Genomic DNA, 72089 nt, shown 5'->3' on the forward strand with positions numbered 1-72089 from the left:
TGACGGCTGTTTGCACAGCAAGAGGCTGAAAGGTGGCAAACTATTCATCTATGCTGTAGCATCTCAGTCTTGTTGTGGTCCAACCTCTTTTTTTTGTGGCACTAGCTGTAGCACCTGGACTCTTTTCTGTGTCTGGCACTGGTCATCTGGCCTCTGTCCAGGCCCCTGGGTTCCTCAGTTCCTCTGCCTTCCTGGCATGGGCGCTGCGGTAGAACGACTGTCACTTGCTCCGTCTCCGCTTGAGCTCAACATGCCACATGATAACACCATGTTGCTGTGGCATATGTTGTCCGTGGGACCAGGAACTCTTGTGATGTTAAAGCATGAGTGCACAGGGCTGCTGCATTCAGGTATGTGTATGTTGAAGAAATGGAAATCATGAGAAATTTGTCAAAGAAAGTCAATGACACTAATAAAAACTATGTACGGGTTTTAGCGCTGGTTAACTAGTGAGAAAAAAAATCCCACCAGGCTGAAACACAGACACCCACACCAAGTAAAAAAGCCATACAGCCACTGAAATTCAAGGAAGTCTGAGGGGGGCAGGGATGTGTGTATGTGAGGTTGAATGGGCTCAAATAAAACAACCATATCCGTGACCATGGCAACTGGCGAACTTAAGCTAATTCATACACTCAAACAGCGGGTCTCTAACAACAAACATCCTCCCTATAAATATGCAAACCAGGCCTATCTTCTCTTGTGGGTGGGCAGCAGGGAAGGATGGTGACAGACCACCCACCAATGGATGTCCTTCTCTTCTGATAATGGATGAATATTAGAAAATGAAAGCGCTGCCTAGATGAAACAAGAAGCAGAACATTGGATCCTGTCCTGGTTTTAGACTTGAGTCTGATATCCCACTGAGAATCCTTGTCAGGATGTCTAGAGTTACAAATGTGACTTGTTTACTGTGCATTTCCGTGCATTCACATGAAATGACGCTCCACCCAAAATTCGTCTTTTGAGTATCACCCCCTATTGGCTTGAAAGGTGGATTTAAACGTTTGTAGTTTTTCTAACAGTGAACAGTCCCAGGGGTCATCTTTGACGTTGATCATTCTAATGTTTACCAGATTTTACAGTGGAAAAACTCAGATATATTGGGAAAGAGAGTTAGATTAGAAAAAGATCAATGCCACTACACTGGCCAGGGGATTAGCCTAGTTTAGCATAAAGACTGGAGACAGGGTTTTAAAATCATGGATTTTAATATATATTTATGTACACTACTCACAAAAAGTTAGGGATATTCGGCTTTCAGGTGAAATTTCAGGATGAACCTAAAATGCATTCTAAACTTTCCAGGTGAACTTAATGTGACCTTCTCTAAACTTTTGAATGCACATGTCCAACTGTTCAGTGTTTCAGTACTTTTTGCACAAGTTGCTGTTCTCTAACAAGAAGCTTAACAGCAAAATTCACAACAGGTTTGATCCATGAATCGACCAATACATTTCCTGCTTCAGTTAGAATTGGTATTTAAACAGTCCTCCTCATCATGCTCATCAAAGGAGAGGAGTGGACGTCCTTTGGCCACATCCCAATTTATTGAGACACTGAACATTTTTTGTTGTGGTATACCCACCACTGTTGTTAGATTTTCTTTCAATAAATTGTTTAAGATGAATAAAATTACCATTGCATGCTTAAATGCCCTACTTTCATGATATAATATCACTGTAGCATTCACTTTTTACATTTTCCATATATTTCACCTGAAAGTCGAATATCCCTAACTTTTTGCGAGTAGTGTATATTAAAATCCACCATGGCTCTGTCCAAAGCTCAAAAATATGTCTACCGACACATTTGTAGCTCACAAATTAACACTGTATCTCTTTTGTTTAATCTGTGCACAAACAATAATCGATCGTCTCATCTAAGTCTCAGCAAGAAAGTACAAGTGTGTCAAACTATTAAACCAATCACATGACCTTCTTGAAACACTTCTACAGCAAAAAACATTATAGCAAAAATTCAGTCACACAAAGCAGCCACGCACACAGAAAAAGTAATTAAAATATTCACAGGAAAACCAACAAAATCCAACAACTGTTGGCTTCCATAGGCCTTGGAAAAAAAACATACATGCACGCATGCCCTGCCAATAATCACTTGTGTGTATGTGGGAATACCCACGATGCTGAAATGTTTAGCTTAAGCTTTTCATCGGCTCGCTCACAAGTGGTCAAAGGGTGTGGTAGGGACAAATGTCAGCGATGACACGCCACTGTAATTACTACCATCCAACAGGGTCATACAAACATTGTCTCTGCGACATGTGTTTTTGAGACTGATTGCATGCAAACCTTTGTTTGCGATCTTTGTATGCTTGCACGCATGCTTGCATTGTGGATATGTTATATGCGAATGTGAGTGTTTGGGTTTCTGTTTTTCTCTGTGTGCATTATTTTGCCCGTCTGGCATTTTAGGCCCACAGCTGCAAGGTACAGGGTTTGGCTCATATCCGGTGCTGAGCTGGCAGTGGAGGGAGGGGTGTTAAAAGGGTCCGGACTGTGAAAAGTCATCACAGCTCTCTTCCTGCTGTACTCTTCCACTGCTTCACTTTTGGTGGTGGTGTGTTTCCTTGCTTGTGTGGTTTTGTCTCTGGCCTTGGGGAGGGGTTTCTGTACTTACTTGTGTAATACTGAAGGCGAAGATTGACATGCAAGGCACTCCTCTCCACACAAATAAGCCATCTTTCTTTTCTCTATGCACATGCTAGGGCCCCTGACAGGTGGTGTCCCATGGGTCGTGGCAGGTAATTGCCCCCAGGTGCTGCATGCGTGTGTGTATATATATATGTATATAAGAACCAGCACTGGCAATTAGGGTAAGTCTGGAGGGGCATCAAGGTCTAATCCAGACATGCTAGTATTGGTGTCACCTTCAGGACCACCGCAGTTTTTAGTCAGATCATGCACTCGCTAGTTAATTCATGCTACACATCAGCTATTGTCCAAAGCGGCAGGAGGGAAACACATTCTGCAATTGAGCAATGTTTTTATCCGAAAACAATAGGCAGAACCACAGATATGCCCAGCTCTGAGAAAATTAGGGCAATGAACCTCCAGGGGTGTTTTTATGAAGGAACTGAAAGACCAACGAGAAAGGAAACATGCATGTTAGAAAGACAAAAACATGCCAACACATTTTCTTCCTGTATGCACAGAGATCAGTAGGACAGCGGCGGTGCACAGGATTCACAAGATTTGTTTGCATTTAAACCCAGGAGCATGTTTCATAAGACCTGACCAACACCAAAGTGCTCATGCAATCCCCTTATTCATCATTTTTAGGGAGGAAAGTGGAACAGAGTGCAGCAGTTTCAGAGCAGGGGGGTATTTGAACGGCAAAGTTATAGCTCAGTTCGGTTATGTGATGGCTGCTGGCCTCAGCAGACGGAGAGAATGGCCCACAAATGCACAGCTGTTTCTAATCAGTAACTCAGCACCGATGGCTGACCTACATTCTGGTGCTTGCACGTCTTTGAACCCGTGGCCCTGCCAGACTCAGCCATGGGGGAAGGTAGAGGGAATGAGGGAGAAAAACAAGAGGGAGGAGAGGCTGGAGTCAAGAGGGGTAAGAGAAACAACAGGGGGGAAATGAGACATAGGAGAAATTAGAAAGAACAGAAAGAAAAATTGATTTTTTACTTTTTTGTTTTGTTTTTATAGCATAATGGGTGCACGTATAGGCCTAACACAGGTTGCATGCATGTTTAATGACAGAGTATGTCAGAGAGCCAGAGCCTTGTGTCTGCCTGCAAATGTTTCCACTGCCCCAGAGTGCAGCTGTGCACACCTAAAAAAGAAAAAAAGAGGGGAAAAGAACTCATAAATACTCCTGACCGTCAATTTTCTGGTCCTCTGGATGGACTTGTTACGCTTGGAAAATCCTCATTTTTCAAAAATTGCTTTTCTTTGTCAACACCCCGCTGTCTATCAAACTTTCATAAAGTTCTGCTGTCTGCATCTGAATGAGTGCCCCCTTTCATTAAGGCTGGAGTGCATCTAGCTAGCATTCCTTGCATGCAGAGGAGGGGTTCAGCCGAGTGCCAGGGGTCCCCTGGTAATGACTCATGGCAAAGATCCCTATCCACTCCCACTTGCAAACAGGACGCTTCCCTGGGTCGTGCACAGAGAGCAAGTGAGTGTGGGTCGGAGTGTTGTATGGGAGGGAGACAAAGAGAAAAAAAAATGGGGTGAGGTGGGGTGGGGTGAGGTGGGGGGGGGCAAAAATGCTGCAAAAACAAAAACCGTTAGCTTTAACATTTACACACACTGCAACGGAGAGAGGAAGGAACTGGAAGTGGGTCACTGTGTCTCAGGCCTCCAGAAAAAAAAAGTAGGAAAATAGAGAGAGCAGCAGGGCAGGGGAGTAAGGAAAACTGAGAGAGAGAGTCAGTGGTGGAGTCAGGCCAGCAAAGAATTCACTGGATTGAAATGTGCAGCAAGAAATCTGCAAGGAAAGGAGGGGAGGGAGTGCCAACTTAGGCACCAGATTACATGTGAAATGTTTTACTGTGAGACAGAATGAGAGAAAATAACAAATTAGTGGTGTTTGCAAAAGCGTTACCCCTCACAGGCGCACTTTCATCTTGTGTCACCAAAGGCAGGCGTGACACAGAAAAGTGCAAGCCTCAGAAACTATAAGCAATATAGTGCAGAGGGGTATGTTTCAATATCAGTCAGTCCCTTTTTATAGATACCATATTAACAGTTTCTCATCAGCCTTTCTTGTCACCAGGCGCCATGCCGTTCCAACGGGCCGTGGAACAAAAAAATTGCATGTTTTTCCGTTTTAGTATATTTATGTGGCTGCAGCAGTAAGACTTGAATCAGTCAGTCCTCTTTGAAACAATGTCATTGAACTCAAATAAGACGTGTACATGTGGAAGCAGACACATTGCCGACGTGCACTGGGAACCAGCTTTTCTGCTGGTGCTGGAGTTTCCTCTGCTGACTGGCTTGCGCAGTCAGTGGTGCAACTCAGCCCGGTGCACTTGTTGTACTGCTCATGCTTCTCTGTTCCTCTCTGGGCTCCGATGGTCCTCTGGGTTCCTCTTGTTTTTGTGCCAGTCTCAGACAAAAGCCTTATGTCAGCAGCAGCACCGAACACAGAAGAAAGTCGTCAAGGTCCTGTGGAGAGAGTGGAATCAACAGTGGGGTAAAGGGGGGGAACATCACTGACATGAAGGCTTTTTTTACTTTATGTGTTTTTTTCCTTTTCAGTTTTTCATCCCTTCCCCCACTCTTGATCAAACCAAATCAACATTGTCCAACACTTTTTTTTATTCTAGCCATGGTCTTGTCTCAGTTAACTATGAGCCTTGGTCTGACCCTTCCATGGATAATTCATCTTAGAGGAGGCAGAACCTTTGAATGTGAATGTTCATCTCCTTTTTCTTTGATATATTGTGTTTGCAGCAGGGTAAACGTTGTGTTGTTTGTGTCAGCATTGTACGCACATTTAAGTAGAAACAGACTGAAGGAATGGTAGCATATATCCTATGGGAGCATTTTAACTCCCATTTGTTACATCAGGGAGTCACAAACAATAGTGATCTCTATTTATGTATGTGTTGCTTGGTGGTTTGTCTTATTTTCTTTCAACTAGACATTTTTGAATGTTTTTTATGTCTGACTTCTGTGTATGTGGTACATAAGAAAAATGACATGAGCTTACTTAAGTATACACAAGGTTTAGTAGTTAATCCTTTTTGACCTGCAAGTAAACAAAAACACTGAAAGTTAAGTCTCTGGATTATGATATACAACATTTTGTTTGCGTTCTTTGGTTATGAAACTCTATTGTGAAGCTATGGATTTCAGGCAGGAACGTGAGGTAACCTGATGCAAGCCTTCTCATATGATGTTTTGGTTGTTTCACTCAACAGTATGATAATCATGTTTGATAGCATGTGCTTGTGTGTGTGTGTGTGTGTGTGTGTGTGTGTGTCTCGACGTCTCTACTACCCTCATTAAGTTAACTACGGATGACTTGCCAGGACTTGTCATGAACCTCTGGCCTGTGGTTCCAGACTCTGTGTGTGTGTGTGTGTGTGTGTGTGCATGCGTGCAAGGGGGAGGGCGGGGCTTCTGTCAGTTTAATCCGCTGTCAAAGAGAGGAACACGAGAGTAAGGGTTCAAAACAGCCTGTCAGTCACATGTGCTTTCTCTCTGAGTGAGAATCAGTGTTTGTCTCCTTTTGCATGAGTTCAGAGTTTCAGAATCAGAGCAACACATTATGTTTGCTTCAACTGCTCTCATGTGGAAACAATACTTCCAGTAACCAAAAAAAAAAAAAGAAAAAAAAAATGCAGGGGAGGAAAAATGAAATGTTAAAACAGGACGTTTTTGTTTGTGTGGGGGGAGAGCTGTGAGCTGAAGTTTGTGCCCAAACAGCAGATCTTTACTGCCAGCTCATTATTTAGCAGAGTCAGGGTGTGCTCTCTTTCCAAGAGATAGTGACTCACATTGATACAACTGTCTCTGTGGAACCAAATACCACACAATGATTGGGCACACATCAGCAAAAATACGGTTCCCACTGAATATCTCATGATGTCCACTCACATGAGCTGAGATGAGGATGCATTGTAAAGTGATAAGGCGGAACGGTGTATTAGCAATAAGGCCTGGTACATCTGTGTATTGACATTTAGAGCAGTATATTATGTTTTTTTTGTGCTTGGTTTGCATGTGGTTAGTGCAGGGCTGTACGACATAATGTCAAATGTTTGCACCCAGATTAGTCTTGTGATCCTTCAACAAACATCAGAGAAATAGTTGTGCGTATCCGTCCCCTTGTAGTTCTGTTTGACAGCTGTATTATATTAGCGTAAGGACAGCTGATTTACAACGCTGATGATAACACGCTGCAGTCGCACTTCAAACAAAGAGGCCAAAGACACTGATCCAGTGACGTGGTCTGCATTAACCGATGACAGCTGGCGGAGGATCATCGAAGGCCTCGTGCTCAACGTCAGGTATCAGTGGCAGGTATTTGATTGATGGGACAAGTGGTGGCGAGGTGTGTCAGCAATGGTTGCAGAGACATTAACAAGTTTTAAAGCAAACCTGGACTCAGACATTTAGCATTTCTTTATAACATAAAATATTTAAAGCAATGATCAAAAATTAAGTTAGGTAAAGAAAACATTCTTAACTTATGCGTAAATAAGAGTTAAGTACTCAGGAATTCTGGTAACGTACTTGATCAGGTCTGTGTGGGTGTGGTCAAATCAGAGTTGATTGACAGTGGCATCTCCACGGCAACAGAGGCATCAAAACACAACAAAACTGCCAGACTCTGATTCAGCCTCAGTTTACTATTTAGTCACTTAAATGAAGCTACTTTTCCATACTTTATTTGACAGCCCAAATTCTCAGTGTGAAAGTTATGCGCAATATAGTGCTCTAAACAAATTCCCAAAATGGAATAAAAAAAGTTATCTTCACGGCGTGTGCACTTCTTGTTATTAACCACAATGTCACGTTTATGTGAAAATGTCATGCAATGCTACATCTTTAAGTGAAGATGAAGATAAAATGATTCATAGAAGATTCATATGCGAATTCAGTTCTCACTGTAGAGTCTGTATGTCACCTTTAATGAGAGGTTATGCACATGAGTAGTCAACGTGAGTCTCACACACTCTTAATCTGAGGGATTGTTAGAGGCTTGATAAAGTATTCAGTATTTTACAAGTAAACCAGCAAAAACTAGAGAAAAGAGATGTAATTTTCTAATCACTTTAACCTTCTGGTGACACATCATATTCATCTTGGGACCTGGCCACTGATATGATGTACAGTGAGTGACAGAGCGAAGGAGTGTCGGTAATAAGTGGTGTCATCACCTATCTTTACAGTCCTGACTACTCCAAATCAGCAAGAAGATCACAAACAAATACAAATATAGAAATATCTTGTGCGAAATAACCCGTATGGGCCTATGTTCAGTGTGAAAAAACAAGAGCAGAAGATGCTGAATTAGGTTTTGGTGACAATCAAATTATCTTGGTGTGGAAATTTAGCACTGATTGTGTTTTATCTGTAGATCTCTGGTTAGGCAAAAAGAACCTGTGGTTTTGCATGTTAGAGAGTACCAAGTCAAACAGTGCAAATCAAGGCCCAAGGAGAAGTAACATAAAGAGAATAGGAGGTAACTTGCTTGCAGAAAATTTAAATTTGAAGGTTTCTGGCATGCACGTATTATTAAAGCCATGCAAAGAGAAAAAAGCTGAACACGAGTGGCTGTAATTTAACATGCAAATAAAGCTCAGTGCTCCTCGTTGCTGTGGAAAATGGCTGGTAATAGTGCAAAGGATATGGAATTTTTCTCTCCCCTTTAGGGACCCATCATGCACTGTGCTGTCATTTACAGTGGCATTTTTAAATGTCACATGTCCACGAGGCACAGGATATGACTTGACAATGTGGTAAGTGCAGGCAGATGCACGTTGTTTTTTCAGCAACAGACCACTTTGCATTTCCCAGCATTAGCAAATTATTAAGCTTTGGTGGTTGATTCGTGGACGTTCTGCTGAACTTTTAGAGAGAAAAAGGAAGTTTACAGTGGTGTGGCTGGTGTTTTTTCCCTTTGAGCCTTCCAGAGTGGCATCATTGTGAAGATTTATGACATCATTTGATGGACGGGTTTCAAAGTGAGACAAAACCCATGAAGCCACAGGAAACATTCCTTGCTATCTTACAAGGGCTGTCTTATTTCTGACACCTGTGTCAAAGTCTACAGTATGACGTCTAGTGTTTTGACCTGGGCTGCGGCTAATCTCTCACAAAACAACTTGTGTTCCGCCATCCCCGATGCTATCATACAGTATCCATTGTGTGTGCTGTTAAAGATGTGAGTGTGTCAGCTTGAGATGTGACGTGAGACATTTCTGTATGAGCACTAACAGTATGGAGGTTGTGCAGAGTGAGATTTTATCAGCAGGTGGAATGAAGAGGGAACTGATATTTGATGTAAATTTGAATGTGTGGCCCTAAAAGAACTAATACTATGCTTGCTGAGATAACAGTCATATCATCATAACTGAGTTTAAAATCCTGCAGCTTCATTGGCAGTTTACGGGATGCAGAAAATCATCATTTTTAAAGGGCTGTCATAAGTTGAAAAGCTCTCTTAATTTCAGCTCTTTACACTGTCTGCTTTCTGGAAAGAAGAAAATAACTCACCTTGTGCCAGTAAACGGCTGAGTGGTTGTAACCTTTTTGAACCTCACGTGTGCCTGCTGGCACAGGAGGATTCAATGCCAAACAAACTCTGATCAAAGTCTCCCCTAAACTGTCACATTATACACATTATACTGTTCCCTAAATAGTTTCTGTTTCATGCATTTCTGAGACTCCATTCTCTGTTAATAAAATAGAAACTTGCTCAGAGAAACATGCCTTAGACGTATTTTTCTCATGTAGTTGTGGATGTGTAGCTGCTGAATCGAAACCACCCCGCTCTTGTGGATAGAGAGGGGTGATGTCTCTGATGGGAGATAAGAGAGAGGCAGAGACGTGCTGCAAGGCCACGTGTCACATACTGAATACCAGTCTGCAATTTATGTAACCTACATATTCCCTGCCAGAAGGCATAAAGTAATTAGCAGGAGTGATTACTGCATAAAACACAGGTCTACTCTCACCATGGAAAGATAATCAAACCATAAAATGAGTTTCATTTTGAGTTTCCTTTAATTCCTGTTGCAGAATTGTACTGCCAAGCACTTCTACCAACAGCTAATCAGGACTCACTTTTCCACATGTTCGCTGTTGACAGGTTTTGTGGGACATAAAGGCTTGAAATGTCTCTAGCTGTTCTGCTCTGTTAATGTAGAAGTTTTGAAGAAAAAACATTATGAATAATAACATGAACATATATCATGGGTTTCTGGTTTTTGTGTCCGTGGGTTTTTGGGTGCAAACACGTACGTGTATGTGTTGAGACGGGTCAGAGGAAGTGTGTTTTGTCACATTGTGACATTATGTGTGTGAGCAAACAAGTTGACCAATCTTCTGTTTAATGCGTAGGAAAATAACAGTAAATCAGGGTACAGCATTTTGGTGGCCACAACTCATGTGGGGAGATTCTTTTTGAAGTTTAGGGATCCCAAATTTTCAGCATTCATCTTTTAATTTTCACAAGATTAAATAGCTACTGATCAGTTTTATTCTGATGTTTGTGCAGCAAAGAGGTAGCTACGATTTGTGCCTTATTTTATCTTCATTCAGCTCTTATTTTCTTAACTTCTTATCCTTCGTTCTAAATTCATACGTGCATGTGGCTTATTGACATTTTATGAAGCATGCTGTGGTTATAACAACCAATTAACATTTGTCACTGGTTTAACATGATACCTCTAAGGGACTACCACACCCCTGTTTTTTTAGTGCTCCCTTTAATCCTGGTGGTTTGATGGGTTTACACTCAAGTACACAAGCAAAACTGGTGAGCAAGAGCTCAAACCTGTATTTCACTGTGAGGGCTTTCAGCTACAGGTATAAAATATGGGCAGAACAATAGGTGTGGCAGTGGAAATACTGTAGAGTTTCCTTGTTCCCCTTTTGTGTCAAGGGGCTCACACACACACACACTCACACACACTCACACACACTCACACAGGGCAACAGAAAGAAAGTGAGAAAGACAGGTCGCGTTTCACAGTGGACAAACAATGATGAATAAATGAGTAAAGATAAAGTGCGATTCCATTAGCCTTTCTGTAAGTGTAACAAAACAACTGTTTGCCAAAGTCTCACTGAACTTTCTTATTTTATTTCTAATTTTTCTTCCACAGCTCAGAGGTTAAGTGAACGGACTCAAATGACTCAAAAAGCAAAAGCCTGTAGTCTGCTGCCCTCTTGTGACAAGCACACACAACATTGACACACCTTGCTGAATTTTTACCCGCCCTGTTAGGTTTTGGCCATGACCTTGCTGAAGATGCAAGTGTTGTGACTTGACATCAACTATCCTCTATGTACCATCAAAAGGAAAGAAAAAAATAATAAAATCATCATTCTGAGTTTGGGTAGCATGGCGGTGCTGTGGTTAGCACTGTTGCCTCACGGCAAGAAGGTCCTGGGTTCAAGTCCCGGTTTGAACCCTCTTTCTGTGTGGAGTTTGCATGTTCTCCCCATGCTAGCCTGGGTTCTCTCCGGGTACTTCGGCTTCCTCCCACAATCCAAAGACATGCACATTAGGTTAATTGGTAACTCGAAAATTGCCCGTAGGTGTGAGAGTGAGTGGTTGTCTGTCTGTCTGTATGTATGTGGCCCTGCGATTGGCTGGCGACCAGTTCAGGGTGTACCCCGCCTCTCGTCAGCTGGGATAGGCTCCAGCTCCCCCCGCGACCCTGACGGATAAGCGGTATAGAAAATGGATGGATGGATCGTTCTGAGTATACCTAATAGATTGTATTTCACGTATATTTCCATTGAAAGTCAAAGCTAAACATCATTAGTACATGAACACATACATACATGAAGACATAGAAAAAGACTTAACATACTTAGGTTGAACTACAGGGCACATGATAATCTTCACTGTGGTGTTATAGCTTAAAATTGATATAACGTGACCATGTTACAGGAGTACAGAAACATTAAAAAGTTTAGCCCAAAACAGTAGGCCTGTGTTTCAAAATGTAGCGTTTTCCCTACATTTCTACAAAAATAATTACCTCAAATGTCCTGTATAGTGTATACTATAGTAGGATGTAGGATGCTGTACGTTCCAACAATATGTTCATGGGACCAGAATAGAAAAGTGGCAAGAAAGAAGAGAAAGGCCCAACAAGAAGCCTGATTCAGCAACTGAGGAGCCCTAAGGACTGACCTGAATCTACAGCGAGGGGAAATCTCTGGAAAACTGCCCCGCAACAAGCACCCTGATGTTAACATGCAGTAAAAGTGGATGATGATGCGAATATATTACGATTTCAGCCTGTAGCTAAAGCTGTGTGACTGTTATCGCTAAGCTAACATGGCTGAATTCACAGCTAGCAGCTAGCGTAATGGAAAAGTGCTTACTTTTCTCTCACTGTTAAATTTGGTATCACTGTTCTATCACTATTCATTTATCAATTTATACAGTTTTTTGTAAATAAAAAGTAATAAAAGATGGTCAGAAGATTTTTCTAGTACCGTCACCATGTAGCCTAATCTAGCTAAGAAGTAGCGTTAGCTGGGGAGTAATGTGAGGTGAAGTTAGCTAAAGTTAGCTGTTCTTAGTTAGCATTTATTTAAGTTATGGATATACAATGTTACTATTTAAGTAAAGTAATGTTACCATTTTTAAGTTTAAACACAATGTAACAATAATTCAACACATGATTCCGAATATTGTACATATGTATAAATGAAATATTTTATGTACATGTTAATAATGTACATATACATAATATATTTATACTATATATATTTAGGTAAGGTCACCTTTCATTACTTATTTCTTTTTAGAGTAATGAAATATTAGTTTATTGTGCAGTTTTACAACACAAGATGTTAAGTTCCTCTTATAACCCTTGATACACACTTGGATATAGTTTTGGGGTTTAGATTATTTTGGATATTTAAATAATATATTGAAGGCTTGTGTCTCAGAAATCACCACATATACACGCATCATATAATGTTAAATGGCAGGGTTGTGCTTCATCACAGTTAGAAACACACATGCACACACAGGTCGTGGTTTCATGGCTGGTTGATGGAGCCACAGTGTGCGGACATGGCCCAGCTGAGGCAGCGTCTGTGCCGCTGTTGCTGGGAGCTCCGGCCAATAAAAAGCCGCTGCGCTCCCACAGAAGAGCTTCAGGGGCTGGAGGAGGGTGACATCATGCACAGCTCCGACCCTCTCTGCGAAAACAAAGAGTGAAACATCCTCCTCTCATCACTGCAAGCGACAGTCGACGACAGAGTGCAGTCTGCGCTGTGACACCCAGCGTTAAAATAGCAGTGTGTGCAGCCGTCCTTCCCTGCGTCCCTGCGTCCGTCCGTCCGTCCGTCCGTCCGGGCAATGGCGGATGGGGAGGCCACCGTGTCTGTGGAGCGGGACAGCGGCGATGGGGGCTCAGCACAATAACACCCCACCTCTCCTTTCGTATTTTCTCTGCTTAGCTTGGTACTGAGCTCTCGCCATGGATCCAGAGAAAACGCTGACATTCTGCCTGGGGCTGAAGGCTGAGGAGGTAATGCACCGCACGGCACGGCACGGCACGGCACAGCACGGTTCTCCTTTCATGCAAACACCGCTGCTGCCAACAGCTGGCTCCGCTCATTCTGCAGAGCAACACGCTTCCCTCGGCCTGTGGTGTTGTTGACAAACACTGGCCTCAACTTATCATGCACCCACCTGTCTTATCGTCTCTTCTTCCCGAATCGTTGCATCTTTCGACATAACTCTGGAGACAATAGATCAGGGTTTTTTTCTGCAGCAAATGTTTTATGTCATTGCTTCTATTTGATTGTTTGAGGTCAGTGGAAAGGCTCACTGTCGTGTTGTAGTCAATGCAAGACATTTGATGGTAAGTTTTAGAGGTGTGGGGCCTTCTAATGCACAACCTGTCCAGGATGTTATGGGGATATTTTACAAATATTCTCCAATTTACTGAAGGGTCACTAAACTCAAATTCTAAATTGAGAGAGCTACTACAGACATGCAGGCACATTTTCTTTGACCTTACTAAAGGAGTGTTACTCATTACACAATGATTTCAGTAGTGGTTTGTGACTTGTTGACTTGTGTTGCTGAAGCTGCATTGAGATTTTAGGTCGATTCACTGTTTCAGGCAAAGTAGCTGAGAAAATCTGCGGTAACTGTAATGTATGCATTAAAATGATTAAAAGCTTTTACTGTCAGACCCTAATAAATCTAATGCACACTTGCTCGCCTGGCAAAAGAGCACCATAGTGCTGATTCAGGACACCGCCAGCCCAACGCCGAAGACGATGTTTCCTCGTTTCAAGTCTGCTGTTGTCATCTGACAATATTTAGGTTCTTGCTTCAAGCGACATTGGCTTCCATCTAGAAAATATTCAAGGAGCCCCGAGGGGAGACGTCAAGGCTCAGTAAGCCACCGTGACCACAAACCTCCTTGCACTAAAAAAAAGGACAGTCGGAGGTTTGTAGTTTGTAGTGTTTTCCTCTAATGTTGCATTTTCTTTTGACTAAGAGAGGATCAACTTCTTGGCATTTGATTTATATACTGGAAAAGAAATTGGTTCTTTAAATCCAATGCAGTGTCTGACTTTTTATAGACTTCAGTGTAGCAAAAAAGTTTGCTTTTTTGAATGTAGTCTGGCAATGAAAGTGAATCTCTACGACCCACATGGGGACAACAATTTGCTTCACAGTCGAAGGAGTCTTAACTTCACCATAGGTGTTATTATCACTTAAAATAATCCAGAATAAGATATAATCACACTTTAACCAACATTTGTGTCATTTTTTTATGATTATTTATTTTATTTTTTATTTTTATGATTATTTATTTTATTTACATAATCTTGACTACATGACATAACGGCACATTTTCTGGACATGTTCTCACTTCACTGTTGCTGAGATGTTGCTTTGACAGTCAGCCTCCACTCGACTTTACCTTCACACATTGGAGGTGACATCTATGTTCCGCAAACACAACGTGACGTGGTCTTCACAGGCTTCATGTCATCTAGGGCGTGTGTGTCTGTGTGTGTGTGTGTGTGTGTTGTTGATGCTATGAAGAACTTTGGTACTCCATGGGTGGAAATCATTTGTGGTTAGTCCGTGGTCTCTGGGGAAGTCTGAATGATCACTTCGCACCCGTGTGTGTGAACTCTGTGCCGTGTGGTGGGCTTACCACAGGAACTCCGCTCACTGATGCCAGAACATTTCCCCTCTTGACTCTCACTCTCACAGTATAGGAGCTCAGTTATGAACCACCTGAACTTATATTTGACAGCTGGTTATGCAGCATGACTTATCTGTTGGGTTTGGTTGTTGCACAATATTTGGTGATCTACACATATCAGAAACAACCACACAGTTTACAGGATCAGGGCTGCTTTATGATTTAAATCATAGTTTTGCCTGTTTTACAGTATTTCATTGAGGCAAAGTTCTTGTCCAGCTTGTGCAACAACATTTTAGTGCTTTGGCTTCTTTTGTTAGATCAATACAAATGGTTAGTAGAAAAATATTTCTCAAAGTAAGGTATAGAAAAAAACTAAAAAGATTTGATGTCTTTGTTGAAATGCAAGTATTGTGTCAGCACTAGTATTATAAATTTACCCAGCCTTAACAGTGCTGCTTTTTAAGATCATGTGTTCATGGTCACATAGCGATGCCTGTTCCATGCTCAGACTTTGTTCCTCCACCAAAATGTCATGTCATGTTGTGTTTCTGCAATATTAATAAACCCGTGGATGCGTCAGGTGTATAATATTCACAGGTGTGTATGATAAACTACAGTAAATGTGTGTCCGGGCGAACTTAGAGCTACTGGTGTGACTTGTGAAGTCTCGGGGTAGTGTGTGGAGCACGATTACTGTTGGCTCATTGTCATTTTGTACTTTAGAAATAGACAGTACTTGTGATTCTGAACTTGTCATTAGCTGTGTGTGTGCTGGCATGATGTACACACACACACATGCTGCAGTTTAGGGACATTGACATTGTTCCCTATGCTGACTACATAACCAGCAGCCAGCTGTTAACAAAAGTGGCCTCATTTGCATGGCTGCAGGCCTGGTGTGCAACAAGGCAGCGATCCCCCAGTGTCTCCCCATTGTTTTTGACAGTGGCCCCACATCCAGTGGCACACACACAGGCATTTTTTCCTTTGACTCACAGCGGGCCAGAATGACATTTACAGAGGCGTGAGTGACACACTGAATTTTTATATCACCACTATGCACCATGGCAGAATAGCATTTGGATAGTGTAAATGCACATGTAGTATTAATTACCACTGCAGATCCTACTGGGACACTGGGAATCATTGTATGATCATTCACTAATGGAGCTCTGTGCTAGTTTCCATCCGTACAGGTAGGCTGTTGAGATGCTACAGTTATTAATATAATCCACGGAGGAATATTTTAAAATCACCAGATGTTGCCATGTATGTGACTGCTTTAATGTTTGAATGCTTTGTCAATTTACTGATCAACAGAAAAGCAAATGCCAAACCTTTGCTGATTCCAGTTGTTTTCTCAGTTTTAAATCATTGTAAATTAATATGTTTGGGTTATAGGCTGTTCAGACAAGACAAGCAATTTGGACATGCCACCTTGGGCTTTAGGAATGCATGTGGGCTATTTTTTAAATCTATTTTCTGATGTTTTTCAGAAGTTAATCACTTTAATAAATAAAAATCAGCAGGCAAATCAGCAATAAATAATTGGTACCTGCAACCAAAGAAGCGGTGCACTTTTTTACATGCATGCGTGTGTTTGAAAGAGACGAGGAAAGAGAAAGGGAGAGAGAGCACATAAGGTTTTAGAAGCATGTCTGGGAATTGGTGCCTTTTGTCTGCTATTGCGGCCCACAGAGGAGAAATAGGTTTTATTAAAAAGCCATTGACCTTCTCATCTCCTTGAAGAATCAGGGCTGCAGCAACAACCAGCGTCTTCAGACTGGAAAATAGGCTTTGCATAGCCTGTTTTGTCATTCTTGATAACTGGAATAGCAGCACAGTATAATTTGTTTCTTGTAAAGCATGTAGGCTTGGCGGCTGAAACGTGTAGTGTTAATAATGTGTTCATTCTTACCATGTGCATCGTATCATTTCTGTCTCTGCGGCACCATCTTAATCACTGCTCCTCTCTGTCTGTTACCAGATGACCATGTCCCTGCAGGGGCTGGATGGGACTGAAGCTGCTACGGTATGGAGGTCAACCTTCAATCACAGCTATACATTTCACACCACTTGATAATATGAAGCACTTTCCAGTTGAATAAAAATAGCCTCCCAGCGTAACCACATAAGTTGCTATGGCAATGCATAATTATTTGTTAGCACTTCTCAGTCCCATATGTGGTAACCATGTACATAATAGATTTAGCAACTTCTTCTTCTTATTCTTATTGTTGTGGTTTATGTGTGGTAGCTCATGTAGACTCTTCTTCTCTCCGAGCACTGACATTTGACGTCTTTTTGTGATGTGTCAAACATTTAATATTTGACTTGCTAATGATTAAGATTCATGGAGGTCCTTTCATTTCTCATTTTAGGTGGCCGCTTCTCAGAAGGAGGCTGACGTGCGCACAGTGAATAAGGTGCGAGGCTTTTAAAGTTTAACCTTAATATGTAGTTGCCAACATGCTGTCATCTGACAAAATACTCTTAAAGCTGCACGAATCAGAATAAAAATATGATGTGAAATGTGCAAGGAGTCACTCATAGTAAGGAACCCATAAAAGATTGTCACCCACTATGAAGAATTTCACCATCTTTTAGCTCACTGTTTCGGTTTTATGAGCCACAACTTTACTGGTTTGATACAGTCTCAGGCTCATATGAATCCTATTTATAATCAGTGTTGACAGCTTTATTTAGCAACAAGCTGAACCCGATGTACACCACCTGCTCAGCACCAAACACAAGGGACTAGTTGGTGAACTTAGGCGGGAATTTAACAGCTAAACAGCCAAATATTTAGCTCAGGAGTTGGTGGAGACCAAAACAGAGCTAAAATATAGTGTGATTAAGCAACTATTCGTGTCAGGTGATTTGAAACATGACTACAAATAACCGCTACTGTTACTGTGAATGCCCTTCTGTTGTGTCATGGCCTTATTTTCTGGTGAAAAGCAGCAACGTTTTTTTCACCGTGGTGATATGTGATGCTCTGTTTTGTCCACCAGGGGGTGAAGCACCACGGGGGTTCTGGTAGCCGGCCTGTAGTCAGTCCCAAGTACTGTCCTGGAGTTAACAACAATCCAGGTTACCTGTGTGAAACAGGGCACTGCTGCGGAGAGACAGGCTGCTGTACCTACTATTACGAACTCTGGTGTGAGTCAACTGACTGACTTCTTTTCCAATGTAGACAGGATCCTGAGGCTGTACTCGACATTTATCATGCAGTCCTGCAAGGATGCATGAAGTGGAAAAAACCTGGATGTAAAAATCTGATTTTACTTCCATTGCTATTACGAATTGAGAACTGTTCATAATAGTATTATATACATATACATAATATCTGCTGTACTGACTGCATGTATCCAACCAGAATATGCAGACAAGGTAAAGAACCTGACCAGGAAATTCAGAGATCATGTCGTCCACGTCATTTAGTCTTATTTTCAAAATAACAGATTCACTTTTGATCAACCAGACTTCGATAAAATCTTCATCTTCCCAAACATCTCACATGCAGTGATCAGTTTTTAGAAACATATAGTGGCCCTAACTTCTGGAATTCTTTTTCTCATTTAATTAAAATTACATTTTGGTTTAAGTCTTTCAGAACAGAAAAAATACTCAAATGGCAGTTGTGTCATTTTGTTTTTTACTCATAGCCTTTGTATATCTTTGACATTGTGAGTACTGCATTCATTAAGGTAAAGGAAATGAATAAGTCCCTCTCCCTGCACATTACTTTTATTGCTGTTATTATGTTATTTGTTTAATTTGAACTCAAATTAAACTCCAACTAAAATACAGCCATGGGCAAAGATTTTAAATAACCACTAGGGGGCATCAAACAACTGTTTAAAGCCTGAATCTGTATGGGTTTTTTTTTTTTTTTGGCAGATCACATCATCATATAATACTTGGCACTTACATATGAAAGTTAATGCGTGTTAAGTGCATGTTTACATTGACATTAAACGATTTACCTGCCTCTCTTATAAATGTGGGCAACTAAAAAACACTGCATTCATGAGCTATCCTTGAGGGTGCCAACCAGAAGACTCAAAATATAGATTACTATGGTAAAATGTAAAAGCAGCAAGTTATTCTACCTACGACAAATATGTGATATAGTGAATGGTAAATGAATGCAAACAAAGCAAGGAAATACATCTGAACTCTCAGGGTGTTCATTGGAAAATGAACACAACCACAAATGATTTGTATGTAAGGGGATCAAATATCCCAAACCACTATTATTGTCATTTAAAAACAGTGTATGCCAAATCTGAGTAGGTCTGATAGCACGATTAAACTCTAATGTTTGTTGTCATATTGGTGAATGTTTGGTTCAAGTTGGGTTGGGTTCATTTCCTGTTTTCTGCAGGGTTCTGGCTGCTGTGGACGATGCTGATTCTCTTCAGCTGTTTCTGTGCTTACCGCCACCGCCGGGCCAAGCTGAGGATCCAACAGCAGCAGAGACAGAGGGAGATCAATCTGATCGCCTACAACGGAGCGTGCAACTACCCTTCCTCTATGCTGGACCTCAGTATGTTTATTATGTTGTTTCATTTCACGTCTTTATCTTATTTTTGATAGTGTAGATCTACTGTCAGGGGAGTGGCAGAGTTTGAGAATGTTTAAAATCATACTTGGGTGTTAGTACAGTTAAATAAATACAGTTAAATACAGTGTTTTATACTCAATTTACATATGTCCTTGTTTCTTTAGTTTGCTGTTTTTCTGAGAAAACAGAAAATTTAAACACGCCTACATATAGATACGTCTGCAGTGTTGTTCCATTTGGATTCCCTTACTCTCTTTGTTCCACCTGTTTGTTCCTGGTTGTGTGGTAACATTGCACTCGCTCTGGAGGGAAAAACGCAAGCATCATCTTTTGTAAAGTAACCTCAGTGATAAAGGACAATGTCAACAAGTCCCATAAAAATATACAACGCTGTATCTCTAATTCTATCCTGTAATTTGAGCTGATATATGATATTTCTTTTGTCACAGGTTTTCTGGCTTCCTTCAAGTTGCCCTCCTATGAGGAGGTCGCAGCACAGCCCAGCACCCCTCCTCCGCCTTACAGCTCCGTCTTCGCCCTGCAGGGAGGTGCCATGGGAGGTCCGAGCTCCTCTTACCCCCATCATCACCACCACCGTCACCCCTGCCCTCCATATCTAGGCCCGGGGCCTGGTCCCAGTGGCCTGACTTCCTCCCAGAGCTCCGACAACTACACCAGCTGCTCCTGCGAGTCGTGCTCGCTCACCTCCCCTTCCAGCACCTCCTTCTCTGTCCAGGTGACGGACGAGACGTATGACAGCAGCCGCATCTCCACACCCAGTGACGCAGGGGGCGACTTTGGTGTCCTGCCAAGAGTTGGGCCCAACTTCACATCAACTCCTTCCCCGTCAGCTCTATCACAAGTTCCGCCTGATATTATACCTGCGGTCGCTCCAGATGTCATACCTGTGCAAAGACGCTCCTCTAATGGCAGTGAAAGAGTCCCGTCTTCAGCTCCATCACTCTCTCTTCCTTTACACTCTCGTTCCTCACACCCCTCTCGCCTCCCACTTTCTCCCCTCATTCTGTTATCCTCCCTCCCTCCTGGTCAAGTCCATCCTCTCGTCCTCTCAGATCCACTTGGAGCTGTGGCTGTTCAGAAAGAGAAAGAAGAAGAGGCCTCGCCTTGTGGTCCGACCCCAAGGTCTGGTCTGTCTCCCCCTAAACAGGCTCTCTTCTCCTCAGATGTGGCTGTTTTCACTCACTGCAACAACAAAGAGGAGCAAAAACGAGAAAAAGAAGAGGAGGAAGAGGATGAAGAGGATGACGAGGAGGATCACTTCCGACATCGACGGCTAACGGGTGACTCGGGCATCGAGGTGTGTCGCTGCCACGTGAAGAGAGAGGAGCAGGAGGAGGAGGAGCTGCAGAAAGGACATTTTGGTAAAGGAGGGAAAGAGGCAGCGAAGGAAGGGGAGCGGGCAGACGTGCTGCACGACAGCGTGGACTGTTCCCTCAGAGTGAAGGCCGCTGGTCAGTCGCCACTCCTGGATGACTGCGCAGAGGAGTGTGGCCACGTCTCCTCGCCCTCCAGTGTCCCCCAGAAGTCAGGCGAGGCCATCATCACTGTGCAGTCCTCGTAAGCTGACAGCCGCTGAGATGTAGTTGAACTAGTGAAAAAAGTGAGATGTTTATGCTTGGTAGCATCCTCTTAGATCAAGACTAGTAGGTGAAAAGTTGAATCACTGAAGAGAAGTCTTGCAGGTCTTACCGTAATGGTTGCAAGCAGAGGGACCAGATGGGTAATGGGTCCTTGTGTTTTCTTTGTATTCTATTTCACTCCAAGAGAGGCCGACAATTGAAAGTCCTTTTTTGTAGTTAATTTACTTGTGGTCTGGGAGAAGGCTCATCTTCTCTAAGTTGATGAGAATGCTAATGAATAGCTCTTTTTTCTGTCTCCATTTTTGTAGATGCTGACCAAAGCCGTTGTTACCAATGGCTCAGTGTCAGCATCCCTACATCCCTCGACCATTTACTTTTCATCTCTCTTTTCTCTGCATGACACAACATTGCTGAAATAGCACTGGTATAGAGCTATAACAATGAATATAACATTAATCAGTGGCTCCCAACCTGGAGTCAGGACCCCTCCAGAGGGTCACAAGATACATCAAAGGGGTCGTGTGATTGTTACCAGTATAAGAAAGAAGAAAAACATATTTCTGCTGTACAAAATGCAGTGCTAATGTTCTGATGTTTCTTTAATCTTGGCTTTTTTTTTTTTCATGTGAAAAGATGGATAGTTTCTCTTCCTTTAGATGAAACAACCTTGAAAGCAAAAACCAGTCTTTGATGGAATTGCTTTACAACATCTTGACATATGCAATGTGTGATGGGGTCACAACAACATTTTTTTTTTTCATTTCAAGGGGTCACACGGCAACGAGGAAGGGAACCGCTGCCTGATTCAGCACAGTGCTCAAATCATTTCAATCAATTTAATCAGCGTCTATAAAAATGAACAAGACATGAAATCATGAAATCACTGAACAGTTAATTTTCAGAAGAAAAGCTTGATCTTATATGATCTTCATTTACTTTATTGCTTTTGAAAAGATTCACAAGTATTGAACATGTTTGGACACCACAGGACTAACCTGTGACCTTTTTTTTTTTTGCTGTGGGATGAATTTTTGCTTTCACCAGCCTACTTCCCTCCATTTATCAGAGGAAATAATGAGAGAAGGCAACTAATATGAGTGATATAAGTGTGTGTTTTATACATTGTGTCTTATGTTGCTCCCTAAAGGAAAAAAGGGGGCACACAAATTCATTTAAAATGTGTGGGTGGCAAAGCTTTACAATGATATTGTGATTATATGTTGTTGTTTCAGACTGTTACATGATTATATTGTATAATTAACTGAGTTTAGATTTAATGTGTTTGAACATGTTCCTGGTTGGTCGTTGCCGTTTTTTTTCAAGGCAATGTAAATCTGACTCCTCCATGGACGGACTGTTGAGTTTTTACGAGGCAGAAACTTTAAGCCTAATCTCATCACTGATAATGAATGTAAAAGGTTATGCATTGAAACAAAAAATATACTTAAGATGTTTACGAAGAATTTTTATAGCATGACGCTTGACTGAAAACCTCCGGAAAAGTGTAGAAGACGACACTTTGAAATGAAGTGCCCCAATGTGATGTCTGTCTGAGTCAAGTAACGCTTGTGGAATATCAAAGGTGTAAATGTATGAAGCGAGGGTTTAAAGTCACAGTCAGAATAATGCCTCTTTTATTATTGCTGTGGCTGAACACACGGTCACCTCTGAGAGTTGGACTGCTCTTCTCTAAATGTATCCTGATCGATCCTGTTTTTGTTTGTAAGATAATCCACCACTTTACGTCTAGTTGTTCACTAGAGAGAAATTTCTGCCCCAGTGGGGGCGGGAGTGTGAGCTCGATACCCTTGATTGATGCTCTGTACTTCCTACGATCCTACGGTCATTGTTTCAGTTGAGGGGATAGCACACATGTACTCGCTTGTAGTTGATTCTCAGTACAAAACGTGCTAGCAATGAGCAAGATTTAGAGAGAGAGAGAGAGAGAACGTCTCAAATCACAGTTTTGCACCTGAGTCTTTTTGTAGTTATTACGACACAAATGCCTCTGCAGTCCATTGACTGGAGGCCGCTTCGTTGAGTCCTTGGCTCCATGCAAAGACGGCATAATTGTGAAATGCCTGAAGGAAAATGTTGCCTCAATAACACCTTTTATTTAGCATAGATAGATAGATAACGGGTGTGCTTGTGCGTACCTTAATGCGATGGACAAGCAGGTTTGTGTTGCAGTTTGAGTTTGTTATGATGGTTATCTTGACGTCCTCTGATCATCCCTGGTCAAAGACCTTTTGCAGTGTGTCTCAGAGGGGACTGTTGCTCAGATGGACACTGTTCATCCTCTGAACATATCAACATAGAAGCCTTTGGGCTACTGTACATTTTTAGCTAAAGAATGAACAGTTGTTGTATTCTTGTTAGTTCTAGCTAATGTATGTTTATCACAGTATACAGTGCCTAGATGAAAATAGAGTTTCTGTTAGGCATTCTATAGTTTATGTGTGTGTGAGAGAGAGAGAGTGTGTGTCTTTTCTGTAAATTATGTATAGTCGTACATCAAATGGACAAACATTTCTATTAATGCTTAGCAGTCTCTTTATAAAATATACACAGTACGTACTACATGTGACCGCAAAAATAGTATTTAGCAATAGTATTCACACTTTTTTCCTTACTCTAGTTGATGCTGGTCGATAGGAAATTAACTGTTGTGAAAAAAGACATTTACCTCTTTATAACTGATCCGTGAGCTGTGCTGGGCAGAGGCCCTTGATTGTATATAACACTACATTTTAAAATGCCTTTGGCTTAAGGTTTCTCCCAAGTGCAAACTCAGATTATCTGGTTTTGTTTGTGCCTCTAATGTGTCACCATTACAGTCGTGTCACAGAGCGAAGCATCTAATAAGTGTTTCTGAAAAATGAATACCTCCTGATGGTCTTTGAAAAACGAATTACTACTTGCCGCTTTGCTAAAGTTATCGTCAGATTCCTCAAAGATTCTTCTGCCCATTAAAAAACGATATGACCATTTTCCCAAGTTGCCACTTTGTTTCCCATTCCTCACAAAGCTGGTAGTTGGATCTAATTCATGTCCTCGCTACATTTGTTCAACGCAAACCATAATGCTTTTATATCCATATTAATGAAAAAATATACATTATTTTTGCCCTAAATCACTTTTGTTTATGTTGAGGCCAAAGATCTTACGTTGCACATCCAAAATTATTCAGAAAAAAAACAACAGTTATTATAACAGTTATTCAGAAGGAAATGAGCAGTGTGATTTTGTGTCAATTTTCCAGAAAATGGCTCAAGAAAACCATGAAATATTCTGGTATGCACGTAGATTAAAAATTGGAACGGCTGTTCAGTTTTGATGAGTTTAAATTTGCCCACTTTGATTCACAACTCTGGAAAATAAGGCAAGACTGAATAATAAGTCATTATTTGTTCTGACTTTTATGACTGACTTTTTCCGTTTATGTCAGTGATTTCTGAAATTTATTGTAGACACAAAGGTTTGAAATCTTGTTATGAAAATTACTCAAATTAGTTGTCTAAGACTTTTTGTAGTTTTGTTTGACAATGGATATTGAGCAGTCTGAATCTGGACTGCACTGTACTAAATATTGAAAAGTGATGCTCATAGAAAATAAAGTTGAAACTTAGAAAGAGATATAAAACTAACTTTTTTTTATCATGCAGTAGACTAAATATTTGTTCATGTAAATGCATGAAATAGTCCTTGAGGATTCTGAACATGTTTTAGTCGGGTATAATTATTTTTCACAAAAACGTGTTTTTGCTGTATGATTTGAATCTAATTGTAATACAAAAGAGGCGCAAACGGACTAGTTTTACCCCAACTCTGATTTTAAATTGAAGTCAAACTGATCTGAGTTCAGTGTATATAGAGCAAGTTTAATTTTCTTTTGCCTTGTCAGCAGCTAGTATGTACAGACAAAATGCCCACACTCTACCCTCATTGCCACAGAAGGCCAAGGCCTGATATAAGACTGTTACCTCGCCGAGATTTGACTGCAAAGGACTGTTTACTTCTCCTTATCAAGATAGTATTTACTCTATATTTGTACTGACTTTATTTTGTAATGCCAAGAATTGAAGAATTGAAAAAGAACAAAACACAGAGCCCACGTTAATACAGCTGAAGTCGTTTGCCAGGAAAAACAAAAAAAAAAAACATCAAAACCTGTTGATTCAGGATATCAGACTGTTTGTCTCCCGGGAAAACGAAAAGCGTTCTCCTTTTACTCCTGCAGCTACGAGACAGCAGGATTTATAGAAGTATCTATATGTGATTGTATGTGGAATAGTTCAGATTATTATAACTACAAAATGTGGTGTTGTTTGAGGGTATCTTTGTGCAATTCTACCTGCAGCTCTTCAGTGTGTTGTACGCATGTGTGAGAGAGCTATTGTCAGCCGTGTTGTCGTGGTGTTGAATCACTGTCGCTTATTATGAGGCCAAAGTTGATCGTTGTTGGTATTTGTTAACATGATATTCGTCGTTATAAATATCCAAACATTTTTATGTCATCATGAATATCAAGTTGATTTTGTATCTTGGTGTATAGCATAGAGATTTCTGATGCGTACTCTGATGTATATTCCAAACAATGAGATGCTCTCACATTTTTAAATAGTTGTTTGGTTGCACATATCCTGGTGCTTTTTCCAGAAGGCGGGATTGTATTTAGGTTTCTTTCCATTTGAGATTTTTTTCATTGACGCCCTTTGGGACTTTTGACCATGTTGGACACGGACATCTGCGCTACTTTATTTGACAAAAACTGTGGATTTTGTGTCAAAATAAATGCTAACAAGTGCTATCAAATACATGTCTGTTCTTTTTCTCCCCTACAATATTTTTTATTAAAGTCTTCAACATCTTGGAATACAGCTTTTTACATTAATTTAATACTCAAAATGCTCTCTGTTTAAACAAATGCCAATCCATACAAAATGGAGAACATTAATTGTGATAGACGTAAAATATACATACACATATTTTGAAGAAAAAAGAATAAACAAGCAGCATTGTCCTCAGTGAATTAGTCATTCACTTGATTATCTGATAAATCTAAATCCTTTATATAGTAATTAATAGTCTAATCTGTGATATCTAATATATGCTGTTGAGCCTTTAAAACACAAGTTATCCCTTCTAATGGAAGGCCTGACAACCATGTCTGTGCTTTTCTAAACATTATACACATCTATAGCTGTAGTTGCATGGAGTTCAAAACAGATATTCTGCTTTGAAAAGCAGCAAATGCACAAATTTGTTAAAGCAGGGAATGAGCTAAAATAAAACACCCACTCATGAGCAGCTATCACCGTGACTCAGGATGAATCATCAGGCTGCACTTACTCTCAAAGCTTTGTGTTTTCAGGAGTAAACCATTTGAAATTTTGGTGTGAAATCTGTGATCACGTCTCATTGGCAGCTCTGTGGATCATCGATGACAAGCTCAACACACAACATGATAACACTGACAGCCTTTTGTTGCCGTACGTGCTTGTAATATATCAAGTTGTGCCATATGCCTCGACAGGACCTGTCTGTTCACATTGTTCCCACCACATTTAGAAACATGAGCAGAGCAGAGAAAGTTCAAGAATTGCATGACTAGAAATAGTATTTACTATTACCAAGTCTGAATCACCAACCAGGCAAAGCAGAAAACCGCCCTGCGTCCCCCAAACGACAGAAAGGCCACAATTAAATGTATGTTAACTGAGTTGTGCTAAAGTTGTTGAAAATTTCCTTTGGAATAAGCTCCTCTAAAGCATAAAATCAACTAACTTGATTAGGGACGTAAGGTGGGACCTGGTTTAGACCTAATCTTCAGGCATTTCTTGGTCTCTGCGTCTAAAACGTAATCTCAAGACCTTTATTATTTCAGTCTTGATGTTATATGTTACATACTCCTACATGAATACGTGTTTAAACTAGCCCACAGGAAGCCAAGTGGCCTAGGAAATCTACATGAATTGCTCAGATAGTGGAAATAAACAGGGATTTGATATGCAAAGGCCTCCTTCCATGATTATTATAAGCTTGATATGTTTGTTACCAGTAGTTCACACCTAAAGGAGAGGACTAAACAATCAGATAATGACAGAAAGCGAGTGTGAAATGTCAAAGCGAGTGTCATAAGTTTGCTAAATACTGAGGCCAACTGAATGCTGATTGGCCACCACCTATGTGAGCTGCACATGATTTCAGCACCATCTGGTGGTGTGAATTTAAAAGACAAAAATACTTCAATGTGGATCATGAGGTTTTCTCATGTACAGCAAGTTTACTTTTACGTGTCCCTTAAGATTAAGCAAAAATCTTTTTGGGTCATGTTTGCTTTTCATTAGAGGTCAGTGAGCTGATAGGAAATGAGGTGGACAGAGATACAAACCCCCAAGGCCAACGGATCACACAAATGATTTATTGTAAATAAATAAAATCCACAAAAGTGGTTTGTGTGTAAGGCCAACACAAACAAGCAGAGCGCACAGGCCCACTGATGTTAACTTGAGCCACAGAAAAGCCCAGAATGAACTCTTGTAACATCACCAACACTTTTCCATCCATCCAGCAGCCACAAAAAATAAAGTGCTTGAAAACTCTACAATTAAAATTAATTTTAGGGTCACACACTGGCATTCATGCACCCACACCCATTCTCTTTTTGCAATAATAACTGTCTGCTGTCTTTTTTTTCTTTTACTGTTCACTCTATTGTTAGTGTTTTTTAATTGGAAATATATTTCCTTCATCGCAAATAGTATTTATTGTGTGAATCTCTTTTTTATCTCGCTAAGTGAAGAGCTGCTAAACTGCCTTTCATTCATAACATTCACAATAAAGATCTATTCTATTCTATTCTATTCTATTCTATCTGTACTTGACATAACTTGGTAAAACCTTGATTGGTAATCTTTTGGAGGGGATATGACTTTATAAAGCACATTAGAGCTTTACAGTAGATGCTTTTTTTTTTTCCTGCTCTGTGATTGGTCAGATCCGAGCAGTACCCACCCCCTCGACTGACCACTCCCCATCCGCGTTTGGGCCACGTGACCCCCCCTCTGATCGCTCCTGCAAAGTTAAAAACAGACTTTGTTTATCTTGCAGGCTGCTCTACTTTGAAATGCTCTCCGACTAGTTGACCTGGTCTCAGCTGTGGTGATCGTTGTTGTTTTTTTAAAAAAACTCTTCTTAGCCGTGAACGCCGAGGAGAGTGTCAAACCTTTGCATTGCACTCCTTCAGCATTTTTGGTCTCATTGTAATTCAATTTGATACATTTTTTGTGTGTGTGTTTTCTTCGGCTGATACCGTGCAGCACGACATAAAAGGGTCAGGACTCTGTTTTTTTTCCCCTCCATCACGTACTATTTGTTAAAAGACTGTTTGACACCAAACTGCTTGCTCTGCAGACGCCTGTCTTGCAGTTTTGAGGGGGATTGTTGCAGCTTGCTTGCTCTACCGAAGGAGCGCACACTAAGGATTTTCTGTCGAGCATTTGGAGAGCGCCATGGCGACCGAAGTGGGTACGTGGTCCACCGCTCCGCAAGCCGACGGTGAGTGAATGAATTCAGCCGCGCCGTGCGTAGCCCGCGTCGGTGCAAGTCCCAGGGAGCCACCGCTGGGCCTGGTGGCGTGTTGCCCCTGATCCATTGTCCCGCTGCATGGGATGGGCTGCAGAGCTAGCCGTGCTCCACCATGTGCTCCCTTAACGCCACACACACACACACACACACACACACACACACACACACACACATTGACACATCGAGCACGGGTGCAACAAAAGCTGAACGCGGAAGCAGCTTTGCACGCAAAACGCTGCAACCAGAACCGAACTCCATTCGGATTTTTCCGTTTTTAAGGCGCTTCGACGCGGCGTTTGTTGTTGACTGCGCGTACATTTAACCCTTTCACGTTTCTGATTGGACGAGGCCGTGCTGCTCACTTCCGCTTTGACAAGTCGTTGTGTGTACACACGGGCGAAGCTGCCGAGTGCATTTTTAGACACACGGACTTCTCTTTGTCGTTCATTTTCGGTGTTAGATGAGTTTATGCATGACTAAGATCGAGCTGCTTCGGTTCCTGATTTCTGTTCTTGAACACACATGCTGGATGTCACGGTTCCTCAATCACCTGCATGTGTGCCAACACGCTTTGTGTCAGCCTGGGTGTTTTTAATCGCTATTCAGACCCAGCACCAGAAAATCTATATCTCCCAGCTTCTTTGCATTACACAATCTTTTTTTTTTATTTAGAATCAGATGCTTTCTGTACATGGCGGCTGTCAGTTTCATCGATGAGTGATGCAGAAATATGGTGCACTTTTGATTTAACTCGATCAATGCGGGCAGCACTGAACATTTCTCGATCATATGTGCTTCATCAGTGCGTAAAGCGTTTGAATAATGATTTTAAATCATTGCATCGTGGTTTTGTATGAGTGATATTTGAGCTCATGGCACATTGAGTCCTCTGCTTTCAGCCTGGCGATGACGTCGACATGTATTGCCTGCTATAAGAGCCAATAGGAAAGCCTTACATAATCTCTGCGTTGTCTTGTACTTAAAATGTTACATAAGTAAATGTATTGTTCACACTGTAACCAGTTATTAATAATATCAAAATTGAGATTTCACATGTGGGATAGACACTTTATTGTGTAAAATAGACACACACACACACACAGCTGATTGACCTGAGGTTACACACAGGTAAATCAGTGCATGAGAGACACCACATTACTGGTGTGTTATGGTGGTGCTAGTCTTGTGTGTGTGTTAGTAAAAGCAGCCGGTGCCTCGGCGCACAAATGGGCGTCTCTGCATAAACTTGACTGGCCTTTTCTCTCAAGGAAGGTCGGCCACGCTTGATTAAGCAGCCTCTGTTGATGAGGTGGTCACACACACTGTCAAAGACTCTATTGTCTGTGCTGGGTTGGGGGAGAGGGGGGGGAAACGACTCCTCGATAAATTGTGGGTCAGCCTGGACACTGAACTCGGACAGCTGCTTGGGAGAAGTGTAAAACTCACATGGTATAGCGCGGAAGTCGTATCAAACATGGAGCTTCCCGGATGATCAGTTACCCCGGCCTGAAAGAGCTTCCTGTGCTTGGACCATAACTAGTGATTTAAAGTTAATTATCAATTAATCTGCCAAATTATTAGCAGAGCCTAAAGTAGTGTCTTTAAAAGTGCTAATCTGACCAAACAAAATGTTTGACTTTAGAATAATAAATATCTGTGAAAAGCAATCATCTCACTGTAATTTGTTAGATCTAAAACCATCATGCGTGTTTAGAGTGAAACTTGACCTTGAAAATAACAGTTTGACCAAATAATCCCAACTCGAGGTCCATTTACTGGCTTGTTGTGAGCTTTTATGCTGCTTCCTACGGCCTTAATCAGCAGATGGAGTTTGTCAGGTTTGTTTTGTCTATTACCGTTTACTTTCAACACATAACAAAACACCTGACAGGCAGGTACAGGGAAGTGGCTGCTAGTCTGTGCCAGTAGTGCCCGTCTCGCATGAATATTTGAAGTTGGGAAGTTCTGCCATGATGCAGCTTTGTCCAGGGAGCTCTGATACTTTCTATATCCATTTAAAAAAAAACAAAAAAAAAAACAACTCACCTTGTTGTTTGATGCATTTTAAGGGAAGATTTTGACCTAATAAATGACAGGAATGAGAATTTATTTGTGAAAATTAGACATTATTTTATGTCAGTGGGCTTGAATATGAAGTAATATTCAAAAGTAGTGTGTTTGGCCTGTGCTCTGATAAACACCCTATTGCCCCACCTGTGAGAACATTTACATAACTCCTTGGATAAATACATGTGTTAAGAGCATCGCGGAAGAAACCCACCGCCATAAATGTCAAGCCAGATCTGTTCGTGCCTTGCTGAGTACACAGCGCGTTATGGTCTTGCCCCGTCTTCTTTTGTTAACCCTCCTCCCCCTCGTACATTCGTGAAAACATGTTTATACACACCATCCGTTTGCATTAGCTGCTTCAGTTTGGAAACTGAACAAGCCGCCCATGCAAAGTAGTGCTTCACCGTTTATCTTAACCGTTTATCAGAGTTGCTCTAATCTTTTGTATGCACTTTATCTGTGTTGTTGTTCTGCTGCTGTTGCAGAGGGTGATTCAAGACGGCCAGTCAGCAAAACTGCACAAGCTTCCTTTTTAAATGAAGCTGTTCATTTAACGCGCATTACACGTTTAAGGTGATGTGTCAGAAACATGTTTTAAAGCCAAATTCTAACCTCTGAGTCTCCTTTCATGACATGAAATGACAGTTAACTCCCTGGGACATCCACACCCTTTTCTCCTTTGATAGATAATCACCACAGGACCATATGCAGCAGGGCTGTTTTTTCTTTTTGTCCCCTATATCCTTGTGCTTGTTTGACCGTAGAGAACAGCACACATGTTTTTGCTTATGTTCCTCTGTGCGTGGGTTGCCAGAGAAAGACCTCTTTTTGGAAGATTTTTACCCAGCTGACCTTTTCATTTAATCAGGATGTTAAAGTGGGACTGAGAAGGGGACGAATGGAGAAAAGTAGGAGATGTATAGATGCCCAGTAGGCAAATATGAGAAAGTGTTCAAGCCTTTTGAGCTTGCAAACTGACAAATCTTTTGCTCTGTCTAAGTCAGATCATCCACTGATACCATCTAACCAAACGGTTTACACAGAAGTGCCGTTACAAGCCAAAAAAAAAAGTTGCTCACAGTCTTATATTTGCTAGAATATGATGCACTATGACATTTATAAAGCTTGGCCCATTTCCTGAAGTTGTGATTGAATCGAAGTCAAAGCACTTTGTGTTTAGTTGAGGCTTTTGACAGAAAACACATAAAACAAATCTGTCTCATCTACTTGACACAGTCTTTAATGGTCCCCTCCAGGCTTTTTTAAAGACATACATAAAGATGATTAGAATAATAATTTGCGCCTGATATGGATTTTCCCCCCCAAATTTGGGATCCTAGTTAAACGATCAAAAATAACATCTACTCCTTCTGCCTCGAACTCAACATGCTGGGAAAAAATCCTGCTTACACACACACACACACACACAGGTCTAAAACTTCAGCGGATAAATGTGAAAACCGCCTTCAAGTGTCAAAATCTGCACATTCATTATTCTGCACATGCATGTGATAAATAGGAGGAGGTGTGGAACTGTTTAAAAAAAAAAAAAAAGTTCCTTCATTTGACAGATTCTCCCAAAAGTGGTAACATTAGATTCTTGAACAGTCGCATTTACATTCACAGTGGTGAAAACTAGGTCTGCCTCACACAGGGAATGTGAGAACTCTGCTTCACTGACTGACCCTCTCATTCATAAACGCAGCTACTGTATGGAGACTGAAACTCAGATGCTTCAACGCTGCTGCTCAGGCTCGCTGGCTGTGGAGTGTGGAAAGCTCACACACACACACACACACACACACACACACACACACACACACAGCATGCAGGGTAGAGGTCCTCGGCTCGCTTCATCCGGCTGTGTGTTTAAAAACTGGTTATCTGTGGAGGACGTTCTGAAAAACCATCATCGTCACAGCGTCGTGTGGTTTGCTAGTCGTGGTAGGCGTGCAGGGCTGAAGACAGCAGGGTGAATGTCTTGTTGCAGCTTTAGGGGATTGTGACAGTGACACACAGACCTACCTTTTTTTTTTATAGGTTAAACCTTTCAAACAACCTGTTTTGTTTTTTCTTTTTTAAGCAGTTTGCAGTCAAGTTCTGCGTTACAGAGGCACATGATCTCTGCACTGTTTTACATCTTAGTTAGCTTGGCTGCATTCGTTATGCTTGTTTTGCAACTCTTGTCTTGGCAAACGGCACCGACTTTTTCTGCCCTCCCATTTCTCTGCTCTATTCCAATTGGCCGGCTGTGTATTTGGCATGCTACCATTGGTTAGTTCCTAATTTACTGCGCTGGCATGCCCCGTGGTCTACATGAGGGAAGGAGGAGGAGAAGGAGGAGGAGGTGACACATGGTCGGTTGTTTACAGATTTTGAAGGCCAAGGGTGTGGTGCTGCTCTTACTTCAACAGGTTAATTCAGGGAGGTGTCCTGCTCCACTTCCTTCCATTTCTTATTCTCATTCCTGGGCTGACTGAACTCGGCAAAAGTCAAACTTTTGAGATCTGTTTGAATATCTTTTCTTTTTCTTGCACCAGAGGTATGATAATTACACCAGTTGTAACCATTTGCTACTTTTGCAGCACACGGACTGCTGCTGCTTTTTTAGATTGAAGGTTTTATCTGTGGCTTGGACATTTTCCCCCCTCTCTCTGTGTTCTGTACATGTCCTGTAATCTATAGGGCCATAACTGCCCAAACTGCCATTTGGGGGCCGTGCATAAGGACTCAAGTATTCATTACACCCTCAGACATTCCTCATCCCTCTCCGCTACAGTTCTGTCATGTGACCAGTCATGCACCCAACCATGCCATATGTAGTCAGGCCCACTGTAGCTGCTGTGGACAGATCGCGAGAAGACGGGAGAATATTAAAAAGAAAAACTGCTGTCAGCATTTCTTCAGCATGCGTTTCCTTTTGCTCCCTCGCTCCTCCCATGCTGCTGGAGGAGTCCTGTCCCAGTTGTTGTCTCTGCCTCGACACCAAGAAGAAGCAACCTGTGCAGCCATTTTTAAAAAAAAAATGCTAAATACAGTATTTCTTTACACCCACAGAAGAACAGAATATTAAGTTACTTGACACTTTCACCACTTTCCGCCTGCTGATAGAGCAGGTGAGTGTCACAAGAAAGCATGTGTGAATCCGCACTGCCATCTTCTTGTGTTATGTGAACTTCGGCTTCATGTGCAAAACGAGGCCAAGACACACAGACGTGGCCGTCGCGCACACAGTCGGAAAGCATTGGTTTTTTCACGCCCCCAGCCAGTGTTGCTGAAGCGTAAAGGTGCCTGTGCAGTTTACTGTGTGCACTGGAGATTGATCAGAAGTGTTGGCACTGTAGAAGAATGCAGAAGCGAAACAACATCAACAAGCTAACTTCTATTTTGGTCAAATCTTAGACAGCCATATTATGCAAAACGTTACAATGTGTTTTCACCAGAATGCATTCACAGCTGAGACATGTTTGTAGACAAAATTCAATCTCAGTTCTTATCGAAGAGCTGCACCATATAAGATTTATAGTTTATTCAAGTTTTTTTTTTTTTACTGTAGTTTTTATTGTTATGTTGTATCAGAATTCCTTTAAAGATGGCTGTAATCTTTGAATCATCTGAATTGTTATTATGCTTTTGGACACATACATTCACTAGTCTTTAACAGAGATTTGGGTGAATATTCCATCAGGATTTTTGTTTTTCTTTACTTTCTCACTTTACTTTTGTTTCTGGTAACCATGCCACCAAATAAAGATATAGAAAATCCACTACAAGGCAAAAAGTCTGAACATTACTCCCATATGTGACTGAACATAGAAGAGCCTTCGCTCTCCTGAGAAGATGATCGACTCGCATTCTGCCACGAGAGCATTAGTGAGGCCCAACACTAAATCTGACCTACAAGTTCTGGTTTGCAGTCCACTCAAAGGTATTTGATAGGGTTGAGGTCAGGGCTATGCGCTGGCCAGTCAGGGTTACTCCACACCAAAAACATTGTCTTTATGACCTTCCGTTGTGCACAGTGGCATTGTTATGTTGAAGGCAGAAAGTGTCTTCCCAGATTGTTGCTGTCTGGTCCATTTATTTTTAGCCTTATAATGTGTCTGAGTGTCCAAAATGTCTCCAGAAACTCGCACATGTTTTTATAGCGGTTTAATCGCAAATCACTAACGGCCATCAACCATTGTAATTTTCTGACCACAGGGATGTTCTCTTTGGACAACAACCTGGCGGAGGCTGACCGTCCCTACAGCGGTGATGAAGATGCGCTGAACGAGGCGGAAGTGAATGGCAACTGGACGCCTCAGGAGAAAGCCCTCCACGAGGCACGACTCAAAGCCAAAGCCAAGCGTCGCCTGCGCAAGTCCTCATCCCGCAACTCCACCAGCGAGTCCTTCTCGGAGTCAGGAGATTTGGCAGGAAGTGACCCAAACAGTCCGAAGGGCAAAGTCAACACCAACGACCGCAAATCCAGGACGGGCAAAGGCAGAGGTCTGCCAAAAAAGGGTAAATTTGAGCTGGTGCATGCAGCTTTCTGCTTTTTTTTTCAGAAAACTGCTACAGTCTTTTTACAGTAACAGAGAAGGGGAGCAGCCACATGTGCTGTGTCCAGCCTTTCTCTTTTCTTGATGACCAGTTAACATCAGCGAACGTACAGGGTTTGGTGTAAAACAACTGACAAGTTATAACCTCAACTACCAGGGTGGAGATGGGAAAAACACTAGCCACTAGTCAGAAACACTAACATATTAGCATCTTTGACATATTTATGGACACGGGCTGTGAAGATGTGACGAGTTCTGGTGTCTGTGCACACGTGCTATTGAAAGCACCAATTACTTTGGGTGAAAATGTGTCACATGACCTGCTTTTCATTAGCTGCACCAAACTGAGTTTGTACATAATTGTAATGGTGAACATGCCTTTATGGTTTGTCTGTCTGGTTGTCTCCAGGTGGGGCAGGTGGTAAAGGAGTTTGGGGGGCTGCTGGGATGGTTTATGAAGTTGAGGAGCCCGATGCACGGGACCCCAACTATGATGAATCTGCTCAGGTGAGTGAGTGAAACCGACTTGACTCTGTTTGGATTCGGGACCATTAACAGATGAATATGCACATTTATCTGAAAGAATTTGGACCAAACTCTCATAGAAACGTGATACCCTTTTGGTTCTGTATTTTGAAGTCGTGACTCATAGTCATCTTAACCTCTGGGCCACTACTGCCCCCCGAGTGTTAGTCTTAAAAAATGAACATGATCCCCACTAAACTGTCTGAGTAAATATAGTATGTTGACTTTTTTTCCTTCCTACTTACAAGTAGCGTCCATATAGTTTAAGACGGTGTAAACATTTTGACAGTCATTGTAGTTGGATTGAGACCAACAATTATTTGACTGGCAGTAATTTTCTCAATTAAATCAATTAATTCATTTATTATATAAAATATAAGACAAAAATTGGATTTCATTCCAAGGTGACTTCTTCAAATTTCCTGTTTTGTCCAACCCAAAGTTCAAAAATTTGCCTGGAAAAAATGACTTAAAGATGAAAAGTTGATCGAAATAGGGCAACATATGTTTAAATAGATTAAAGGGACATTTGTATTATTTCTTTTACACTGTGGAAGTTGGTGTTTTATTCTCAAAATGCTTGCATTACCTGAGCATCAGCAGTCTCTGCCCGCACACTCCTGTCTGTTTTTGCCACTGATGAAAGGGCGTCACCAGCAGAGGTTAGTTTATCACAGTAGTTGTTGGTCTGAGCAGCTTTTTGTTCAAAAGAGGCCCACTGATCAAAGCTGCGGCGTACTGGATGTCAAACAAACGTGCTGATGTTGAAGGGCTGCTGCTGAAACACACTGGATATAAAAGATGCTTTGCTCTGTGAACAAGATAATGATCGCCCACACTCAGACAACAGGCATATGCACTCTTGCATCGCTAATGAACTACACAATGTTTTGCTCTCTTCTGATGAACTGTTGGATGGCAAATGATCAAAGAACATTTTTGTTTGTGCTGGATTATTAATCTATTGGGGAAATGAACTCTCTTATATGAAAAAGTCGATGATTTGGCCAAAGCGCGTGCACAGCACACCCACTCACATGATTGTTTCATCCAGATGGCTCTGTCCCATCACAATCGACAGCATTTTCAATCTTTAACTCTTGTTATCAAGCAAATGCTGTGTGTGTGGTGCTGAAAGCCAAGTTTGCTTGTCTCCTGTCACGGTCACGCTGGCTGAATAGCAGAGTGGGAATGAAGCTGCTGTCAGTGAGAAGTTGATAACTGTTTGGGAACGGCTCAGAAAAGCCAGTGTGATTTTGGCCTCGAATGTCGTAGGAGCGCAGTGGAACGGTGTCAGTGTGTTAACGGGGAACTGGGACAGAGTGGCTCAGAAACATTCAGGGGACGTGTGCAGACGGTGCCCTTTGACTGAGAGGATCACCTGATAAAGGGTTTCTGAATGGTACAGGTCGTCCTATCCTTGGGCAAATAACTAAAAATAAAGTAAAAATGATCTCAGTGGCCCCGCAATGGAAACTCTTAACCCTTTCCTTTTCAGCAGCTTAAGTGTCACAGGCCTTCATGTTGCGAGGAAAAATGTTCTGCCGAAATGTTGAGAACAGGTTTAGTCTTTTGCCTTTACTTGGTCATAAATTATTGTTTTTGGTTCTTTCCTGTCGCCTTCTACAGCCAACAATCCCTCCAAGTAGCATGAGCACAAAACAGGAAAGTGAATCACCATTTTGGAGTTTTGGCTGCAATCCACCTTTTTATATTGTTTTTTTTTTTTTTTTAACTTTGAAAATGAATTTTGCTCTGCGGGACATTCATATAGGAGTCAGGTTTCCTCTTAAAAAGGCCAAAGTAATAATTCTCCTTTTTTTAAAAAGAAAATAATAATTTGTAGGTCTATAATCTGTGGTTAACGCTTACATTTGTTCTCCAGGCCAAGCCAGAAAAGTTGGTTGGACGAGTTTTGACTGACGTGTTTTGCTTTCATTGATGTGGAAAAGTTGAAGTTACATTGCCGCAGAAGGACAGAGCAGGGACAGATAAGATGTGTGGGATATACTATACTAATATTATTCAGGTATCAGGAGCATTCTTTTGACATGCTTACGGCGCATCTGGACTACACGCTTCGGTTGGAGGCTTTTATCGCAGTTTATGACACACTCTTGCCGGTTTATGGTGCACTTTATGTCTTGGAAACAAACCAACCAGCCAACAGCCATGTAAACAGCTTGGTACGAATACTGACTCTTTTTTTGGAATAAGGGCAAAACCTGGAATATTTTGTACATGTAAATGTCTGCATATTTATTATATATGGATGGATTTCTTTTTCTTTCTGACTGATAATGAGTTTGTTCTTATACAGGGGGACACAGTCTATGCAACAGTCGTGCCAGAGGTGGATGAGAAGGAACTGGAAAAAATGGTCAACCCAATTGTACAGGAGTACTTTGAACATGGAGACACAAAGGAGGTCCAGGTAAATGATTTCTAATGAAGTGCTTTCTCTTCCCTTCACTCAGTGCAAGCCAACTGGGAATGAGTGGGTTTAGAGAATAAATTGTCAAATAGATGCACCAAGAAATACATTACACTTGTGTAATGTGCACAGATTCAGATGCAGCTATTTTTAATTTTCTCGTTTCCTCCCACCTGTCAGATGTTGCTGAAGGAGCTCAACTTGGGCCCACATAAGTACGAGTTCTCCTCCCTGGCAGTGTCCCTGTCCCTCGAGGGCAAGGCCAGCCACAGAGAGCTGACCTCCCGCCTGCTGACTGATCTGTCGGGCAAGATGCTGTCACAGAGTGACATGGCCCGCGCCTTCGACAAGATGCTCAAAGAGCTGCCAGACCTCATACTGGACACACCAGAGGCTCCACAGGTTGACACGCTAATGAAGTCAGATTTCTGTTTATGTAAACTGTGTGCGTCAGGGGGTCAAATGTTTCAGCTTTATTCAGGAAGAAATGCTCGTCAAGCTACTGAAACTACAATTTAAAAAAATATGTATTTAACGTGCATTATACCTACATTTTGTCGTATTGCTGTACACACCGTGGAGACAAATCCTGTCATAAAAGATGCTTTGTCTTTATGTCTTTCAGATGTTAGGTCAGTTTATAGCCAGAGCCATAGCGGACCACATCCTCCCCATGTCTTTCCTGGATTGTTACAAGGGCAAAGTGGACTGTGACCATGCCAGGTATGCAAAGACCAGCAAAATGTCATCATCTACTGAAAAACAAATCAACTGTACGTGCAACAGCTGTAAAACATCTTTTTAGAGTTCAGGTTAATTTGTGATGTTAATCTTATGGTAAGATGAACAAAAAGCTGATTAGAGATGCAACAGAAACCCTTTATTCCTTGTGATAAAAGCTTTTGTTAGATAACGTTTAAATAGAATAAAACATCAGTGTTGTTGTGCAACCTTTGTCATTTTGGACCTTCATGCTCACTCTAGACTTGCCATTTTTACTTTATGGCCTTTTCTGTGGAAAAGGAAATAACATATTTGTGTGTTTGTTTGTTTTTTTCCTTCAGAGTGGCTTTGGACCGTGCTGCCGTGCTGCTGTCCATGAAGAGGGAGATGGTTCGTCTAGATAATGTGTGGGGTGTGGGAGGAGGACTGAGACCTGTCAAACATCTTGTCAAAGAGGTAAGCTCAGCCCGTACAGGTAGGATTATTGCACAATTTAAAAAACAGCAAACTGGTGAGCCACTTCATTAACAATCTCCAACACCTGAGGTCAGACTGTTTTTGTATTGACAAGCTCTGCTGCTTTATTGACATTATGTAACATAAACAGAAGGCAGGAATGCATGCTGGGTAGAGAGCCACGAGGCAGCCCTCTGCTATGTTGCTGTGTCAGCAGAGCACTTTTCTCCCCTGAGAAATGGGAATCGCAAAAACCAGGGCACGGGGGAGGCCAACACGGATACACACCCCAGCCTGTGACTGAAATACAGACTTCACGCACACAAATGCACCACACATGCTCTCTGCTTTGCTTTTGTCCACAATTATTATTCCATGGATTTTCTGGAATTCTTTCGTGCTAATGTGGGCGTGGATAGTGTGGGAGTTTTAAGTGCTCGTCTTGTCAAATGCAAATTATGCAACAAGATTTTGGGCATGTTTTAGAAATGGGAGAGTGGTATTTCGGCGTGTTTTTCGAGTCATGTAGCGTTGCATAAGCCTCATTAAGCCTCAGTAGCCCTCAGACCCTCGGGCTCTTCTGTCCAGTTTTGATTTCCTGCCTGGTTGTGTGCAGCCTCGGGGGGAAAGGCACTGGGCTGCAGGAAGCACAGGGCTTCTTTCACTCACTGCTCTCCCTCTCTGCCTGCTTCACTCTGCGTCCTCACCTGCAGCCTCTTCTAATCCTTTCAGTGTCCTCATCCTCTTCTGTGTCACTGTCCTGCCTGTCCACATTACATCCCCCAGTATTTTTATTTATTTTTTTTTCCGTGATGCTCATAGTGCGGTGAACTACAACCAGAATCGACTCATACGTGATTTTGAACTTGCTGCATCAATCACGCCCCCCCCCCCCCCGCCTCAAATCTCAAGTGGTACGACTAATTGTTCCACAAATGAACTGTTAAGCAAAATGGTTGGCGCGCGTGCAGCTCAACAGCGAGAGTGACATAACCGAGCAATGCTAACAAATGAAGCAGAGAGTAAAAGCATTTGAGCAGCGCACACACAGCTCCAAACGGGAAGAGCTGATTTCAAGCAGTCAGGTTGAGGGTCACATGTTTGCTGAGTTTTATTTCCCAAGGAACTCTGGGATATTGCTGAAGTAAATCCCCTATATAAAGTGGCTTAATGAAATGCCTTTTTTGAGATGGGTACTTGAAGGTGTTCTTGAGCTCTCAGTTCAGCCCTGTTTGTATGCAGTCCTGTCAGTTCATCGCTGTGAACACAAATTTACTCTTACATCTAGGTCTCAATATCTAGGTTCTGTTTCTACAGTATTATCCTATCTATAGTCAATAATCATGACTCTCTGTCTCTGTGAGGACGCTACAGGATGGGCAGACAGATGTTAAATCTCACTTCTGGCAGGCTTTACAGGGAAAACAAACCCTCTCCCGTAACAATAGCTACAGGTATTACTTCATTCCACCTATGTGTGGTGGGATTTCTCAGCGCAAACTGCACCACGAAGACAAATAATGTGTTCTTTGTATGTGTGTGTTCTTAGATGAACCTCCTGCTCAAGGAGTACCTGATATCAGGAGATGTGTCGGAGGCAGAACACTGTCTGAGGGACCTGGAAGTCCCACACTTCCACCACGAGCTGGTCTATGAGGTACTAAAGACCTGATGCCATGTTGTCTGTCTTGGTTTGGTTTTATTCTGTCTGAAACAACCTACACATGGAACACTTTTCCACAGTCACCAAGAAAACAAACAAAAGCATGCAGATTCATGCAGAGACACAAGCGTAAAATTGAAGTGTGACACAGGATGAAAACGATCTCGAGTATAAATCACATTTGCAGAGATAATGTCAAAAAAGGTTGTCAGATTTCTCCATGTTTTCTCCACATAAGATCCAAGTTAAAATCCGCATGGCCTTTTTTAAATATTTTCTGTTCCCGGTGCAGTCAAGTGAACTGCAGAGGGCAAAACTGGTAAAAAAAAAACAGAATTCTTGGTGATTTTTTAAAATTTTCTGCCAAGGACAGCGTGTGTCTGGCAGAGACTCATTTGCACTACATGTATTAACAGCTCAGTCCAAATTAATAAATCCAAAATGACGAAGCACATTGCATAACATGGAACTGTCTATCCGCCATACAAATGTAACTGTACAGCGATTGTTAACGCACAAGGTGTTGCTGGAAAATGATGTTTTTGGCTCCAGTGGTGAACACAGTGAACAGTGTTACTGTTCTTCAGTCCGGTGCTGTTAGTTCTATATATGCGTCGCACATACTGATGGTATACATCCAGCTAGACTTTATCTGCCTTTTTGTCTACTAAGACTTGTATTAACCACAAATTAACACTTAAGAAACGTATAGTACTTATAAGTTTTATTTTAAACCACTGCACCTGCACTTTTTTTCTCATGTATAAAATGTCAAATGGTAAACAGTGCCACCATGTGGTGAAATGCTCGGCTTAAACATTTCTGAAAACATTTTGGATCATCATGAATTGATTCTACTGATATTTTTTTTTAACACGTGTCCCATGTTTTATCTTTTTTTTCCTCTCTCTCTCCTTTAGGCCGTAGTGATGGTGCTGGAGTCAAAAGGAGACACTGCCAGCCATATGATGATAAAGCTGCTGAAGTCCTTCTGGAAAACGGGCCTCATTACTGTGGATCAGATGAACAGGGTCGGTGCCTCTTTCTCTGTGATAGACACAAGTTTCATTATATATGAGAGTTCATGTGCATTTAAGCTTGCATCCAGTTTACACGCTTTTGTCCATGTAGGGTTTCCAGCGTGTCTACGATGAGCTCCCTGAAATCAACCTTGATGTGCCACATGCCCACTCTATCATGGAGACCTTTGTGGACCTCTGCTACCAGGAGTCTGTGATCACCAAACAGCTGAGAGATGCCTGTCCATCCAGGTTAGTTCGCTGTTAATTAGCACTTTAGCAACATTTCTCATAATTAAATAATTTTTTTATCACTGGTGTTATTTTACATTTTCCTTATTGTCAAAAAATCCCATGAAAAAACCAAAACCAATAATGTGTTATTGTGTGTCTTTATACTTTCTGACTTCCCTATTGGCTGAAATGGCGGGGAATTGTAGTTTTTCGGAAGCACAAATAAAACATTCTGGGGACTATTTTCACCTGTGGATTAATACACATTTTGGGGCTTTAGCAAGCAATTCTGGCCATTAGAGTGAATCTGTTTTTATTCTGATGTTTTCACAGGATTCATTGACAATAGGGAAAAAAAACAAAACAGACTTGACCTTAAATGTTTTAAAGTGCACATCAAAATGACACTAACATGCCCCTCAAACTATTTCCTCCACTAGAGGGCGGAAGCGCTTTGTAAGCGAAGGAGATGGAGGCGTGATCAAGAACTAACCTCCAAGAGGAAGAGCAAGAGGAGCAGTAGGAGGAAGGGTGTCTACAGGTTGTTGCACCCTGTTTCGGCTCCAGCGTGTTTCCCCTTAAACTGGACATGCTGGCAGCCTAAAGTTTCCTTGTTCCTCCTTTTGATAATGTTGTCATTACACAAACCAGCGTTGACGTTCGGTGAAAGTAGATTGACGAGTGGCCTGGGTGTTCAGTCTCCTTCATCTTGTTAATCACTGTCTGACTTTTTTTTTTTTTTTTTTTTAAGAATAATCTTTATTTCTGGGGTTGATGTGCCCCTCTTGCCTCAGTCTTTGTACCTGTTTCTCAAGAATGATACAAGTCAGAGCAGCAGAAAGACAGGTTGGACAGGCTAGAGAATGTGGGACATGAATTGGGGTGTTTTGTCCCTTGCTTTGCTTCACCTGTTGCCATGTCCTCTTTTTCCATGTAATGCGCTATAAATGGGGCAAAAAGCACTTAAAAGACGGAGCATATGTACAGTCAGTGAGCACTTAGTAATTTAGCTCAACAACATTGATTGTCTTCTCTTCTGCCACAAATTATTTGAAATGATTTCAAGGATAACATGCTTTGTAGCCTCTGGTTCAAGTATTTCTGTTGATCGTTCATGAACACGGTCTTTGTTCTTTCTTTTCGGTTTTTTGGTTCGTGGTCTCTTAGGCCAAATGTTCACTTTGTAAAGTGCAGCGGTTAAATTAAAAAGTGCTTTGGTACTGTTTGGGTGTTGATTCAAAACTTGCATTTGGGCAAATATACTCTGGAAGCCCATTACTGAAAAGTAAGAATACATTGGGATTAATGTGGTGTAAAAACTAAAATGAATAGTAATAATAATTAAACAGCAATATTTGGAGCACTCTGACTTTGGCTGCAATCAATGGATCTGCAGCTCATATGATCAGCAATAGGTTGTGCACAGATGACCTTTACAATATGGAGCCAAAGTCAAACCTGGGATCTGTTTATGTCTGTGAAAAGACAAAACCCCAGCTTTTCTTGGGAGACGATATATTAGGCATTTTCAGACTTTTCTGCCACATGTTGACCAAAGTTAATGTGGCAAAGGAATATATTTCACTGATTAAAAAGCAACAAAATGGTGTTTCTGAGGTTGTTTTTTTTTCTTTTTCTTTATGCCAGCAGTATTGATGAGTAACCAAGAGTATGTGATTGGGCAAGATCAGTAGAGATGTACCACATACATCAGTCACATTTGTTGATGACTCATCAGTTGTGATCTTCAGTGGATATTTCAACTTGTACCCTCTCTGTCACTTTGTCTCATTTCTCATCTTCCTCCACGACTAATGATCAGAGCAGCTGTAAAAAAAAAAAAAAATCTGAATGCAAACCTGTAACTAAGGAGCAGTTTGAGGCCAAAGGCTGGATTTTGTTTTTGTTTTTTTTTCTAGTTTCTCCCAAGGCTCTGACTCTTGACCGCATTTATGGTACATAAGATACCTGGCTATGTGTTTTCATAGCACAGCTTTATTATGGCTACAGTGTAAATAACTTGCTGAGGGAAACTGTTATGTGGTTCATATTTGGAAACCAGTGTATTTCACAGGACACACTCACTCATGCATGCAGCTGTCCACTGTCAAATAGAGGCTATGATGTTTACGATTTGTATTCCTACAGTCATCTTTGTACTATTGATTTATTTTGGATCAACAAACTGTTCACAACACGCTCAAATACTCCAGAAGTTCATATATATTTCAATAAAATGACGTTTCCCTCTACAATGTCATATTTGTGTTTTTCTTGCTTATGTTCGTTTCATTACGTGTATTAATGCACTTATGAGCGTGATGACGTCACGTACGTACACTAACGAATGGAGTACACGTCAGTGTAGTAACCAGGAAGTGGCTAGTAAGCTAGCAACTGATGATGAGCAGCTGAGACTCTGACATTTTGACAGGTTGGTAGTCATTTGTTCAATGAACTTAAAGCTAGAACTAAGAGTTGACCCCGTTTTCTGTTATCTGCTGGCTAATAACAGCCATACTACATCGCCGCAGCTGTTCAGTTTTGATAAAACTAACGTTAGCATTACAACATTGGAACAAGCGGGTAGCGTGCAGTCTGCAGGCAACGTTGCATTGCCGGAGAGGGTAGTGGCGAGTTACCAACTCAGTATGATGTGGGAAAGCAGGTGTCGGTGGTCATTACTTAAGTGGAAATCTTTGAATAAGTGCTGGATTTAATTTATGATATGGCTGGTACCGTAATATCGCCCTTTCTGCCGTCATCCCCCATGCAAGGTTCACCTAGCTAGACGGCTTTTTAGCCTGAGATGACGTGAAGTTAACGTACGTACAGGGGGCGCCTGCAGGACCTACGACAGGAGTGATAAAGGACGATTTTTATCTCAGGGATTATTACAACTATGGACAGATTCCGTACTATATAAACTTTCGTAATGATAATACTTGCTGCTGCTTTGGTTAATGAGAACTACACTCCTTTGTGAGTTGAATATTAGCTCAAACTAATGCTGTCTACTACAGTAACGTTACTGTAATACATCTCACCGTTATGTTCAGATTTTGTTGTGTCTGTTTTAGTGAAATGCTCAATCTCATGGTTATAGCTTATATTTTGTCCACCCCATGTATCAGTAGTGGTCGACTATATATGTCCATCTCAGTATGTTGCAATACAACAGCATCACACAAACTATAGCCTCCAAAGTAACCATTAAGTTAAATCAGTCACTCTCTGAAACAGGTGAACACTGAACTTCATAACCTTCATGAAGGCTGGATTTATTTTGCAGGGCTGTTGACAGACTGCATTAGTTTTAGCCTGGTATGCCTTAAAAACTGGCAACTGAGTTAGTGAGTGAAGTGCAAACAAAGTGTAAAATATATAGTACCTGTGTGTCTAATGGAGTTTTTGTTACATCTGCATTTTTTTCAGAACTCCATAGCCTACACCTAGACGTCACTTTTTTTGCCTGTTTGTTTAACTGTAAATTACCGAGCATTTGCTTGTGTGTTTCTTATTTTATTTTATCAGATAGTCTCATCAAGATGCTTTCTAAAGAGAGAACAAAGAACAGTTTCTGTCAGACTTCATACATAAGGGTTGTCTAAGGTTAAATGATTATTGGATCTTGTACTGTAGTTACAACATTTAAATTATTTGTAACTTTATACTGTATGTTATTGTACATGTATGTGTAAGTTGTTCTTTTCTTCATAGATACAAAACAGGTGCAAGAAAGCACTGTTTGATACAGATCCTCAGTTACCTTTTTAGTTTCCTTTGCACTGCTACATTTAGAATTTTACTTCCATTAAACTACTAAATATCTTCCTCCCTCATCATCTTGTCTCCAGCTTCAGAAAGGCAGGATGGGCAGGCAGAGGAAGAGGGTTGTCACGGGTGAAGCTGCTCCCCCTCCAAGGAAAGATGAGAAGCCCTCTGCATTTCACCGCAAAGAGAAGAAAAAGAAAGTTGATATCGGCAAAGTCTTCATCAACATCTCCATTGGCCTTTGCATTTTCAGCCTAATCTGGTTCTTTTATGCCCTCTACATGCGGGCCGGTCTGGCCAAGCGGGTGGTGACCCTGCACCCGTCACCTCCTGTCCTAGATGGCAACAGCACCAGTGCTAAGGTTTCCCCAGAGAGATTCTGGGGCTCATACAGGCCTCAGGTCTACTTTGGCATGAAAACCAGGAGTCCCACTTCGATTGTGACAGGTAGATTGACATTTGCAGAGTCAACCTGAAGCTGCCAAGTAAATTTGTGGTGGAGCAGTTGAAGGGCAAATCTAAACCAAAGTAACTTTTTTATGAAATATTGTACAGATCATATTTAATTCATGAATCTCTGAGAGGCTGAGACAACCAATATATGCGATGATGTCATGTAGAGATGAAGGCAGTGAATAATGGACACACACCCCCTGGGTCACTGTCTCATGGTGGGGCTTTGTCTGCTGTGTGGTACTGAAAGAATCAGATAGCACAAAATACAGCACATGGTATGATAAAGTGTCCATATTTTTGATTTGTAAGTTATGATGACAAAGTAGGTAGAGAAACATTATTGATTCAGGTTAACACTCATTATTACATAGATGAGGTTAAAAGATTAAAACCATGAGCTTTATTTAAAACTCTGGCAAAGATCCTTATGTTTCTAAAGATACGAAATACATCAGGCTGAATTCTGGAAAAAAGTCTCAAACATTGAAAGGTGCAGCCATTAAAAACACTCATCAATAATTTGGGTTTGGATATTTTGCTCAGTGTAAACATCATATAGCCTCAATGAATCGGATAAAGCTAATGCAAGGTTATTAGGATACTGTCAGACAGTGTGAAATAAGATATTTTTTTTCCCATCTAGAAGCTACTTAAGGAAAAATAAAATGGATAAACTGGATGCTATCATTATAAAACTAAATTCACAACAAATAGCTAGTCATATCTCATATCACTTATCTTGATATAAGAATTGCAAAATGTGTACATACATACAGTTTTGTGTTTTGTAGATTTGTTTCTTACTTGAAGTATCACGCCTAAATCTTATCTCGAGCCATTGGAATACCGCTATCTAAAGTCTGTTTTGGGGTGGATATTCCATTTGATATTTAATCATTTGCTTTTACTAAATATTTGTTCTGTTGTGCTAATCAAATCTTCAATGTTTAATTGCACTAGATCAGGGACAGGGTGGGAAACAAGCCCAGCCACTTGTCAAATTCAAGTATATTTTGGCCACAGTTCCTGGGACTGTTTACCCTGTCAGCCAATTTGGATGACCAATATTGTTAATTAGTTGACAGCACAAAGTGCACTACATTTTCCAGTACTGAGTAACAACATATAATTAAGCGCTGTTGTCAAAACCCAGTTGGCTGGTAACACAGTGCATGTAACCAGCGAGTTTTCAGACTTGCCTTTTATGACAAACTGTTGACTAGTTATTTTCTAAATAATATTTGTGCATCCTTTGTGCTGTACAACCAAATGTATTTACTTTGACTGTTGCATGTCCCCAGGCATGATGTGGATGCGTCAGTTTTCCGACATGGATGTAAACCTGAGGCACACCTGTGAGCAAGGGGATCGCTTGCAAGGCTATGGCTGGCTGATGCATGATGGGATCAACTTTGGTGTTCAGGAAATCCGAGACAATGACTTCACACTAACCACAGAGTTTGTCAAGAGGATGGGAGGGCATCATGGAGGAGACTGGACCTGGAGGATCACTGCCAAACAGCATGTGAGCACTGACTGTTCATAAAGCCTTATGTGTAGATGTTCCTTCACATGAACCAAATATATTTACAGTTTTTACTGCACTTATTAGATATTAAATGATTTCTGTTTTTACGCACCAGAGCTCTACCCCTCAAGCGCCAGTCATCTCCCTGATGTTTTACGCAGCAGCTGACAAACAGGGCTTGCTGGAGGCTCACACCGAGGAGAGAAACCGCCTCGCATCCATCACCGGTTTCTCAGAGGAGCTTGGAAACTTTAAGATCACTTTCAGAAAGCCAGTTACTGGGGAATTATCCAGTGCCAAATATGCCAGGTAAATGCATGAATACAAGAGTGAATGATAAAGCCAGCAGCAATGTCAAAAGAGAGTGATGGAGGGAGGCTGGAGGGAACATACTATAGAATGACTGATATGCAGCAGAAACAATTGACCCAAAAGATTTTAGTCAACTAAATCAGTTTTAAATGAACAGAACATAGTTATGTTTTGCATTGCTTATCCAAATAGTTGAATTATCAATCAGTGAGGATAAACCTCCAAGAAAGGGTGCAGCGACATCGTCATGTAGCAGTGACGAACAGTGGCCATTTAAACTGTCTTTGAGAAAAAGATCCATGCATAGAAAAAATACATGTGATGATTTAAAGTAATGAATCACCAAATCTTTAATAGAAGAAACACACTCTTTAAGTGACTCTGACATTTTGAATTCAGATGCACCTCTCTTGATTCCCAGCATCAGATAATGTGGTCTTTGGATGATTCTCAGCAGTAATGCCTTGGTACACTGTAGTGTAATTTAAGATTAGTACTGGGCTGAAAAGAAAATCCAACCACTAGATGACAGCAAAACCAGGATTTTCAGCCGTTGTTTGCTCAATCCAACAACAAATTGGATGAACTGGAAGTGGAAGTTTTCTTAATTCTGAAAGTTGAGATATACATTATGGTAGGATACATATATATATATTATATGAAATGTTTGAAAAGCCAAAGAAAAGCAGACCCTTCATGAGGGCTCTAAGTGCTCTTAGGCAAAGTTGTCATTTAATCAGTGAAGTTGTTTATCCACCGTCAGAAAGAACTGCCGCTGCTTTGTTTTTTTTTTGTACTGAGTGGAGCAGGACTCTCTGCTAGCAACACTCACAAGGAGCACCAACATTTCACACTTTCACGAAAGCCAGAAAGGACCAGCATATAGACAAATAGAAAGGTACAGGATGCACTGATAGAAAATGACAAGAATGGTTTGAATTATGATTTATTGTAGGAAGATGGTTGATGAAGTGTAAGTGGGAGCATAAAGATTGATTTTACTGCAACCGTTCGCTTAACCTCTGAGTCATCAGTACAATTTAAGACAACAAAGGCTTACACTCAGGGTATGACACAGCGTGCTAAAGGCTTCTCATATAGCTAGGGCAGTTGAGATTTCTTGTGTGTCAGTGAGTGAATATAAACTACTTTAAAGGTTTGTGTGACTCCTTCGATTTCATTGATTTTTACAGTTAATAATAGTCTCTTGTCTTTTCAGTTACAACCATCTGCAGACCGTCTCTCCTGGCTTGGAGAAGCTGACTGACATCGTGAAGCACAGTCTGAACCGCAGGTTTGTCTACAGCCCTCCTTCGGGCGAGAAGAGGCACTACATAGCTGTAGACACGTACAAACCCTCTCACCACCAAAACCAACAGAAGCCCGCTGACACGAGGAAAGAGAGCGACTTTGTGGTTCACCAGGTGACCGTCCAGACGCCGTTCCAGATCGAAGTTCTGTTCGAGTCGGGGAGCTTCCACAGCCGTCCCAACCAACTTGTGGGCTCAGTCATGACTCAGGAGCTGGAGAGGAGGAAAGCTGAATTTGATGCCAAGTTTGAGAAGACTTTTGGGCTGGAGAGCAAAGATTTTAGCCAGGCACAGATTAAGTTTGGCAAGGCAGCACTCAGCAACACGTTAGGTGGAATGGGCTACTTCTATGGCCAGTCAGTGGTACAGTCAGTCTACAATGAATACCCACTACTGTACCCTGAAGGCGCTTTATTCACCGCCGTACCGTCACGCTCTTTCTTTCCCAGAGGGTTCCTTTGGGATGAGGGCTTTCACCAGATGCTGCTGAGCAAGTGGGATCCCCAGGTGACAAGGGAGGCAATTGGCCACTGGCTAGACCTGATAAATATGGAGGGCTGGATCCCTCGAGAGCAGATCTTGGGAGACGAGGCTCGCAGTAAAGTCCCCGCTGAGTTTGTAGTTCAGCATAATGAGAATGCCAACCCGCCTACTCTTTTCTTAGCTCTTCAGGAACTTATCGAACAGCTCTCTTCAAATCCCGAGAATGCAGCGACTCAACCAACACTGGCTTTCCTCCGACGGCTCTTCCCCAGACTGAAAACCTGGTTTGAATGGTACAACACCACACAGGCGGGGCCACTGCCAAACTCTTACCGCTGGCGTGGACGTGACAAGGACACTAACCTTTTCCTCAATCCCAAGACCTTAACGTCTGGGTTGGATGACTACCCTCGGGCCTCACACCCATCAGGAGATGAGCGCCATGTGGACTTGCACTGCTGGATGGCCATGTCCTCGGGCATCATGGCAAGCATAGCCCGGCTTCTAGGCGAGCCCCACCAGGACTATGAACTCTCCCACCACGTCCTCAGCGACAACAACCTGCTGAATGAACTCCACTGGTCAGAGCAGCTTCACGCTTTCAGTGACTTTGGCAACCACACCCAGGCTGTGTCCTTGCAGCAGGAGAAAGTGTACGTGCCGCCCGGACAGCCTCGTCATCAGTTCCCTGTGGCACGCCTCGTGCGCTCAGTCCGCCGTGCCCCCAAGCAGCAGTTTGTTAATGCTTTGGGTTATGTTAGCTTGTTCCCTTTCTTGCTGCACATTCTTTCACCGGACTCACCCAAACTAGAACACATCTTCCGTGACATGAGAGACTCCAATAAGCTGTGGACACCCTACGGCCTGCGTTCACTCTCCAAGGCTGATCCACTGTATATGAAGCGAAACACAGAACATGATGCCCCCTATTGGAGGGGACCAGTATGGATTAACATCAACTACTTGGCAGTTAGAGCCCTTCACCATTACAGCAACAAGGAAGGGCCATACCAAGAGAAGGCAGCTGCTCTTTATGAGGAACTCAGGACTAACATTATCAATAATGTTTATAGACAGTATGTTGAAACAGGGTATATCTGGGAACAGTACAATGACAGCACTGGCAGGGGCCAAGGAAGCCACCCCTTCACCGGCTGGTCAGCCCTGACAGTATTAATGATGGCTGAACAGTACTGATAGTGCAGGTTTTATCTGACGTTTTCTGAGATATTGGCCTTCATTTATCTGAATGTGATTGGAACAACTTTAAGATAAAGTGATATGTCTCCTCTCGATTGATGAAGCTCTACTAACCATTGAAAAACTGTAATTACAAGGTCCAGCTGAAAAATAGGCAATTGTGATCTCATTTGCACTCTTAACCTTTAATTAAAATAACAGGTTTCACGCAGGTATTCTCTGAAAGGCAGTTTCAAACAAGTGTAAGTGCAGCTGCTGTATGTTGAGCCACGCTCTTTGTAGAGCTTCGCTCATACTTAAGATGCATTTGAACTTAATTAACTCACATCCTTCAGCTTCAGTCGCACACAACTTCATTGCCTCCAGCTGTAATGTTTTAATAAGTAAAGTCAAAGCAGATGATTTTAGGTGATAAAGTATTTTTCTTGTGTTTCCAATATGCCGAAAACGTACACACTTACACACGATATGTGCGATGTTGTATCTGAACAACTCCTACTGGACTAGTGAGTTGCTATCTGGGTAAATTAGCACGTAAATTTCAAGTTGTGCAATCACTTGACAAATGAGGGCCATTATTCTTCATTGTGCCATTTCTCTTCAATCATACGTCCTTGATTCTCTGTGTTAATGATTGATCATTTTGATATTTAATTGTTCGATCAGTCTTTCAAAAAAGAAAAAAGAAAACAACGGTCCTATACAGCCTTGCTTACCTTTTCTAAAGGTACTGCTTCTAAAAGCAGCCATATTTTCTATACACAGCCTGTGGTTTGACTGGCAGGGACTACAACATTGACTGTGACATTTGTTTGGTTTTGTTAAAAACAATAAATGGTTTAAAAATGTTTTTGTATTACTGTATTTTTTTGGTAATGTCGGTGTGTTAATACCTTCATTGACGTAAGCAAATTATTCTCTTATAAATGTATCATTGCCTGGAATTCAGTTGACAAAAATTACTACAATTATTATTATTGTCCTTACTTTATAAGTTTGAGCTTGGTTGTCATGGCTCAGACCTTGACACTGCTTCACCCTGTGTGCTTGTAATTGGTGATTACTTTTTCTCTATGTGTGAGTTACTGTGGATGAAAGAGATGAGTTTCACAAATAAAATCAGCAACTCGTCAATCATTTTTTTAATCCTTAATTAACTGAATGTAAAAAAAAAAAAAAGCTGTTATTAGAGCTGCATTTGAATTAACCTTAAATTCAATATTATAACTGACTGTGATGAATTAATTTCTGGTTGCTTGGTAGATGCACATCAGTCTGTGTAAATTCTGAATATGTGCACATTCTATATGTTTGATAGTAAGTATAATTTCGGATTAGTGAAGTTGCTCTTCCAGTGGATGAAATCCCACCGTGTATCCTTTTATATTATATTTAAAATCTAACCAATTCTCTCAAAAAGCCTTGCAGTGCATTTTATCCAAAAAATATAAATAAGCTGAAGATCTATTTAATGAATGTTCAACAATACAGTGGAGACTTGGGGTATTTTAGTGTATTTTAACCTTATTATGCAGCTTTAATAGTACGTATTTGATGCGCTTGCAATAAACCTAACTAGCCCAAACTGCTACCTTCCTCCTCTTCCAGCAATTGACATAAACTGCCCTTTTGCATTGCATGTAAAGAATAGAGATTGTCTCTTTGTCTCAGCTTGCAGTTACTAACGTCTCACACGTTCAGTACAAATGTCAGAAAACCTCTGTCAGTCAAAGCAGACTGTAGCTTGAACACACTGGGACCTTAAGTACAGCAGCCCTGTCCTGCTTCTTTTGTCAGATGGCACATTCGAAGGCCTCTAGCTGACGTCAATCTGCTTTTTTGCATGGTTTCCATGGAGCGCAGTTGCTGTGAGGGCTCGGTGCTTAATTAGCTAAAATCAAAAGGCATGGAGAGTATATAGATGGCAAATTCTTTTCACTCCTTGACATAGGCTGACATATATTCACACACTGGGGCATACAGTGGCAATGTTCTTATTAATACTTTGACACAAAATATGAAATGTTAGCACTGAGTGCACTGATTCAGGCATTCAGTCTGTGTGCATGACCACCGGGTTCCAACCTCTACACTTTTATGAATCCTTTAAATGGGTTAGATGTGCAGTTGTTTAGTTGAAGGCTTAGCATGGTGCATTAAGGTGCACGGCTAAAAATAGTTCCTCTATCAGTTAGCAGCACAGCAGATAGGCTGTGAAGCCACAGATTGGTGGTTTCACCACATTTATTAGAAGCTACAGCATGTCCTTCAGTTTTTCTATTGAAGGACGGCAGATACTGTAAATTAACAGCAACACAAATATACAGTAAGTACACTGTATATCTTGGAAAAAAGGTTTCAGAATCATTTTTAGCATTTTTTGAAACATTATGTTGACTGAATCATTGTGAGTTTAAATCTCCAAAACTAGCGTATGATCCGTCAATGAGCAGTGATTGCCTTTAGGTTGAGTCGTGGGAGACACAAGCTCATCATTTGACCCTTTGACCTGCGAACGCAAAACAAGGTGTCAAGGGATTTGGACACAGATGAGCCATATCCTCTGCCTCTCACTGTTTCTCCCAAAGGAAATGGATTCCACATCCCCTCAATGCAACTACAGTTGAAAATGCATTTATTTCTTTGAAGAGTGCGGACAATCTGTGTGACTAAAGCACTCACTGCGCAATCCATCCCCCTCACCCAAGACCCTTTTTTCACAGTGAGATGGGATAATAGCCAAACAGCATCAGAGCTAACTAATGTGACTGCATAATAAACAGATGAGTCAGGGACTATTCATTTGCATATCATCCCAACCTTATCAGAGCTTCTATATAGTGAATATTTTGTGATTGCCCACAACCAATGAATTGACTAGTGAGTGCAGTGAACATGGAGTGAATGCAGTGTCCAAATGGCTGCTGCTCGGTGTGGAAATAGAATATTTTTATGATGGAAATCATTATACATCTGCAGAGTAATTATAAAGTTGTCTAATAGTTGCTGGAAATACCCCCCTTGTAGCGCTGACTGCTGTATTGAATGTAATTACTGGGAACTTATGCTAGAGGGAGCTAATTAATAAGGCATTTGTGAGTGGGAAAGAGGCTTTTTGAATACAGCTTAGCTATCATTTTACTTACAATGGAGAGCTACTTTAGAATTAAAGCAGTATAAGCGGATAATTATGCTAATGGCTCAATTTGGATTTAAGATATGGTGGCAGGCTGGATTTCTAGATGATCACTGCTCCTGCATTACAGTTGGTCTCACACAGGTTTTCTATGCATATGTGGGCTTGTATGTTCATATCATCTCACCAGAGATGTCAGATGCTTTATCCTGAGGCCACATGATAATGTGTGTGTGCGTGTGTGTAATCCTCTGACACAACTTTTTTGCCTCCCATACAAATAAACAAGGCTTTCAGGCAAACTGGCTATGGGACATATGACATATGCATGTTTTTTTTTCTGTCTTTGTGCATTCCTGTAGCTTCATGGCTATGCACTATTTAATGTGTCAATTTTTATTAGCTTACTGCATGTTAATGTTGTCCGTGGATCTCTGGCTTTGGCATCACTGCCCTCCTAGTACAGTGTAACAGTGTTTGTTCTCCGTGAGATCAAAACAGCAAGTCTTCCTACCTCTATTTAAATCAGTTGCCATCAGCATCATCATCCACACTGGCCTAATTGCTGTTTATACTTCATGTCTTTCTATAAAATACCCTCCAGGATCCTGCATCTCCAGCTCTCTGTACCCTGCCTTTGCCCCCCAGAAGCTTGCTGTTGAGCACCAAACTTGCCTCAGCCAACATAGGTCTATGTATGTTATGTAAGGCCCACTATAAATAGGTTCACCCGGGATCTTTTGTCTTTACCTGATTCGCTCTTAGCCCAACAGTTTTTATTTCTGGAGAGAGCTGTGGAAGCTAGTGCAATGTAGAGCTGGCCGTTTCCATAGTTACTTTTGTTAGCTGCAAGCTCTTAACATTCTTCATCTGTTTCCTCACATGTCTGCTGTTAGCTATTTGTTTGAATCTGTTTGCATTGCCTTTCACCGTAATGACTGCCTGTGCATCGATAAAACACTGATGGACACAGTGCTTTCTAATTTTTAAGATTTATATCTTTTCATAAATGATGTGGTGTCAATGGATTGGGGTAAAGAGCAACAAATAGAAATCAGTGTGGGTGCAGATGAGTCAGAGACTAGAATATGTAGACGTATTAACTTCTGTTGGTCAAAAGTACATGCAATTAGTCCCATGTTGCATGATAATGATTTTGTGTAGTGGATGTTCCTAGGCTTTGGTCTCAGGGGAATTTTATTGTATCTGGTAAAGCAAATAGCCTAGATATTTACATTTTGACACCATATCTACTGTTATCTAACACACTATCATTTACGTAGGATTGAAGACATTCTTTAGTATTGTTGATTTGTTGTAATTAAAGAAAGATATGAAAATACTGCTCTATTTTATGGATTTCTCCTGAAAATGTCCAAGCAGTTAGGTAACAGCAGGTGCAGTAGCTGGATCAGGCCCAAGAATTGGACTGTCAGAGTGCTGCAAGCATGGATCCAGCAGAGAAGAGGGCAAGGTGGGAGCCATGCGGTGCAATGTGTGTGGAGGAGTCTGGGGGCATGGTTAAAGAAACACTGGGGCATTCCGCAATCACGATTGGAGAGCTGAATATGATTCTCACCCATCCCTGTTGTAAACCAAAGAGTACAGGCGGCTGGGGACCAAAGTGGGCGAGTGCGAAAGTATTTTTGGACTGCACGGGAAACCTGCCACACCAACAGCAGCAGCAGCATCGGGGCCTGGTACCGGGCTTCCCTAACCCACTCCCACTCTCAGAGGAAGAGCAGGAGAGAGATGTTCCTTCAAAAGGAGAACCACGCTTCCGCTGCTTTTATTTTTCTTATTTGTGCTATTTTTCTTTCAATTGCCCGGTGTTTCAATGATGATGTAGTATATATAACTATGCAGAGCCCAACATGACAGAGAAAGAGCGAAAGGGAGAGAGGGAGAGAAAATAACGAACTTGGCAGCTGAGGCGAGTATCTTGTATTTATAGAAAGTCGTGTTTCCGGCAGAGGTTTCTGTGGTTTTAGCACTCCCAATCCATTTTTGCGGTGTCTTACAGGCCCTATTGTATCCAGGTTTAGATTGAAGATGTTCCCTCATCTAGCGCCTTGGGGGGAGATTTGACTGTGAGACATGTCAGAATGTGATTTGGGGGAGGCAGATGGATTTCTCCGGCTCTTGTGCAACCTTGGCTTTCGTAGGATTGCTCCACAAAATCTGCTTTGCATCCGCAAACTTAAAAAGGCATTAGCCAAAAGTACAACACAGCACTTGAGGCTTAATGTAAATGTGTAGTGTATGATATATGTATATGCATTTCATTACTATATGGATGAGGCAAAGCTGTAGCCTACCTCATTTTTTTAACTCAGGTTTTTTTTGCATTTGTCTTATAAATGCAGTGCAGTATTTCCTGTATAACCTCTCCAGATCATGGTTGGTTTTAAGTGCTTTTTTATTTCAAACAGCAATGGCAGCCTCTGCATCTCAGTGGATTTCCTGGTATGGATCAGTTTCTTCTATTATTTACTCTCAAACAGTGTGGGTTGCATAGTTGGTTGACAGAATGCCAGGGCATTGAGACTTTGAGGAGCTACTGTATATCATGTGAGAGATTACATTTCGAAGTAAGAATCATGGGTGCTTCATGATTGTCTTGTGTACGTGTGTAGTGGATTTAATGCCAGAATCAGGTGCCACTTCAGTCTTCATGATCTTGAAACAGAAGTTAGTCTGGGTTTAAAACTGTAGAGGCCTGAGAAGATAGAAAAAAAACAGCTGCATTGCTCTGTTCGCTAAATTTAGAATTCCCTTTGCAAATCCATGGACGAACAGAAACTGGCTACCAAATGCAATAATGATATGCAAAAGAGTAGCAAATCATAACAGTGATTTTAAGGGCATTACTGCTTAATGGCCTATGGTCACCTCTGGTCCTTGGACGGGACTTGAGGTCTCATGCTCGTGGAGTATGTATATCTAAAATCTAAAGCTAACATGGACAGAACAAGTTAGGTGTAACACAATCCATTAATGTGCCTTTAGTTTTTGTCATTAGCTTGACAGCTGCACAGTTTTGCAAAATCAACAACATGCCTGGGCTTGTAGATTTCGTCTTTAGATGTGTATCAGCGCTGCCTGAATTAGAATGTGGTGTCTTGTGATAATTGTGTTTCATAAAAGCTCAGTACAATAATATAGATGAACTGAGTCTATCTATATCACTGGGTTAGATTAGCTAACCCTTAGATCAGCTCTGTTTCTTATTATAACGCTGATGACCGATGAGGTATAATATTAAAAATCAAAATAAGAATATATGGAACAGACATTACTGTCCAACCCATCTTTCATCTTGCACGCAGTGATCTCAGAGGGCAGTCACTCCTCACTGCCTCTTCAACTCTATCAGGCACCCACCTGCAAGTAAAACTCCCACAGCCTGTCCAGGACAGAACCTGAAAATAACACGGCCAGGGGGTTACATATACAGTATAAAGAATTCTATTTACCTTTCCCTTCGGCACAAAGCTTTCACTTCAGCTATGAAAGTAATAGGCCTATTAAGCATCACACACTGTCAATAAGCTGTAGTAATGTAATCAACAATTTAATCAACTGACTGAACAGACTGAAATTGAACTGAAAATTGTTCTGTTTGACAGTTTAAGTGCAAGTCAGAGTAGGTCTGCATTTGTCAGGACATTGATATTTTTATGCGTGCTGTACTGTGCAAAATACAGGATTTACTTTGTGTAAAATGAGCTGTTTTTGCTGTACAGAAGCATGTTTAGCCGTGCTAGCAGCATGCCTCAAGGCGTGGAAATATCAGTGCGTTGAACGGTCGCTCCGCCACTTTGGCGCTGACTGAAATGCTTTTTGTTTATTGGTAATTAGCAAATGACATGCTAACATGCTAAACCAGGACGGTGATCATGGTATAAATACGTTAACATATTAGCATGCTGATGTTAACATTTACCTCAAACACCTTTGCCTCAGACTGCCGCCAGTATGGCTGTAGACTCTTGATCTTGTTTTTTAAATATGCAGTTAGATGTATATGCTTTGTGTTCATAGTGGTGCCTTATGCACATGGGCAATTTATTCCCTTTTAGGATTCTGGTAGCTCTTGGTTAATAAAATAACTAAGTCATTAAGTAAAATAATAGAGGGATAAATTGTAATTGTTGTCTCGTGTGGATAGACCAATTGATACTTTGGCTAATTAAAGACACACTAAAAGTTGAGCCTATTGTAGGTCAGGACTGTATTAAAGCATGTTCCACTTGTGCTTTACTGAAATGATCCATTCAGCAGAAGTGCCAAGACACCCTTTCATTAGAGCAATGTTTCATCTTCTTTCCATAGCCAGGACTTTGAACCTCTTTTGAAGTCAATATCCTTGTTAAAACGTGGAGGCAACTTTGTATTGCTCTATATTCTTTCTCAACCTACCACACCGTTCCCTAAGAAACAGCATTTTGTCACAGTGCTCAGATGCAAGAGAATAAAACAAAGGCTTTCAGTTAACTTTCACAGGTATGGAGTTACCCCTGCGCTATAATGTCAGTAAGTGCTAACATTACATAAATCCATTACTTAGTCCCTGTGCTGTGGCATTTTATGGAGGAGAGAGGTTAGCCACACTGCAGTTATCATAACAGCATCCCGTGATCTGAACTCTGTGTGATCAGATTGGTTTTAATAGAGTCTGGATTACTTGGAGGCAGTTCCTCAAAGCTAAACATCTCTGTGCCTAGAATTAGAGTGCACATCTGAGGTGAAAACGATTTGTTCAGGAGAATGTCACTGCTGCTATGAAAGAGCTTATATGCTATTATCATACACTACCTTAAAAAGATGACAGGGCAGCGACTGAGAGATCCTTTGATACATTTTCCACCGCTCAGTATTAAAGGAGATAACATAAAATTTGAGTAGTCTAGTATAAGCAGACTGTGTATTATGTCTAATAGTCTCTTTGCATTTGTGCTGCAGTAGATGCAATATATTTATGTCTATATAGCACAAGCTTTCTTATCTTCAGTTAATCTTGTCCATAACAAAGCACGCTCCTATTCAAATGGTCTGAGCTCTGAGCCCTTTCATTACAGCTCAAAAAACCCTGTGGTTATTGGTAAAATGCTGTCTGTAGTGGCATTAAGGTAAGATTTCCTTCTATAGCTTTGGTCCATTTGTCTCATACAGCTTCAAATATTGTTTCTTGCATACAGCCATGTGCACTTGTAACTCCTTGTCTCAGGCTGATCTCAATAAAGGCCTCACAAGGACATTAGCTACAACAAAATTATGTTTGTTTTTCTTTTTTCTTAAAATTTGGCTTGTCCTAGCAACCTTGTGAGGATACCAACAATCAGGTAGGAACCAATAGCAGTGAATGTAGTATTCATATCATTTACTCAAGTGAAAGTAGCAATGCCATACCAGAAAACACTCAAGTACAATACTGCATTCACATTTTTACTCAGATTAAAATACAAAAAGTGTTACAAACAAGCTACTAATTATGCAACATGGCTCCTGTCTATGTTGTCTATTATTTCATGATGTTTCATGCATTAACATCCAAGGAGTATTTTAATGTTGTAGATGGTTACAGGTTCCTGGGTTTTAATCCACAAAAATGCAGCATACTTTACCAATTGATCGCATGTTCTGTGTGTAAAATCTCAACCTAAATAATAATCGCAGTGGAATAAAAAATGGAAATACTCAAGTAAAGGACATGAACCTCATAATTGCACTCCAGTCCAGTGCTCGAGTAAATACACTTAGTTACTTTTCACCACTCGGAACCAGTCTTATACAGAATAAGGTTATTGCACATCACCACTAAAATGATTGTATAGCGCCTTTGTATATTGCTGATATAAAGTAATATTACAACACTTGAACCACAAGGACGCTGCTCATTGTATCAGCAGGATCATTACAATTCTGTTTTCTGGTAGAAAGAAGTGCAGCCCAGGATTAATGCAAATTCACTATGTTATTAGACTTGTAGTTTCACATAGTCGTCTGGGGTGTGATTGGGTTTATTTTATGTAAAATGTGAATGCCATTCACAGGAAAACAGAACCAGAGGAAGCATTGAGTGTTAATTGAAAAGTAAAGTGTTTATGTGCTGCTGGTTTCATGTGTGATTACGCGGCTGAATGCTGCACCGTCGCTGTCCATGGTCCTGAACCTCCAGCCGGTGCCAGAGGTCTGCTGCAGACTGCAGCGTCCATTGAAAGAGTATCGACTTTTTGTAATAGGAAGTGTGACCACGGAGTGCACCCAGCAACAGATGCGAAACTGAAAAAAAATGCTTTGGGGGTTGAAATGTCATGTGAACAGTTGGGTTCAACCACTGAACACCTCAGGGGTGTTATCGACTCCCTTCAATGCTTTTAAAGGCCAAGGGTTCGTTTAGACTGGGCTTTGCAGTTATTCGCCCTGATGGTGTAAGCGACCACAATTTCCAGGGACCACATGAGCGGCAGTGAATTTGTGAAAGTAAATCTAAGCAGTGGACTGCCTGGAAGAGTTGTTCTGTTGAGCTGTAGGAAAATATCTAGGCCATGCCTGGCATAGAGATGAGTTTAACTGGACTGTGGGTTGTGTTTGTCTTTGGGTTAAAATAATGTAACTAATGTTATAGATGTTATGGCGTACTCAGATTTAGGAGGGTAGCCTATCATTTATTGAGGTCTGCCTTAAATGGCTTAATTAATGGTCCTTTAGTGTGGTGTCTTTTAATCTGTGTCTCAGGTCCACAAAGGATAAAAGCTAAATTCATGCTGCTGTTACACCTCTGTAGTTATGTGTCACATGTTGCTTTGGTTTATTGCTAGTATTGCTTTTAATGGCCTTAAAGGAACAACAACTGAAGCTTTTACAGCCTGATATCCCACTGCTGAGACGACTTACGTATTGACCTTGTATTTATATTTATAGCATCTTAACACCCCAGCCTGTAGGTGTCTACCTCATCATTTTTACATTTTATCTCTGGTCTATTAATATTCCCTCAAGACATACAGTATAACTTGATGCTAATTCTACAGGCCTCAATATCTTAGTTTATTATAGAATAACTAAAGCTCTGTGTTTCCATAGCTTGTAACATATAATTCAAAATTAGCAAATGTCATAGTTCCGGCTTATAAAATGCATGGTTGAACATCTTGTTGAACAAACATTATGCTGTTTTTACTAGGCTGGATCCTGAGTATGTCTATGCTATTCATGTAACGTTTATTATAGGTACTGTATGTGTTGTACATCCTGAAATGTGATGATAAGACTCTCAGTTTCCACCTTAATCCTGAAAAATATGTAATTGCTGATTTGCCCATTCTTATTTCAACACTGTAGACTCCCTGAGAGAGTATCAGTCACATTACTCGTTACATTACCTTCCCATTACATCCCTGCTGCATGCCCTCTTACCTCCAAAACATGGAATAACCCTCCTGTGAGTGATCAAGTCAGTCAAACACCGCCGGTGTCCACTTTCCTACCATGTCGTACCTCTCAGATGATGAGAGGACGGACAAAACTAACCTGCGGATGGTGGAGGTATCTGCGCCGTTAGAGATATCTCACCCTCAGCGAGGGCTGGAGGGTGACACCAAGAGAAACGACTTCATTTTTTTTTTTTTTTTTTTAAAAACACTGTCTTTACTTTAATATTCTGTTAATTGAAATCGTAAATCGTTGCTGTGGAAAGAAAAACCATCAGTACAACGTTTTACCACCCAACACTGGTCGCCACTTGTTGCAACGTCAGACTCCATCTCTCCAGTCTGGGAGGAGGGAGGATCGGAGGAGAAGGGGGGGACTCCGTCACATCCTCTGTCCATATATGGGCATGAAGTTTACACGCAGCGGGGAATCCTCTCACTGGAGCTGATGAATGGGGAGGAGGGCCGAGGGAGCTGCCAAAGTGTATATAAGGAGAAAGAGGGGAAGTCGCTGATGTGAAATCCACAGCAAGCAAATACCTACCGAGGAGCGGAGACGAAAAGGAATACCTTTAATTGCTTTTTACACCTTTTGACACAGACCACTTTGGATCATTTGTTGAAAACCATCAAAAGGGGGGTTGAGAGAAAACAGTCATCCGCATAATTTATTTTACATTTTCCCCTTTTACCTTTTTCCCTTGGAGAGACGGACTTCTAAGTGCATCATTATGTTGAACAATATGGATTTGAATGCGAAAGATTCCTTTTACCCGCAGTTTGAGAATTGCAACAGTTCTTCCCTGGGAATGGAAAACAGCGTGCGGAAAGACAACCAGGAGGTGTACGTCGATGCAGAGCGGGGGGTACCTGCCCAGTTTGGCCACGGTGAGTTCGCATATTTGCACAGTCGATAATATGTGCATGCATGAGAATTCAAATGTGTTAAATACGAGGACCGCGGGGAAGAGATAACTCTTTCCGTGCAGTCGTGTATCTCAAGGCGTCTGATCAAGGCTTCCCTGTGCCAAAATACGCACGAGTGTTTATGTAACGCTGATTTTCCTCCTCGTTTAATTTGCACAGATTCTCGAATATAAAAACACTCGCGATGACAAAGTTTCTCCTCTTTTTAATTCAACAGAAGGAACCCCTGCAACCCTCAAAACCGAAGCTTCCAACTCGGAATTTGCTTTTAACCCCTGCGAGTGCCCAAAAGACACCTACACCCCCTCCTCGCTCGCCTACTCTGGCAGTTTCTATGTTGAGGCATCTCAGGGAGCGCCGTGCAGCACCGAAACACTCCTCAATATGATCACCGAGATCGTGGGTATATCCACGCTGCCACTTTCAGAAGTGCAACAGAGCGGCAATAGTCGGGAAACTTATCCATCGCCTGCGCCGATGGACAGCAGCAATGGCAATTTTGGAGACCCCGGCGTCAAGAGGCAACCCTACACCTGCTCCGGACCTACCCCCCCTGTGTACTCTCCAGACCAGACGTGCCCGAGGTATGCTGATGATCAGGCCGGCAGTCAGGCCCAAGACCCGTCCACTTCCCAGCTGAGCTTCGGCTCCTCCCGAGCTCCAAGCCAGAAGAAGGATGAGCCAAAGTCAGAGGCCGCTACTTTCCCTGTCGTGGTAAAGAATGAGTTTGAGAGCAGCTGCTACGAGTGGGGAACATTTACCAAGTCTGACTGTTTGGAGACGAGTTTCCAGACGGAAACCTTCCCAATGTCAAGCGATTTCCCCCCTGACCAGCAGATGGATGTTAAGGAACTTTTAGACACGTTTCCCCCGATTTGTCCCAACCCAGAGATGGAGTTTAAAGTTGAGGGAGGTATCAAACAGGAACCGTGTTTCTCTGACACCTGTTCTCAGAGCTACTCCAGCCCCCTGTACAATAATTACCTCCCCCCGCCTCCGATGGGCCTCTCCTCTAACCTGAAACCCTTCCCGGAGCCCCCCCAGCCGTCCAATCAGTGCGATTCCTTATACACATCACCAGCTTTGCCGAGCACCATAGACTCCATCCTCTACTCTTCCTTGTTGCCAGATTCTTTTGCCCAAAGTTACACCACCCGTGCGACGAAGCCCCCCAGGGCCAGAAAGAGCCCCGCCGCCTCTCACGGCCCAGCCAAAGAGAAACCCTTCGCCTGCCCCATGGAGAGCTGCGACCGGCGCTTCTCTCGCTCGGATGAGCTCAACCGGCACATCCGCATCCACACGGGCCACAAACCTTTCCAGTGCCGCATCTGTTTGCGCAGTTTCAGCCGTAGCGATCACCTTACCACCCACACGAGGACTCACACCGGAGAGAAGCCGTTTTCCTGCGACGTCTGCGGCAAACGGTTCGCCCGGAGCGACGAGAGGAAACGGCACGGACGCGTACACCTGAAACAGAAGGAGAAAATGGAAATAAAGCCACAGGTGACGACCAGCGCATGGCCATTCACTCTTCCCGAGGGAATTTGAAGACAAGGCCGTGTGTCCACACATACAAAATTAGGATCTTTCCGTCTTGGAAGATAAGCCAGCTCGCTACAACTTGATGGCTGAGTTGGTTTGACTGGCAAACCAATGTTTGACACGAGAGGTTTTGCGATTATTGCAGTTTTTGAGGAGCAGAAAGGGAGGGAGAGGTCTGCTTCGGCCTTATTGCCTGCTGCTGATGCTGCTGACTTTATGCACACATGCATAAGTTGTAAAAGTCGGTAAAAAAAACAAAACAGATCAACAGTGACTTGTTGCTGTTACTGTCAGTAGAGCCAAACCTCTGTGCTGCTGCAGCGTTGCATGACTGCTGTTCAGCACCTCTTCATCTGGACAGCTCCAACCTCCATCGCCTCTGAGCCTGGATGGATTGCACTTACAGATTATTAATATCTCCACTTAAGATTCTTATTTTCTGCTTTTAGCATTCTTAGAGCAATGGTTTGGACTATGTTTCTTAAAATGCATGTTTATGTCAGTGTTTTTTTTCCTTTAACTGGAATATCAACCACTGTCAAGGTATTCCTTCACTCCTCGGTGAGGGTTATTGACATGAATGTAGGCTAACATATTTATGGCTTTGACCATAAAGCTGTCCATCTTTGATCAAATTTAGTGTTTGTTTAATCTTCTTATCATTTGGCTGTCAGTGTTTTTTGTCATTGGTCTTTGTGTTGTGTTACAATTGTTTGGATTATTACAATTGTGAAAGATATATCATAAATGGGAAATAAATATATTTGTATTACTGTACTTCTTTGTATTTTTATAGCTAACTGTATATTTTACATTTATCACATTTGAGCGTCATTTATCAAGGTGAACTGTATTCTAAATCATTAATAATGTCTTGGTTTTTTCGAGGGCTATTGTTTAGTAACACAATATTTTAAATGTTACAATTTGATATCGGAAACATTTTCGCACTTCATCCCATTGTTGGTATGATAAGAGTTATTTCATTGAAACTGCTGATCTAGATTTAAAAGGGACCAGTATGTTAACTAGTTGTGGTACGGCTTTTCGACAAAAATGATTTTACAGTATGTACAGAGGTATGTTTAACCGAGCTAGAAATGACTAGCGAATCATATAAACATTGCTTTTAAGTAATCAGGTAGCACACATTGCTGCGAGTTTCTGTGGACTTTACCTGGGTGATGAAAGAGTTTTGCTATCTTGGTATCTTTTGCTGGAGATACTGTATGCTGAAATGTTCACTTTAGAAAAAAAAAAATTTTGAGAGTTTGGTGAGATTGTCACCAACAGGGTACTGCAAAAAAGTAATTTAACTCGCCTTAAGTTATATTAACTGTCCAAGTAAAGATTTTGTACATACACAGTTTCTACAATACTTTAAATTAATATTGATGTTGTTATTTTTATGAAAAGTTTATGAACAAAATAAACATTTTCTGGAAGCAGCAAGTTTCTTGTGCATGGTGTAGAATGATCAAAACGACTGCCCCACCCCCCCACCCCCCCCCCCACCCCCTCTCACTTTGCCCAATGATCATCATTACCCATCAGAGCATTCAGATGAGTGGTTCTCTTCCCAGTATATGCACTGTAACAGTCCACCTGTGGCACCACACTGTAGCCCTAACATTAGACATCACAGTTCTGTGCTGTGACTCACAAGGCTTTTGCCTCAAACACATTAAAGTGAATACCCTATTACTCAGTGCTGTGATTCTGAATCCCCTTGACTTCAAAGATTACTTTTCTCATATTGTAAATGTAGAGATGAACACCGTGGGTGCCATGGTAATCTCTACAGGAAACCTGTTAAACAGGATATTTTCTTGCCATGTCAGTGACATGATCTGATGCCCGTAGTTCATTCATTCCTTTGTTCATTCACTCATCCACTTTTGCAATAAAAGGATATTAATTTCCACTCAATTGCTGAACGCGATTATGGTCTATTATCATGGTTTTTTCTCTCAAAGAATGTCTCCTCTAGTCAAAACTGCCTGTGCATTCTTGTCAATGCAGTTAATGGTTTCTGTGCCTTGAAAACCATCTACTGGAATAAAAAAGACGGAAAGAAAACAGCGATGCACGCTATTGCTTCTTTTTGGGGATTTGGAGGGCATGCAAAATTTGTTTGTCACTATAAAGACCAGACCCCAAATGGCACTGCATGCAAAACTCCCAGCACTAGAAGCATAGTACAAGGAATGTTTAAGTTGATCAAATGCAACTCGTTTATACTCCAAAGTGTACGTGCTGGAGATTCGAGGTAGAAGAGGTTTCTTCCCGTTAAAGGGTGGATTCTTGAACCCATAATTTTGAATTTTTGAATCGTTGGGTCTCTCCCTTAATTGAGATAACTCTTGGTATGAATTGGGGCTATATGAATAAAGATTGATTGATTGATTGAGTTTCCAGACAGTTTGTGCCTTGTGCATCTCTCTGAGATGCCAAGATCATACAATCTGTCATTGCAGACCATGCATGCATGTATTACCAGGGACTCCGCGGTGGTACGTAGGACATGCATGTGCCCGTGACGCAGTCGGCTGGCAGAACACTACTTTGCTTGCCCACTGCAGTGCGTAAGTGCCTGCGTTGTCTGTAGCTGACAAACATACTGTACCAGTGTGAAAATGCAAGCTGCCACATGGAGCACTGTGAATAGTATGTACCCATCTTCTCCTGTCCATCACTCATCATCACTTACAATAGCACAGAGCCCAACCAGCATCAACATGCACTCCCCGATCCATGTTGTTTTAGTGGCAAATATTGTCCAGTGATGGATGGTTGAGGTTTTTGAATTGCAGTGATGTGCAGTCACAGTGACCATTATCCAGACACTTGAAGACTGAAGAGTTATTGAACTGTGGCCAGCGATGGAATTTCTGCATTTGTGCGTTTGGAAGCTCAAATTCACATTTGCATATTGTAAATGGTCCTTGATATATCTACAGCATGTGCATATGGTTTCAGCTGTGTTGTCTTTATCGAATAAGTTTACAATGTCGTAAACCCTCCAAACTCCTGCTTTGATACAGACAAAAGACATAAATCAGTTATTTTCCGCTGACTGACATTTATGTGTCTTACTCCCGTAGATGTGCGTAATTGCTGAAGCCATTAAGTAATTGTGCTGGGAGGGCACATGACCGCCACTGAGAATCATGCTTTCTCAGAATGTGGACCTCTGCTGTGAATGGTAGCACATCAAGTCCATTAAATCCTTGCCAGGGTATTACTAATGCAAATATGTTAACATTAGGACTGTTGCATTGGTTGGTTTATCTAAGGTAATATGTCTGTGTGACTAACATATTCCATATGTAACCAAGGAGCCACGAACAGATGTGTTTCACTTCTTCATTGTCTCATCTAATTAATCGCTTGATGCAGGATTGCTTCTGGATAAGTCAATAGGACTATTTATCTGCTCTACCAAATGAGTATTTTGGCTCAGGATTAAATAAAAAAAAAGCCTTAAATGACAGTGAAGGATTAGATGGGCCCAAATTCTGAGGATAAGTGTCACTGCAGAATGATTCGTACTTACAGGTTTAGTTCTTGTAAAGACAGACTTCCTCTTTCCTCTGAATGGCACACAAAAGTTTGTTTTTTTCTGCATAATCTACTTTTTGAATTCTTCTGAGTCATACCCAAGCGAATAGTGACCTAATATAGTAATAGTATATATAGTATAGTAGATCTAATATAGTAGATCTAGATCATATAGGCTTATAACTGGAGGAGAGTTGCATGCTCCAGTGTCAAGATCAACCACATCTGTGCTGCCATTAAATGCCTGAAGTCTATCTGAAGAGGGACAAGTGCGGCCCCAGTCGTCTCTGAAGAGCCCAGCATCCCTTTTATCCATGCTTGAACTCCAAACAATTCTAGCTCTACAACAATAATCCAATAATGACTTTCAGAATGTATGAAAATGAATTTATTTGCTTATATGAAGGATCTGAGGCAGGTTCAGTGGTTCAAGCTTCAGGAACCAGGTCACCTCAAGTACCTATTAATAATCACAGTTCTACTTGAGACTGTCTATATGGCCACACAGTCTCATTCGCTCGTGGATTGATCTATTGTGGGGTAATCACCACATAATTTTATGCGCACCTTTAAAAGGTGCAGCGGGGCACGTCATGGTCCTTGGGGTGGGCTCAGTAATCAAGGTGCATAATCGCATGGCGGTAATGGCAATCAGGCTTAGCAGATTAATTCCTCGGATCATACATCAGCCGGTCAGTCCTGTATCTGATCATGAAGAAGGGTGTAGGTGGTCTGGAGAGTGCAGGTGATTAAAAAGAAGAGAACCATTGCGGCGAGAAGGAGCTCGTTATGCAAACAGTTTAAAGTGCCTAATTCTTCCCATTGTTCTGGCGACCAAATTCTTCATTTGTAACACTGATCAGGTGAAGCACAAGACAGAGAAGAGAAGTTTCTCCTCGCGCGTTCGTAAACTGCAAGTCAATTGCAGGGTCAAGGAGTCCAGTCTGCCATGTTTGTCTTGGACACAACATCTCTATGGTAACTACTTCAAAGGACTTACAGTATATACTGCACCTAAAGTGAATGGAAAGCAGTGAACATACCCTAGCAAGCTGAATGACTTCATAGCAATTCAGTTACTCAAGAAAATGTACAGCTGCCCTTGGAACATTCCAGTTTTAAGCCCTTATAATATTGCAGCAGCACTGTGACACAGCTGTGTTCGTGCCCTGTGTTCAGCCTAGACAGTCAATGGAAACGGCTTTATATATAACCATGTTTTCATTTCGTTTTAACCTGTTGGCCTGATATCCTGGTTTGTTGGCTGCTTGTTGCTTCAGGTTAGTATGTGAACAGGGTGCTCTTTGGTAGTTTACAACGCTACTAAATTCATGAGTAAATCAAAGCTACTCTAATTAATGTTTTATGTGAATAATAAATGAAATTACTACGTGTAATGTAAAAGGGGACCCGATTATGTAGTTCCTTTATAGCTCTGTTGAGCATTTTAGCATCTTCCAGCCCATTGTTTTGGTTTTACAACCTGCAGCTTTAACGTTTCAGTTTACCTTTATTGCTCCGATAGTGTCATTTTTGGCTACAACAGGCAACAGTTTTCAGCAAAAAGGCTCTGAAAGCTCACCAAACACTAACTCACCAGCATTAAATTCATCAGACAGCCAAATATACGACTCTGAACGAATGCTAATGTATGTGTCAGATGTGTAAATAAGCAACTGTTTGATAGCAAATTCACCACAGCAACTTTACAAGGTGATACCGTATCAGTGTTGTAGTCACAGCTTGTTTCTGCCACCTCCAAGTTCCCAAAAAATCCATTTAATATAACTTTATGCAAGACAAATTGAACTTTCAGGGTTTAAAGGAAAAAATGAAATGCCATAGCATGTTTTTCCTTGTGCATGGTCACAGACCTGATTAGCTTCTCTCTTCCTTCTTCCATTATGAATAAATTACTACGAATGAATGAATGAATATTGAAGTGTCATACATCTAGAGTTGTACGGCCCACAGAGACCCACAAGACGACCATTTACATAACCCTCAGAAAAAAGAAGCCAGTACACTTTACGGCATACATGTGTAAGGTACATTACACCAGATGCAAACTTAACATACAAATCACTCAAATGTTGACAGTGAGGATTTTAAACAATCACAAGTCTTGCATGTAATTTCATCTGCCATATCAAACAGGCAGGGGTGTTCAGCACTGAGATTTTGAGGAAAGCTTAACTCGAAGATCTTAATAAAAAGAGCAGGTAGAATATAAAATGCATTTGATTCTTAGCCTCATCCAAATCACACAGGTGGCACTTTCTGTCCTGAATGGAAGCATCCAATTTTCCGCAGCCAGAGGCAGAAAGCCAGATCTTAATTGAGCACAAATAGACCTCTGAGCCCTGCTGAGGTTAAGTGTGACATATTGCTCAGGTTGTTAAGTATGCTTTAATAACACAGTATGTTCTCAGTTTTGGTTTGCTTTCTGTTTCTTCTTACCATTTTCCTTTAGAATTTTCAAATAGCGGAGACTTAGAATAACGAACACTACAAGACAACTTATATGACAAGGCATAACAATGGCACGCTGACAGTGGTCCAGAATAGTTTGGGCGCCTGTGACAGCAGCTTGTAGTGACAACAGGATGAAATGTTAACCATTAACCCGATCAGCTGGTGGCAGAGTACTACAGATTCCTCTAACAGGGAATGATCAGTCAAATCAGTCGTGGTATATGTCAGAAGTGATGGACACGTCGCTTTGTTGTTCAAACAAAGCTGGGAATAACCTGCTAACAATGAAACAGCCAGCACAAATATTGTGGAGGAAATGAGCTTCAGGTGTATATATATTATCAACTCCATATAGAGGAACATAGCTGGAAGCATCCTGGATTGACAGTAATGACTCTGAAGGAAGTTTGTGCTTGTATGAAAAAAAAAATGTCTATCATGCTATAACTTGTTGCAAATATCTAGAAACCTGCTGTCATATTAGTAAGCAGTCATCTCACAAAGTATCTTGAATAAAAAAAACCTCATCTATATAACATCACAATGCAGTATACACACAACCGTTAACCCCTCTTCCCATAAAATAAATTACGGTATGACCATGTGTCCAGTAGAGCTGTGAGTGATTACTTTAGTGCTTTGACATTTGCAACAGCAGTAATGAGGCATGTCTGTGACAGCTGTGTCACTACCAGCAGCCTATGTCTCGGCTGTTCAGTTCAACGCTGGGAAGGAGGCATACTGTGGCCAAACACAGGCACTCTCTCTAGATAATGATGCTCACCCATAGAGAAGCAAAGAGAATGTGTCGAAGTCTGAGGAAACTATGCGCATGTGTGTTTCAGCCAGAGAAAGAAGTGAGTGAGGGAGGCCGATTGAGAGTGTATGTCAAGTGTATTAGTGTGTGTGTGTGTGTGTGTGTGTGTGTGTGTGTGTGTGCGTGTCTGTCATTGCCAAGATGGAATCAGAGACCGTGAGAGGAGGCTGGGCTAGGACATAAAGACTAGTAGTATAAAAATGAGTGGGCTGAACATGCTCAGCTCATACAGTGCACCCTCCCGTCAAGCAGGGCGACAATTTGCATGTGCACACCAGCCTCAATGCCAACTACAGTATGTATTCTGCATCTAAATTAACCATCCAAATCAAGCGTTGCTCTCTGGAGCTCCATGAAATGTATGCAAAATGTAGCTACTTCAGCATTAGCCGCTTGCTTTCTCTGCTGCAACAGTTGTTTTAATGCCTGCTGAATCCTGATAGTTGTGATTTGGAGCCATTAGCAAAGAATAACAGAGAACACGGAGCCTCATTATTTTCTGGAAAGGAACATGAGTGACCTAAATCATACAGATGGAATCAGAGAGTGGCTGTTTATAAAGGGTTAGGATCATTTCACTTATGTTTAAGTGTGTATTTGTTGTTTTATTTTAAAATTAGGGAAGCTATTGTATTCTCTTTTGTTTCATTATTTTGCTATCCTATTGTATTCTATAAAACAATGTTTCTGAAGCATAAAAGACAACAGTATATAATTATGTGAGCATTAAAATGACAGTAAAATTGATTAGCTAATGATATACAGCATGTTCTATTCTATTCTAGATAGATAGATAGATAGATGGATGGATAGATGAAAGAGACAGAGACACCAGGATGAGAG

The 72089-nt window shown here is 41.4% G+C and overlaps 3 protein-coding genes across 3 annotated transcripts; all 3 read left to right on the top strand.

The window, feature by feature from the left end:
* Positions 1–28133: 28133 nt before the first annotated feature.
* On the top strand, positions 28134–44544 carry pdcd4a (programmed cell death 4a). The gene is made up of 11 exons (XM_070827830.1): positions 28134–28591; positions 34895–35197; positions 35645–35742; positions 38081–38194; positions 38375–38596; positions 38820–38917; positions 39259–39373; positions 40923–41030; positions 41957–42067; positions 42168–42307; positions 42730–44544. The coding sequence occupies exons 1-11, from the start codon at positions 28546–28548 to the stop codon at positions 42779–42781; spliced, it is 1407 nt and encodes a 468-aa protein (XP_070683931.1). The 5' UTR covers positions 28134–28545; the 3' UTR covers positions 42782–44544.
* Positions 44545–44674: 130 nt separating this feature from the next.
* mogs (mannosyl-oligosaccharide glucosidase) lies at positions 44675–52201 on the top strand. The gene is made up of 5 exons (XM_070827500.1): positions 44675–44723; positions 46147–46510; positions 47821–48044; positions 48163–48356; positions 49579–52201. The coding sequence occupies exons 2-5, from the start codon at positions 46162–46164 to the stop codon at positions 51347–51349; spliced, it is 2538 nt and encodes an 845-aa protein (XP_070683601.1). The 5' UTR covers positions 44675–44723; positions 46147–46161; the 3' UTR covers positions 51350–52201.
* A 10454-nt stretch (positions 52202–62655) lies between these two features.
* Positions 62656–64399, top strand: LOC139199407 (E3 SUMO-protein ligase EGR2). Its single transcript, XM_070828474.1, has 2 exons — positions 62656–62812; positions 63069–64399. The coding sequence occupies exons 1-2, from the start codon at positions 62656–62658 to the stop codon at positions 64397–64399; spliced, it is 1488 nt and encodes a 495-aa protein (XP_070684575.1).
* The last annotated feature ends 7690 nt before the right edge of the window (positions 64400–72089 follow it).

The sequence above is a fragment of the Pempheris klunzingeri genome, chromosome 3, assembly GCF_042242105.1.
Source record: "Pempheris klunzingeri isolate RE-2024b chromosome 3, fPemKlu1.hap1, whole genome shotgun sequence".
Taxonomy (NCBI): domain Eukaryota; kingdom Metazoa; phylum Chordata; class Actinopteri; order Acropomatiformes; family Pempheridae; genus Pempheris; species Pempheris klunzingeri.

Coding starts and splice junctions, on each gene's coding strand:
- pdcd4a (XM_070827830.1), top strand. CDS start 28,546: ATGGCGACCGAAGTGGGTACGTGGTCCACCGCTCCGCAAGCCGACG. Junction 41,031..41,956: donor ACCACGAGCTGGTCTATGAG/GTACTAAAGACC, acceptor TCTCTCCTTTAG/GCCGTAGTGATGGTGCTGGA. Junction 42,308..42,729: donor AGAGATGCCTGTCCATCCAG/GTTAGTTCGCTG, acceptor TTCCTCCACTAG/AGGGCGGAAGCGCTTTGTAA.
- mogs (XM_070827500.1), top strand. CDS start 46,162: ATGGGCAGGCAGAGGAAGAGGGTTGTCACGGGTGAAGCTGCTCCCCCT. Junction 46,511..47,820: donor TCCCACTTCGATTGTGACAG/GTAGATTGACAT, acceptor GCATGTCCCCAG/GCATGATGTGGATGCGTCAG. Junction 48,045..48,162: donor GGATCACTGCCAAACAGCAT/GTGAGCACTGAC, acceptor TTTACGCACCAG/AGCTCTACCCCTCAAGCGCC.
- LOC139199407 (XM_070828474.1), top strand. CDS start 62,656: ATGTTGAACAATATGGATTTGAATGCGAAAGATTCCTTTTACCCGCAG. Junction 62,813..63,068: donor ACCTGCCCAGTTTGGCCACG/GTGAGTTCGCAT, acceptor TTAATTCAACAG/AAGGAACCCCTGCAACCCTC.